This window comes from Barbus barbus, assembly GCF_936440315.1.
Source record: "Barbus barbus genome assembly, chromosome: 22".
Taxonomy (NCBI): domain Eukaryota; kingdom Metazoa; phylum Chordata; class Actinopteri; order Cypriniformes; family Cyprinidae; genus Barbus; species Barbus barbus.
This window is the reverse complement of record NC_136750.1, coordinates 17,924,775-17,996,863: the sequence shown is the minus strand read 5'-3', so window position 1 is coordinate 17,996,863 and position 72,089 is coordinate 17,924,775.

The window sequence follows — 72,089 nt, the reverse complement described above, 5'->3', positions numbered from 1 at the left end:
GTAGCACTGTGCTCAGATTTCCACTGGTTTTTCCGAGATACAAGCATTCCCCATTGTTCTGTAGTGCCGTATATCTGAAGTATTTTATTATAAAGAGTAAACCTGACAATAAAAACAATAACTAGTTGTAAACTCAGCTGTGCTAGCAAAGTGCATAATGAAGAATAAGCAGACAGAAAAAAGTATGTAGCAAACAAACAAGACAGCAAACAAAAACCTTTAAGCAATCATGTAAAGCACGTCGAACATCTGAGCACTGTGTGAGAACAAAGCGGAGCCCCTGTCAGCCCATCGATCTGCTCCTGAAGGCACTCGTACACACACACACATATCTACATGCACAAGGCTCCGACTGCAGCCCGTCTCTCAGAAAATGCCTGTATTGATCTGGCCCACTTCTGTAGAGTTAACTCACTGATAAAACCTGACCACAGGGCTTCCATGGGCCCAAGAGCGTTCGGGATGCTGTAGAAAAAAACAACGGGAGAGAAAAAAAGATGAAACACAAAGGGAGTGGAAAAAGATTGCTGCCTGTACGTCCCCTCAGTCTGGAGAGACGAAGCTCTTTGACAGTTGTGTCTTTTTGGCTGGCATTATTTATATATTTTTTCAGCATTGTGCGCTTACAATGCTGTCGACTTTACCACGTGGACTGACAAACGTTCGGAGATGTTGCACATATTGTCATCTCCTCGAGTGCACCCACTGGAATTTCTCTTAGAAATTCACTGGGATGTGAGGAAAAGCAGATTTTTTTTTTCCATCCCGTATTAACGCGAAGGTTTGGTCAGTGCGTCTGTGCGTGTCTGCATCTCGCAACGTGTTGCTTGTGTGAACGCTTGCGTGTGTGTGTGTGCTCGAGTGCATCCAACAGTATATGCCAGTGTGGATGTGTGGTTGTGTACGCGTGTGAACGTGTATGCGTGTTGCCATGTTTGAATGTGCAGCGTTGTCATGTTTGTTACATTCCATGTGGGAGGGTCTGCTGAGAGGCAGGCCATCTGTAGTGTTCTGAAGATCGACATGTTGTAAAATGCGATTGGAGAGTGTGGAGACTCAACTTGTCAAATCTTGGCACATAATGAGGCAGAAGGGAGTGAAGGCAGGAAAAAGATTCAGAGATAAACAATTAGATTAATCCCAGCGGTAAAGGGCACAGACAATAGGAGGACTCAAAGAAAAAACTAAATCAATATGGCAACTGCTGAGGACACAATGGAGTACAGTGAGGAAGAGACTAACACTTATTTCTCAGATGAAAAGACATACAGACACGTGGCGAAGGAGTCACGACTTGTTCGAATCAATACCGGTGTCAGCACCGGATGCGCTACCGCCTATTCCTCACATGTTTTCCGTCAGAGAAGCCGCCAGACGTTACGGAATATACGGTAACGTTGCGTACCACAAAAGCACATCCCAAAAAGCCCAAACAAAGACATGGGGATAATGAAGTGAATTAGGGGCTGCAATTGCCTCCAGCTACAGCCAACTGATGATCTTTTAGGAGGAGAGACGTTGGGGACCTCAATGCTTTCACACCCCCTGAGTCCAAACATAATGGAACATGATCTGCAGCCACAGTCTGGGCCGTCCCAGCGTGCCGCCGCCCCTCTCAGGCCCTGCCCAGACTCGCAGGTCTGAACCGACATCTCAGGCGCCGTATCCTGGCAAATCTCACAAGGCTGCCCGTGCCAGGGCGCCGGGGCCCAACTGAAGCCGGGATGTCCTATGTGCTAGCGGGAAAGGGGGGTGGATAGGATGAGTGAGTCAGTGGTGCTGGCCCTGGCTTACCGCACAGGGATGCAGAAAGGCGTTGACCAGAAAGGTGTGAGTCGGCGACGCAGCACCCCACTCATTGTCATGTCTCCAAGGAGGCTGGTACACCGTCGAGTCATCGGCAGGGTTCCAGCAAAAAAACATGAGGAAGCCAGGAGTGTCGGGGACCTGTATGGACTATCAGCCCAGTTCCAGGGAGAGAAGGGCCACTGCTCCACTGACCTCCAGCAACCTGTCAGTCTGTCATCCCCGCCAGGGGAATTAAGAGGGGAGGGAAGAGATGGGGGTAAAAAAAAAGAACATGTATTCTTGCTTGTTTTGTTTTTTTAGGACTGAAGTACACTATCTTTACCTGTGGGAATGAGATGACTGGAGAAAAATCTGCCAATGGAAGAACTTATGATGTGTTATAAATTAACATAAATGTTTATTGCAGGAATGCCTTTTGCTTTTATTAATTATTACTATTACTTTTAAATGCAACATGCATAATATAATGTGTTGCTTATTACAGGTATCATGCTCTTGTCTGGTTACCTTTTTTTAAGAACCAAAAATTTTTTTTAAATGAAATAAACATAAGGGAAAATAAGGGAATAATTTCAATCTTCAGCATATGTTTTGTAAATAATTTGTAAATCTGACAAGAAATTACTACTTGCTCAACAAATCTCTTCTTTAAACAAACATTGTAACCATTAAATTGCTGGATGCTAAATATTAATTAAATAAATACAAATTATATTTTTGTTGACTCTTTACCTGCTAAGTATATAATAAAAATAAGCTTCATTGAATCTGTGTATTGTGCACAAGCTGCTACAGTATTGATTGAAAATTCTGTATTGTCAAAGACAAAGAACGTTTGGTGTGAGTTCCACCGCATTTGGTTGCTTTCCCAAGGGACACTAACGATTCTGTTTCCCTTCTTCTCTTTTCTCTATTTCTCTTTCTCACCCTCTCTCTTTCTTTCAGCCAAAGAGAAAGAAGAGATATAAATGGTGTGGTGTTGCCTCTTTATGTTGAGAGCAGCAAAAGTGATGCCTCCCAGACGGGGAGAGATGGCGAACCCTAATAATACCAACCCATACAATGGCTCTGACAGCCTAGCTATAAAGCAATCAGGGTCCCAGGCATTCCAAATCTCTTTAACGCCCACCCTACAACAGTCTGGAAGATGGGTGGCTGACCTGAGAGCTGTCAATCACGCTGCCGTACCTGCTGGAGCCTGGGCGGAGTAGAGCTGGCGGCATGCGGCCCATCAGATCTGTTTTCACACTCCCCACACTAGCACTGCAAGCGTAACCAAAAAGACAAAAAAAAAACGCCCCACTACCCTACTCTTAATTAGGGAGTGTGGGCAAGACTGAGGTTTGTTTGGTTTTAGATGGAGAAGGGAAGGGCAAAAGATACAGTGGAGCGCCGAATCCCGTGGAGACAGAGAATAACCTTTTCCCTTGATTTTGGATAAGGTATTGATTTGTCATGCTGTTTTGTACAGGCGAGAGTTCTCCCAGTGGTGCGCTACAAGCTTGGAAAGAGGCAAAGAGACAGCTACGCGGAGAAAAGGAGAAACGATAAGGTAGTTCATTATCTGCTTGTAGCTCATCCATGCAAATAGATCACCGTGATACTGTGGTTATTAATGGCTTTTTCCTGTTTCCTCCAGGGTCTTCCCATCTGAAGCTCACTGACTGAAAAGCTTCTCAGCTACTTTTCTTTTTTCACCCATCTACCTTTCGACCAAAGCAGTGAGTCCTTCTTCCTGTACCCTTTCACCTGCTGGTTATGTCCGAGAGCAGCGCTGCCTCAAGGGCTTCGATCAGAGAGCTCTTCGCTCTTAAAGGGCCGCATCTCACATCCGCCTACAGATCAGGCTATTTAGTCTTCTTTAATTCCCCACTGTTTAGGTAGAAAACATATGTATTTGCAAAGAATACCATATTGTTTCATAAAGAACAATTCCCAGTACACCGCAGAAAGGGAAAATAGTTTTACACTCAGTCCATGTATTGCGATGCAAAATCTGTGGTTTCCAAGCAATGCCTGAATAATGATCTATACTGTGCATTTTAGTTGCGCTGATATAATTGCCATATTAACATGAATTAACATTTACTCAACCTTTTTTCTATAACCTCCAATGTGACCTGACAGTACTCATTTAAACAAAGGACACCTGGAGTTGCATACAGATAGAATGAAATTATGCCATGTAGCTTCTAGATTAATGCATGTGTGTGTATCTGGTAAATATATTGGCTTGGTGTCTCATTTATTAAACATTTAGCATAAAATGACTAGGTGTACAGTACTATTATAAATTTGAAAAATAACTACACTTTTATGATTAGTATTTTTTTAATACATGTTGGTTTGTTAATTGGCATGTATTAACAAAACGACGACGTTTGCTTGTAGCAATGGATTTTCATACCAAGGCTTTTTAAATGTAAAAAAGCGATTGATTTCTTGTTAGGGGACCTCACAAAATACATATTGTAACAATGTGTCCAGGGTGTTGTCAATGTTCCATAATATGAAAGGTAAGACAATACAATTGCAGTCCATCATCTATATTTCCTCCTCAAATATGTGTTATGACTCCTGATACTCTTAAGGTTTGGAGATGAAACATTAACGAGATTTGGCAGCCAGTGGGAGATGAGTTCTGCAGAAGTGTTGTTTATACAATCCCATGGAGACACTCCCCAGACTCTGCCCTTGTGTTTGGCTGACCAGACGTCACCTGGGGCCGGCTTAGGAGGCCTGCCTGTCGGGTCATGGATTGGCTTGTTGTCATACAGAGTCCCTAGTGGTGTCTCTCACATGCTGTACGTCTGATCCTGTGCAGCTGGATGGAAGGTCCACATGTACTTGGCCTCACCCTGAGGAACTGAGGGTCGGGTGTCAAGGTGCAGCAGACCATCCAATGCTTCACGACTCGTTCTGGCCTGTTTGGAAGCCGAGCTGTGCTGATCTAAGAGTTTCATCCAAATTATGTATTTCCCATGTGTGTGCTATAACACATCAGCTCAGTGTTTTTAGAGGGCTGTCGCAATGTGTATTCCATACTTTGTGCACTGTGCATAGATAAAGTATATAGTTTTGGTGGGAATTGAAACTGACTACCAAACTACTTAATTTAAAAAGTTTATAACCAAAATAATATACACACTACTGTTCAAAAGTTTGGAGTCTGTAAGATTGGTTTTGAAATAAGTCACTAATTCTCAACAAGGCAGCATTTAATATTGTGAAATGGCATTATGAATTAAAATAACTGTTTTTATTTTAATATATTTTTAGAATAAATTTATTTTATATATAGTCTTTAATATAGTATTGTTTTTTATTTGAAAAAAATTGCAGTTAAAAAACTTTAAGTTTTAAGGACATTAAAGGTGCCATAGAATGCATTGATACAGTATTTTAAATTGTTCTCTGATATCTACACAGAAGGTATGTGGCTTAAGTAAGGGCAAAAAATCTCCAGAAACGATTTTACATGTCCATTTAAAACCCTAGGATTTCTCCCTAGAATGAAACGGTCTGTTATTGGCTTATTTGGCAGGGTCATGAATAATAATGAGCTCTGCTCTGATTGGCTGTTTCACAGTGCTGCTCAATGTTGAGCCCTGCTCTGATTGGCTGTTTCACAGTACGACTCATCAGCAAGAAGGAAGCACAGGGAGGAAAATATATATTTAAATACTTTCTCTCGCAGTTATATCGTCGGGTAATTATACTGTATATAAAACGCGGGCATCAGGGAGCCGTTATTAATATGCGAGGCATTGAAACTGCTTTTGAACGATCCATCGATCGCGTTATAGTTTCACTTTCAAGAGACGCGATCACACAAACTATGTTTACATTATGGAGCAACAGTACTTACCACACATTTCACAAGATCAGATGCTTGTCAGTGGTGCTCAGGATCTGTAAGTCATTCGCCATCATCCTCATCTCTCCTTACTGAGAGTGAAATCTTATGTACTGTAACAGGCTACCGCTAGCAAGGAGCTAACCATGTCCCTTTAGTGGCTCGCGTTATTTGCTTTCTGTGCCTTTCTGAATACAGACACCAACCCATCCCTGCACTTCACACCCCCTGCACGGCCTGGAATATAAAATTTATTTTGTTATTTTCGCTGTTGTCCGCGCTTGTTTATTTACAATACCTGCAGAGCTTCTGATGGTTCGGCCGGCTTAGAACAAGGGCGGGTTTATGCAAATGTTGGGGGCGTAGTGATCCCGACTGGTCTTTTTTAATCACGAGATTTACATATGAAGGAGAAAACTATGGTGTTTGAGGCTCACTGTATGTCATTTCCATGTACAGAACTGTTATTATTTAAATATGCCAGGGTAAAGACAGTTTTTCATTCTATGGCACCTTTAACAAAAAATTTGTTTCCTAAACTCATTCACAAAAAAAAAAAGAAAAAGAAAAGAATGGAATGAAAGAAAGAAAACTCTTTGACTTGACTTGCTGCTGGTACATTGTCAGGAAGTCTTAGGCGGAAAATAAACCCGGTGCCGAGTTGTTGTCAGACCTGTGCGACCAATGACATATCATTCTTCACTCTGTCATGTTTAACTAAAACCAATACCCATTCAAAGCAGCATCCATCAGTGTTAGTTTTCAACAATGACAGATTGCCTTTGCCTCTGTACCCGTAGCATCTGGATCCTCTCTCTGCCCCCCTTTTTCTGTTCTTTATGGTAAACAGCCTGAACAACAGCTGGGCGATGGGAATTTACAAGTTAATCAATTGTTAGTTAGGAGCTACTGCTGTGCCCTATACCCAACCATCTGCAAGTTAATATTCATTTACCATGCTAATTTTCCCAAAGGTAAGAATCTATCCATTTCTACTTGGGGAATTTCTTCATTCTTAAGAACAGACTAAATGACATGTAACACAAAGCTGGACAACGCCACATCGAGTATATAATTAGTAGCTTGTCAAAAACTGCACTACACTAAAACATGGTTATCGGATGCTTGCAATTTAAGAATTATAAAAGAAATAAGTTTCTACATCAGGAGGTTATAAGGGGTCTAAGCAAGGCATATTCAGGAGGCTAGTTGAGGTTGACTTGATTTTGTTTGCCTCTCCTGCTCTCTTTTTCTATCCTTCTCTGTCTCCTTGGATCAGTTGGGCCTTGGTGAATGTGATACCGCTCTTTATCTGGTTCTGTCCATGAACTACATACACGCAATGACCCAAAATCATTCACCTCCCACAACTTATTTGCCTTTAGCCAAACAAATGAGCTTTGGACAACCTCTTCTGTGTCTTAGCATTCCAACTGGGTTTCTCATGGAATGTAAAAACTACTCCCATGAGAACTAAACTACAACAAATCCCTTTTTTTCTTTGGATTACATTCCTTGTAAAACGTAACTCTTGAAAAAACAAAATCTTTAATGCAGATAGCACCTGATTTTGGAGTACTTAGGGTTAGGAAGCCTACAGGACACATTTTCAATACAGGTCTCTACTGGGTTTTTCTACCCAGCACCATATAGAGTAACATCCATCTCACATATGTTGCCTTGGTGCCTTGAGTCAAGGGTTTGGAGCAAGTGCGGTTGGGCTTTTACAACTCTGCTTCTAACGCTGGCATTCACCTTTCTGCGTCTCCTCATCACCATGGCAAAGAGATCAAGCTCGGCTTTATTTATAATCTGGCTAACCTCACGGCATGACCCCTGCACACACATCACAGGGCAGGGTCATATCCCTCCTCTGCACCTCCTCTGCTGTTCTAACATTCCAACATGGCTCTAGGACAGCAGCCCCAGCAAACTTCTACACTCCTCGCCTCACAAAGAAGCCCAGATCAGAGCAAAGCTGGCCCCGCTTTGGCCCTTTGCCAGGGCTGAGGCAGCTGGGGGCGTGCTCTTGTAAGGAGACAATGAGAACGCACTGACTTGATGAGCTTTGCATTTTGGGTCATGAAAGTTGTACTTTTTAACTGCTTAACTAATGAATGTGCTTTTGACATGAGACAAAACACCCACAAAGCTAAACAGGCAAGATTTTTTTACTTGATTTTACAGTACATATTCGTCACACTTCTTAATTCCTGAATGTCTGGGGAATATATATATATTTTTTATTATTATTTATATAATTTAAAGGAAAAGTTCACCCAATTAATGAAAATTCTCTCATTAATTACTCACCCTCATGTCATGAGCTTTCTGAACCTGCATAGACAGCAACGGAACCACCATGTTCAAGGCCCAGAAAGGTAGTAAAGACATCATTAAAATAGTCTATGTGACATTTGTGGTTCAACCTTAATTTCATGAAGCTACGATAATATTTTATTCAATATATTCGCTTCGGTGTCAGACGACGTGTGTTCACAAGAGTACCACGACGCTTGCTGACACAGGAGAAGTAGGATGTAGAACACACATGCGCTGCGCCTTGTTTACAAGCAGAGGAATGCACACGCATATATGGTTCTGTCGTGAACCCACGTCAAAGCCTAACACGGAAGAGAAGAAATTGTTGAGTAATATCATTTATTTTTGTTTTCTTTGCGCACAAAAAATATTTTCGTAGCTTCATAAAATTAAGTTTGGACCACTGATGTCGCATGGACTATTTTAATGATGTCTTTACTACCTTTCTGGGCCTTGAACATGGTAGGACCGTTGCTGTCTATGCAGGGTCAGAAAGCTCTCGGATTTCATAAAAAATATCTTAGCTTGTGTTCCAAAGATGATCAAAGGCCTTATAGGTTTGGAACAACATGAGGGTGAGTAATTAATGACAGAATTTTAATTTGTGGGTGAACAATCCTTTTAAATTGATATTGATTTTTATGATTACATGGTTATGACAAGATGGCGCCGCTGATGGCAGCTATTGTGCGTTGCTCTCCAGTGTTTGTACTGTTTTTGTTTGTTTTTCCTGTTTTTTGTTTTTCAAATACAATCAGTTTTACCAGGGATGACCTGCTGAACATTCGGCAGAACACACCACAAAATCTTTTACCGGATTTTGATTTTTCTGACGTTTTGCTGGACATTGTAGTTGGCGGAGCCATAGCTCTGGTTAAACGCTACAGGAGGCGTAGGCGGGGGAAGCGAGTCGGCGCGCTTGTGAAGCTTCGTCAGCACGGATTTCGAACGGCGTTGCCTAGCATCCATCTGGCGAATCTCCACTCTCTACCCAACAAAACGGATGAAGTCCTTCTGCTCTCCCGGACAAATAAGGATTTTTCTAACTCTGCTGCTTTGTGTTTCATGGAAACCTGGCTAAATGGCGACATACCGGACAGCGTACTACATCTGCCTAATTACCAGCTGATCAGAGCAGATCGCGACGCGGAATCAATGGGGAAATTGCACGGTGGCGAGGCGTGCTTTTACAATGAAAGGGGGTGTACATATGTAACAGTGTTAAAGAAGATGTGCTGTTCAGATCTATAAACTCTCTTCGTTAACTGCAAGCCGTTCTATTCATCACGGGAGTTCTGCTCATTCATTCTCGTGAGCGTCTACGTTCCACCGCAAGCGCACGTGAGCACAGCTTTACAAAAACTCGCTGATATGATCACAGAGAGTGAACAACAACACCCGGACTCTGTTTTAATCATTCTCGGGGACTTTAATAAAGCAAATCTCTCCCACGAACTGCCAAAATACAGACAGCACATCACATGTCCCACCAGAGACAGTAATATATTGGATCACCGTTACACAACAATAAAGGATGCATATCACTCGGTTCCACGAGCAGCTTTAGGACTCTCTGATCACTGTTTGGTTCATCTTATTCCGTCCTACAGGCAGAAACTTACATCTGCAAAGCCTGTATTAAGAACTGTTAAAAGATGGACTAATGAAACAGAGTGGGACTTACAAGCCTGTTTCTCTCTCACTGATTGGAATGTTTTTGAAGCCACTGCCATCAATCTGGACGAGCTCACAGAGACTGTAACATCTTATATCAGTTTCTGTGAGGATATGTGCATTCCTAACAGGTCTCATCTAATCTACAACAACGACAAACCATGATTCACTGCAAAACTCAGACAGCTCCGTCAGGCCAAAGAAGATGCTTAAAGGGGGATAAAGTTTTGTATAAACAGGCCAAATACACACTGGAAAAGGAGATCAGAGCGGCAAAGAGGAATTATTCTGACAAGCTAAGGAAAAAATTATCTTCCAGTGATCCTGCTTCAGTGTGGAAAGGAATGAAGGATATCACCAGTTACAAGTCACCATCCCCCAGCACACTGGAGAATCAACACCTGGCAGACGACTTGAACGAGTTTTATTGTCGTTTTGAAAAATCACCCCACACCCGCCCTGAACACCTCTCCACACAACCATTAACACCTCCAGCAACCCTCCTCTCCCCCACACCTACAATTCAAATCAGCGAAGATGTGTGCCAGGTCTTCAGGAAGAACAAAAGAAGGAAAGCACCAGGCCCAGACGGTGTGTCACCAGCCTGCCTAAAAATCTGTGCTGTCCAGCTGGCCCCCATCTTCACACAGATCTTCAACAGATCACTGGAGCTGTGCAAAGTCCCCTCATGCTTCAAACGCTCCACCATCATCCCCGTCCCAAAGAAACTCAAAATTACTGGACTTAATGACTACAGACCTGTTGCCCTAACGTCTGTAGCCATGAAATCATTTGAAAGACTGGTTTTGGCTTATCTGAAGGAAAGGGCTGGTAAAATCACTCTGGACCCCTCACATCCAGCACACTCCCTCTTTGAACTGCTGCCGTTTGGTCGACACTACAGAGCTCTGAGCACCAGGACGACCAGACACAGGAACATTTTCTTCCCTCAGGCAATCCATCTCATGAACACTCAACATTAAACGTGGAACACACTATAATAAACTATAATACATTATCCATTCACCACACTCACTTATTTTATTTTTATTTCTCATTTCTAATTTGCACATACTTGACCTGTACATACATAGTTGTCTATATTATATATTGTGTTTTTGCTGCTTTGTACATTACCTATTTGGATATTATTCTTTTATTATCTGTGTCCTGTCCTGTTGCTGTCTTTCTGTTGCACTGTAGAGCTTCTGTCACTACAACAAATTCCTTGTATGTATAAACATACCTGGCCAATAAAGCTCATTCTGATTCTGATTCTGATTCTCTATAGAATACTCTATTCTGATTGGTCATTACACAATCTGATATTTTGTAATACTTATTTTGTCAACCTTTTCAGCACTTTATATCAGTCCACTTGGGTAACTGAAACTGGCACAACTTTCATGTCTCTCATTTCAAAAGCCAAACTTGCAATCTTGTTTCATACAACAATAATTTCTTCTTAGCAGAAACATTAAGGTATAATGTACAATTACAATTATGCAATTATTTAATATCAAGTCAATATGTCATGTCCATGTGTGTATTTAACTTGTGAGTATCCTTCATGTTATTACTCCGTGTTTGGTCCTGATAATCCTATCAGGGTTTATTTTGTGCTAATGACTGATGACTGGCTGAATGTACGATATACCTGATTGGTATTGCTTCTATGTATTATTTATTAAATAGTTTTTTATTGTAGCATCATAAAGTAACAGTTTTTGTATTCTATTTTTTTTAATCTGGAGATGATAAAGGTTCCATTACATGACTATTTCTCCCTAGTTGCAAAAAAAAAAACAGAATAAAATTCCAATTGTATTTTTTCGTTTCTCCATTTACTGAATAAAAAAACAATTAAATTAATAAAAAGAAAAGCTGATATTCCCCTTTAATTTCATCAGACTAGATATAGCACAGTGATTTAAGCGGGCCAGGTTAACTAAGTTATAATTAACAGATCACAGCAAGGTAGAGGGAGGTTGTGCTTTCAATGGCTCCTGGTGGCCTCACGAGTCAGAGATGATAAATCTCCCCCCGACTTCCCCCTGTACAAAACCTAAAGCTCATTCAACTTCACATCCATCAGTGTTGGCCTGAAAGCCATGACAAAGCATGTTCAATTACACCAGTAACTGACTCTGGAAGCAGTTCATAGCTGGTGCTTGGCTAAACGAAGTCATAGGGGTGGGAGCAGATGGGAGAGGGGGTTAGAGAAGCTGGTTTGGTGGCATCTGTATGATCCCCGCTGCGAAAAATATAGCGCAGTGGGGTGGAGCGTGTGTTCCAGAGACATGGATGGTCGTCGGCCTGGGATCCCAAGAACAATTCACCTATTTTGTGTGCTGTCACCCCAACCTTCTGATTTATGGGTGGGACACCCTTCCTGCGACCCATGTGGTCCGTCAGCTGGGCACAGGGGACACGGCGGTGATTAGAGAGAGGAGTATGAGAGGCTCCTCATTCAGGGCCCTCATCTGCTTGCAGAGGGCCTATCAGAAGGCCTATCAGCTCTCCAGAAGCGAGGCAGCCAGAGTTAGAGTGCCATTCTTAACCTAAAACCATCACAGAATAAGCCCATACACTGTTAATGTCTGCATCTAATTTCGGGCTTTTATAAAGTAGATTCCTAATTATATTATGTGAAGTTGAAAGCTGAGTGTGAGCACTCCAAAAGTTAACACGCTAATGTTTTATTGGAGTGATTTTATACATAATTACATGACCCTCTCTGGCACTTTGGGCTTTCACTTTGTTGAGATAAGTAATCTAACGCCACTATGTAAATGGTTAATTAATTCACATAGTATCTGGAAAAGTGCAATGTTTAACTTGTAAAATGTAATTAATTCAAGGGAAATATTAACTCTTTGCAAGAATAATGAAAGCTGCAGCAGCAACAACAACAACAACACCATGATAGTTTTTGGAAATCAATTTGCGTAAGAGAATGAAAGGGCATCTGCGCCAGAGAAAAAAATGTAGCGAGTTTACTCGCTCATGCATCTCTCTCAAAGTGCTTTATTATATACAAAACATGGTGCAAAATCCTCAACGGACAATGATCCTTTAAAAGAAGTTCTGACTCCGATGCCCTGATGAAAGACACCCTCCTCTATCAGGATTCGTGGGCCTTTGCTCCCTCACTTCAGGCAATTATGACACATAGGAGATCTTTGACTGTTCAAGGCACCCGGCACATGAAAAAAGACCAGCCTTTCCTTTCAGACTGAGTGGTAAAAATAAGCTTGCTCTCCTCCATTGTGGTACACTCATGACCCCTGCAATAGTGGTAAGCATCTATCTGAACAAGCCACGGGGCAAAACAAATCACTTGTGATTTGTAGAATTATAAAGATTTTAATAGCCGTTATGTTTCTCTCTCAGATTGGTCTTTATTTCCAAGTGTCAAAGTTTACTGGACGCCCCAGGCTTTTAGAAACCAGTAATTGGTCTACTGAGAGAAAACGCTTTTCCCTTAGTGATTGAGTGCATTTGTTGCTGTGAACTTGAGGGTATCCCTCAAAAGATTGTGGGTCTGGGTCGCGAGAGCTTGTGACATATCGAGCAGAAGCCAATTCGCATCCACACAACTCGTCGTTCTCTTTCATATGCGGTTTTTGTTTAGGGAGATAACCTCTTGGAGCAGCTTGAGATTTTGATTGCTAATTAGTTTTGTTGCTAGATAACACAGCGTACACTAGGAGGGCTTTGCTTGTTGAACTTGGGGAAGAACCTGCATTAATTCAGAATAATTGTCAGGGAGTAACTGGAACACTGGGAGTGTCTACTGCATCTAACTCCAAGCGGAATGTCTTTGTTTTCTTCTTTTATTTTTGTTCCTATTGAGAAATACACACTGTTGCTTGCAGTTTCAGGATAGCAAGCAATAAAATATGTTTTACTGATTCTCACTTCCATCGTGAATTTATTTTATTGTATAATTAATGTCCTATACATATATATACAGTATATATATATATATATTACGTATACATAACTGACTGCATAGTAAGTGCATAGGGGAGTGCACTTGGTATTAAATAATCTCTTAAAATAACTTTTTCACACTGCCACTAATTATTTATTGAATTTTATATATATGTATATTTTCTGGCATGAAATAATAATGACAGAAATAAGTAGAATTTTAATCTTTAATTGTAACACTATACATTTTAATTTCACACTATACTGAATGGCTGAATTTTAAATTATATTTAAAACAATGTATATTTTATTATTTTATATAATAATATGTATTTAAATAATTTATTTTTGTATGGTGGATTTTCTTATTTTAAGATCAAAAGCAACTAGTTTTAATATTTATTAGTATTAATAGAAGTAAAATCCTGTGACATAAAAGTGCCTGAAGTTAAAGAGAGAGAGACAGAAACATTTTAAACGTACGGAAACACCATCTAAAAGTACTTTTCTAAACTTTCTTGGCAAATGAGTTTTTGGTGTCCCCACTTTACCAAAGTCAGCACAACAACCTTTGGAGCAACACACATTTTAACTCATTTTGACTAACATATTGCCAGCAGATGAATGTCAATTTACGGCCACAAGGCAATGCTTGCCCCACCCCCCCACCCCCATCAGTAAGAAGTCCAAAATGTCATCCTAATAAATTGCCTTTTTTTCGCTTCAAAGTCACCTTTTGCTCCCGGTTTTCAGGGCCAATTACCACCTCAGCACTTTGCCTGGGCTTTAACACTACACAGAGCAGAACACAAAACAAACCAGTGGAGCATTGCAGGGACCTCTGTAAACCTTGCTGACCAGTGGCTGTAAATCTTTCATTCATTGTGTTTAACCAGCTCCACCAGCTATTCAGCAGCACATCCGTCACAGCTGCAAAAGAGTCAATGATGACAGAGCGCCTCCGATTGTGCCGTAGAACAACTCACTCGCTGCTCATTGACTAAACCCTCTCAGAGCCTCCAGACATGTAGCCTGAAGGATTGTTGATGTGATCCATTTATGAGGCTGCACTCTATATATTCAGAGGTGCCACAGCAGGCGCATATGTGAAGATGATACATGGGAGAGTGGACATGTGTTTTTATGTGTTGAAGGAACATGTGTTTGCTTTGCTGGACAAGTGAAACTTCGCCTTGTTGTCAGACATGAATTTGGTATGGAGCATGACAGACTGTGAAACATTGACAAAATAATACTTTTGTGTCCTTCAAGGAAATATTTCTAGAAATATTTATACTAAATACAATTTAAAGTTAGTTAAAAAGTGCTTTATAAAATATATACATGTACTGTATGAATTCAAAAACACATTATTTACTTTGTCTTATATATATAGTTAATTTATGATATTATTTTCTTTATATATACACACACACACACACACACACACAAATTAGTACAATTACAAATTAACAAGTATGTTGTACAATATATACATAATTATAATTTTATAATAGTTAATTTATAATACTTAAAATTAATTTATCTATTAATTATATATATATATATATATATATACGCATATAAATAATAGATAAATACATTGTATCTATATATATATGTTTGTGTTTGTGTGTGTGTGTGTGTGTGTGTGTGGTATCTATCTCTCACTCTCTCTCTCTCTCTCTCTCTCTCTCTATATATATATATATATGAAGAGTACATTTGAAAAAACAGATAATTATTTTGATTAGGTAAAAAACAGCTAAAAATGTGGCTAATACAATAAATTATAATAAAAAAACATAATTTTTTTATTATAATTTATAAAAGGGTTTTTTATATGTTTTTCAAATAAACTCTTCATATATATCTTAATCTTAATTTTCAGAAATTATATACTATGTATACTGGTACTATAATTAAACCACACACATATTTACTCTATTGTATTATATATATATACTAATTATATTAAATATATAATAATTGTAAAGAGTATGAGTATTATAAATACGCTACACAACATAATTAGGTGTATATATGTATGTATAGATAATTATGTATATATATAATGTCAATCATACATTTTGATGATTTAGCACATTCACATCAACAATTTCAGCTGAAAAAAAAAAAACAAAAAAACTTTTTAATGCCTTTTTTTAATATGACTGAAAATCAGACGGAATAGTTTTGTTTGAAGAGGGATATGACAGTAATGTCCTGCCATTACACACATATGCACACAGACATACATATATTGGCAGACGTGCCCACGGTAGAGAGGTAATAGAGTTGGCTGCAGCTCCGGTGGTCTCCTCGTTATAGAAGTGGAGAGTGTCAGCTGTGACAGTGCAGGTAGCTAAAACACCACTTAAGGTTTTAGCTGGAGCGGCTTTTGGAGAGAAAGGAGCATGACCCGTGCTACCTGCTCCCACATCCCACACACCCTTTCTGCCTGACAGCCACTCAATGGCAAGTGTCTGCCGGCATAGTGAGAGAGAAGAGCCTGCCAACAGTGCTGAGATGAAAATGATTACCACATATCCCTTTAGTCTCACTCACTGCAAACTGATACCTATTAACAAGCGGCTGTCAACATGTAAGACAAGCACGGGGAGACAGAGAGATATGAATAGTGAAAGATAAAGAAAGTGAAAGAGAATAATCCAATACTGATAGTGATGCATGACTGAGCCTGGAATAATGACGCTATAAACTATATAAGAAAAACCTATATTTTCTTACATCTGCCTATTAGCTTCAACGCTCTTAAGTTCCTCAAGGGTTTTCAGTAAAACGATTCAGTCAAATGTGAGAAAAAAAGGCCTGATCTGTTTCCCTTAATGTCACTAATAACATTACCCATATACACACTTGAAAGAACTCTATGAGGGTCCATTTAGTACACATTGTTAACTCCGTACATAAATACGATGAGTTCACAAGGGTGCGCAGTTACTCGCTCAAACTAAAAACAGAAGACACTGTTATGAATTCCTGTCTGGAGATCTGCAGACAGATGTTGTTTTACAGTATAGGGGTTGTATCTGTATTCTTTCTAAATAAGGGGGGTGGGTAATCCATCTTGCGAGCTTAATTAGGGAAAATAAGGAAATTCTTTCACAAGTGCTGCAGAATTCTTCTGAAATAAATAGCTATGCAAATGAAGGCCATTTTTAGCATTTCGACTTCAGTAAGCTGTATTAAAGTTAAACATAGTCTGCACAAAGAGGACAATCGCATTTTCATTGTTCTAAAATAAATTTCCAACTGTGCCACTTTAACAGGCTCAACTATAAATGAAATGATTGACATAAACACAGGTGGTATATATTTTTCTAATTGTTGCCTACAGGGAAAGCAAGCTGCATGGAGTATCTGTAATCATCAGTAATTAGAATATTGTTGCACATAATTACAAAAGATTTTGATTGTCTCAATTTCACTGCTGCAGAAGGCCCATCCCAATCCTCTGCACATTTGTTTCAGTGAAGTGTCAGAGACAATTATGATTATATGGATCTCAGCATGAGACTTTGCTCAAAATGAGAGAGAAAGATATGCTAGAAAACATAATCCACACATCCCAAAATATGAAAGAAATTAAAGAGTTTATAACAAGCTTCGGTAGACAATCAAGAGACTTTAGACACCAGGAGATATCAAGCGTGCTCGATTTAGAATTTCATCACTATGAAATAGAGGGATTAAACATTTAGCAATTTAATATTCATTCATCTGGCAATAACAAACCTCAATAATTATAGGGGTGATCCATTAAAATACTCTAAACTAGATGTGTTATTATTCAAGTAAAATGCTACAAACATTAACTTAAAATACTCTTCAAACTGTTGCTCTGTAATATTCAGTGGTTGACCTAAAAGTGGAAATTTCAACATATAGGCCCACTGGAAAAAAAATTTCTTCTACCTACAAAAACTCCAAAAACAATAAAACAAAAACAAAAAAGTACCCTACACAAAAATCATTTCAGATTTTAGCTTAAATGAACACTAGTGCCTATAAAACACCAACAAATTTTATACTTTTTCACAAAAATTATGATTATGGGGCAAATTAGGAAATTTTAGGCTACAGCCACAAAACATTTTTACCGTAGTGCATGATTTGAACATTCAGTTTAGATTTTGATGTTTGCACCACATAACCAGCTCCATATGCATGACTTTTCTTATGTATTAAACGTGCTCGGTACCTCACCTGGGGCCTCATTTATAACCGTTGCGTACGCACAAAACCTGCCCTGAAAGTGGCGTACGCCACTTCCTACGCAAAAGGTGGGATTAATAAAAACAAACTTGACGGGAAAATTTGCGCACCTGCACGCAAACTCTGACCCATGTGTACGAACCCTTTTTCTAGGAGTGAGAAAATAAATGACGTAAACAACGATTTTAAATTATGTTTTAATGACAGCGAGGAGTGCTATAGGTGCACAATAATTCATCTTTAAATTGCAGATCTCATGTTATGAGAAAATATTTTTAGTGAGAAGAATGATCAATGATGTGCACTTACTTCGATATTATGGCGGACACTGCTGGATACTCGGTAGTCGAACGGTCCATTGTCCAGTTTGAATAGGTCCAATGATAATAACCTACTGTAAAACCGCACACTCTAAAAATGGCTGGGTTAAAAATAACCCAATTGGCAACCCAGCGCTGGGTAAATATTGGACAGAACACATGCTGGGTTGGTTTACACATTTTAACCCGACAGGCTGGGTTGTGGAGAAAACCCAAGATATAGTCATTTTTACCATTTATGTGTTTGCATTTTTGTGTTTCTGGGTTATTCTTGCTGGGTAATTCTTATAATTTCGCCTATGCTTCAATCACAATCACAAATTAATAAATAATGAAGAATACAGGTTATTTAGACTCTTAAAAATAATTTTTAATGCCAACTGACATTCACAAATGTGTTAAACTCTGTACCAATGACAAACACGCAATTTTCTTTTTTTTCCAGCAAATGTAAAAATCACAGAAATACAGTTGCAATAAATAAGACAATTAGTTCTGACACGTCCCTTTAACTGTTTGACTATTTCAATCTGACATGTTTAACTATTTAAATACACAGTGAAATGACATTGACAATTAAAATGTAAAAAGACAGAGAAGGCAAAGTCATTTAAAGATGTCCTAAAATTTTTATCAACTATATAAAGACACCTAGGTAGATGTGCACTGCTTAGGGTAGTTAAAGGTATAATCCAAACACAATTACAAATCTTGCATTACTGTTTGCGTTTTCACGAATGCACAGTGACTGCCAAATTTCAAATTGAAAAGCAAAGTCCATTTTCAACTGTATTTTCCATGCATTATGAGTAATACATTTAAAAACAATAAAAATAAAAATACAGCTTTACAGTATTAAATAGGTATAAAAAGCATCTTTACAGTATTAAATAGGAAAATAGTGTGTAATAATGGGACAACAGCAAGCACTCAATTTTCAGTTAAAGTCAGTTCATCATTGATTCAGGGATTTATCATCCAGCTCAGTTCAATTCAAATAGTATCTGTGCTTTCAAGTCGACGATATCGCTGGAAATTAAGTGTCCCCAACTAAGCAAACCAGAGGTGTCAGCGGCAAGGAACCAGAGTCAGATTGTGCAGATGTAATTGTCATGTCTAAGTCATTTTCATCTCACATTCATAGGTTCCAGCATACTAGTTATGCTAACATTGAGGGGATGCGTGAAAGCGGTTATGAGCGGATGCCCCCTGTAGAAGAGACTCTAGCCAGCTATCTCTCTATGGGCGAGACATCCTCTCTCAAGGCTCCCTCCTTGCCATCTAAGCCCCTTCAAGAAACATCTCGCTTAAATGGCAGGGCATACGCAGCAGCCGGTCAGGCTGTCGCTTCGTTGCACACGATGGCGGTGCTTCAGGCGTACCAGGCTGATCTGCTGAAAGACCTGGATAAGGGTCAGGGCTTCTCACCCGATGAGGTAGCTGAGCTGCGCTGCACCACGGATTTGGCTCTCCGTGCCACTAAGCAGGCCGCCACTGCTATGGGCAGGTCTATGGCGGCCATGGTGGTAACGGAGAGACATCTGTGGGTAAATCTGACAGATATTGGGAAGAAAGAGAAGGGCTTTCTTCTCAATGCTCCAGTCTTGCCTTCCGAGCTTTTCGGTAACTCCGTCGAGATGGTGGTCGAGAAGTTTAGGGAGGCGAAGGTGCGCTCAGCAGCCTTCGAAACCTTCATTCCAAGAAGGTCCAGGTCTGAGCCCGAACAGCGCAGGGGTCCTGGCCCATCTTCATCTGGGGATCAGAGATGGGCACAGAAGGCTACTGTCGCGGCTCGTGCCCCTCCCCCGCCTGCGGGAAGGGCTAGAGGGAGGCGCGGGTCAAAGAGAGGTAGGCAAGACCTGAGGGAGGTAATCCAGACGAGGCGTTGTCAATGCTCTCGTCCGGACCAGAGTAAGACTTGAACATCTACTCCCTTCCCTCGGGGGGCCTGTCATCTGCCCTCATCTTCCCCTCTCTAATTCCCCTGCAACCACCGTTATTTCCACCTGACCGAGGTTAGGTGGGAACCTAGAAACCTGCGCTTGTAAAACATTGCAGTCTCTATGCTGGACTTATGATGTTTTGGTTAGGTTCTATGTTTCATAGAAACTACCTTACTGATGGTCCGGACTCGACTTTTCGGACTTCGCCTCCGGGACTGATCTCATGCGCAGGAACCATGGATGGGTGAGTACGATCCAGTTATACAGTTCACTGGTATTGTGTAGCCATTCTTTGCATTCTGGGACCTGTAGTTTTGTGTTTTCACCTCTTGCCTTCGACTCAGTGCAGTGATTACCTCACTCGTCGATACTAGATCCAGGCTAGGATGAGAGCCCTGTTCCTGGCCTCATACCCCTGGATCGTGTGGCCCAGTCGTAGGTTTCTGTGAGAGCCTCCTTGGTCATCAGGTCTCCAGCACTATAATGCCTGGACCTGCGGGTCTTTTTACTTCAGTCCTTGGCATAGGGACGCCTCCTTTGAGGAGGGTGCATGGCTATCTGAGGATATCTATGTGCTAGCTCAGGGACTTCTCCCCTTGCGGGGGTTCTTAAGTAGCAATCTCCCTGAGCCCCTGTGCTAGGGTGTATTAAGCACTATTGTGGCAGCTTCTCTGGAGTAATTCTCCACTCTCCAGAGTCTGTCATGGTAGAGCTTTGCTCCCCTCACTATCGACGGTCACCTATGAACATGCTGCTCCCTTCCTGCACCCTATGCTCTCCTGGCTGGTCGAGCTGGCGATGCTCCCCTCACCTCAGAGGGTCACCTATGAGCATGCCACTCCCTTCTGGGCGTCTGATGTGCTCTCCTTGTTGGTCGAGCTAGCATTGCTCCCCTCACTATAGAGGGTCACCTATGAGCATGCTGCTCCCTTCCTGCACCCTATGCTCTCCTGGCTGGTCGAGCTGGCGTTGCTCCCCTCACCTTAGAGGGTCACCTATGAGCATGCCGCTCCCTTCTGGGCTTCTGATGTGCTCTCCTTGTTGGTCGAGCTAGCATTGCTCCCCTCACTATAGAGGGTCACCTATGAGCATGCCGCTCCCTTAAAAAACATTATATAAACTTACATTAAAACAGTTGAAACCAATGGCTTTGCTCCATTGTCCTTTCAAAATGACAGTTAGGCAGGGCTCTACAGTGCGAAGAGTCGCATTTGCCACGGAAAACTACTGCGTGTGAATATGAAAAAATATTTAGGAGCACCAGTGCGACTGACCCGATTCGGCATATTTGTATTTGTGCTGAAGGAGCTTTAAACGTTTCTAATGTACTTAAGTGTTTTTGCAGCTTTGAGTAACTAATGTATCACAGACTATCTCATTATAAAAAAAAAATAAAAAAGTGTAGACAGAGTGTAAATAAGAGATTTATTGTGCAGTGTAAGGAGCTTCGTTGATTATAATGGAGTTTTGTGAGATCGCGATGAACTAAGATGAGTGACAGTTTTTAATGATGATTATTAAGGGAGTTTGCAAATGTGACATTGATTTAATACAACAGTTCATTAAACAAGAAGTTAAATGAGTTATATTGTCTGACTACAACACTATTGACTTATTTTTCTCTATTTCATCAATGAAAATTGTTTCAAAGTCTCAGCCAAGTCGCTGCACATCTCCATTCAAACACAGCAGTGTTTCGTTTATGAATGAACTGTGTTTTTAAACGAATCTAGTGAGTCACTGATTCAATTACCCATTCATAAAGACAGTCACGTGGCCTACTTCATTCCTGAATGAATCATCCGTTCGAACGAATCAATTAAATGAATGAATCAGTGATAAAATCAGTGACATACCGCCACCTACCGGCAGTTTTAGTTTATTTTTAAAGTATCTTTTCTGTTATTTAAATCATTTAATATTTCTACATTCAAAATTGTATATTTAAAACATTAACCTAAACATTAATTTATGAATATATAATTATAATACATTTGTTTTACAGTAAATTTAAACTTCTATAACTTTTTAATACTTTAATTTTATTAAATGATTTCACTTCTGTAATAATCTGCTAATTGTCTTCTTTAAAAAGAGACCAACCTTAGGTCTGTATTCAAAAGCGTTCATGAATTATAATAATTTAAGTTTGCATAGTGCACTTTTTCGTGACTTTTCAAAAATGGGGATGACATTTAAGGGGTTAATTGCACTTATGCAACCTCTGAGCCTGATTAAACATCTGAAAATGCACCTACAAGCCACTTGCGTGTTCTTCTGTGCCACCTCTGTAGTACAAATATATTTCTTAAATACTGATTTCATTTGATTGGCATCTTATTCTACTTGGTTTTATTCTGTTGTTTTAATTAGAAATGATAAAAAGCTTATAAATATATATTTTTGAATTTGACATAAAAGATGACATACTTTTAATAAAGTTCACTTTAAGGAGTCAAATATCACCTCGTAATGGGAAGGTTATTTTTTTTATCTGAATTTTTGAATTTATTGATTTGAAGGTGCTCCTAAATGACTAAATTTTTGACCGTTCTCCTAAATATTTTAAATTAGGAACACAAGCACTCCTAAAAAGAAAAGTAAGCGTAGAGCCCTGAGTTAGGGGAGCGATTTTAACATCTTCTAGGAGCGAAGGTCGTTGAATAACTCACACCCAGCGTTGCAACCCAGCAGGTTTAACTCAGCACCTGGAAAATTGAAACTGCCCAACAGTGTTTAAAATGTGATAAAATGACCCGACAAAATGGCCCAAGAGACTCAGCCCAGCATTTTGGGTTAAAAAATAACCCAGAATGTTTTAGAGTGAAGGCCTCTCCACATCATGAAAAAAAACACTGTATTTGAAGGATACAACTGGAAGCAAACGGTAAGATTTGCATGTTTCATTTTAAAAATAAGTCAGTGACGCGCCGAGTCAGACAATTGTATTTACACTGCAATAAATATAGGCCTATATCTGTTTCCACTAAAAATAGCCAGTGTAAAAGAATGAGATCAACTTTATTCTTTATAACTTTAAAACTTTACTCTAAAATATTTATTTGATAACTATAAAACAGTTTTGTTTTTAATGAATATTTTGATATATTTAGTCTAAAACATGACAAGGATGACTTTTAGCAAAAATAAATAAATAAATGTTTGGCACAAATGGCATTTGTAGTCCGTATCTAATATGTCCTTAATGTCTTGGACATTTGACGGCGTTAAACATGGTGTCACGTGGATGGGAATATGCATGGAATTATATGCAGATGAGGTTATGCATAGTAAAACTAGGCGTTGTAAACTCCATATATGGTGATTTCGGGGAGGAGTCAGGGTGGAGATGCATGTACACATAATCTTCACCTAACTGGGATTTAAAAAGGGATTTTTGCGCAGGTTCCGGTGTACACATGGTTTTATAAATCTGAAAACTTTTGTGCATACGCAAAATCGAGCTTTTTGCCTATGTACACTTTTAGGATGAAATCTACGGAGAGTTTTATAAATGAGGCCCCTGGTAGGTCTACAATGTTGCAATTGACCTATCGGTAAGCCCCTCCCATCGAACGCAGACTAGCCAATGGCAGTCGAGTATCAATTGCACAGGGAGCGGATTTAGTGGAACTCGGACATCTTTAGGTTTCAGTGCCATAGAGAAACATTGGAAGATCCGAAGCTCGCATCGGGTTTATGCGGTTTATGCTTCAAAAATGGAAAAAGGATGTGCCTGGGGTACTTGTAACACTGATTCCAGGTATCCTGAGAGGACGGGCAATATAATTTATTTTATTACCTGAATCCAAACAAAACAGAGCAAAATGTCCCTACGTATTCAACTCCAATACAAATGAAGACTTAAACGTTCATTTTCTGGTTGTCATACACTCATTAAGTTACAATTTTCCTCTGCTCAAGCAGAACGATAATGTTATCTGTGCTTTAGCAAGGCATCTCTGGCTAAAACTAGCTAATGTTAAAGTTAGTGAGTCAATGCTAATGTACAAACCTAAATAGCGGACTGTTCTCGCATCTTGTACAGTGTAGGTCAAAAACATATAAACGAAGGTCTACATTTCAGTGCCTCTCCATATTAAACTGGTTAAATGTACATTAATTTAATTGTACCCTGCGATACATGAACAGTGTTGCACTTTACCCAAAAAAAAAAGAGGAATATAATTAAATAACAAATTAAGAAAAGACAAACTATACTGCCATATAAATGTACATTAAAATCAACAACAAACAACAACAACATTGTTACAATAATGGTGTTAATAACTGAAAATGCGTCATTACAGTCTGTGAAAAGGGTCTATATAATTTTGCACAGATGTCGTCACATGCACGTTTTTTAATAATGAGTCTGGGTTGGAAAACTGACCCTAAAAGAAGACATTTAAGTATTCCCGCTTTTGCATCCCTTGCAGCAATTCTAAGAATTTAATGCACATTTGCGTTGGACTATGAATTGCATAGCAAGATGCATCTGCTTTCACACATCTGCATAGTAGATATGATAAGGAATTAAACCTCTTAAACAACACAAAGTATCTACTACATGACCAGAATGGGTGAGCTGTCAAGTACAGTACAGGTAAATGTACTGAAAATAAAAAATAAAACTAAATAAATAAATATTAGGACAAATAAACCATGCACGCAACTCTGTTTACGAGAAGATGTAAAGGAACCTCTAAGTGCTGCATGGAGCCAACCTTAAAAGACTGGCAGGAAAAACCACCAAGCTTGAGAAGCACTTTATTAGCCAGCAGGGTGGGTCAGGAGGACCAGCCCCGTTATTGATTGTGGTTGTTGGATGCATCCACAGCTGCACTTTCTCTAAATTTCCAAGAGTAAATATGCACCTTTGAAGTGGGGGATGCCCAGGAGCACTCCCCAGTCTAGATAGTGTGGGTTTGTGTGGAGGGCTGCAGTTACGGGAAAGATCAATGAAACAGGGGCATTAGGTACACTGCTCTGCCTGGCCCTGCCATCAGGCAACAGAGGGGCTCTTAGTGGGCTAGTCTTATTGAGTTTCGGCTAGTCAGAGACTGATGGAAGCATGCCTATATTTCCTTCTGTTTCTCATATATTTCCCCAGTTGCTCATACAAGTTAGAATCTTATGTGGCACAAGCTCCAATGAATGAAAGCGCGCATTCCCAAAATGTATTTTTGAAGGCGCTTAATATAAACCATAATGACTGATAATTTTACTATGCATATTGTAAATATACAATACAAACAACATTCAAGTGACTTAACTAACAGCCATAAGGTTTTAAATAATGTTCTGATGTTTTGCTGTAAATCAGCACCCTGTGTGTTGAGCATGTGAGTAATGCATAGGAAAGGTTGTCACACAAGCAATATGAAACCTACTGCAAAATAAATGAATTGTTCTAATTAGTGTTGGGCCTGCAGGGTTCAGGTTCCACCTAGAGAGGTATGAGCATGCAAAAGACAGAAGGTTAATGGGGTTAATGTGAAGCCCCGAGTCAGATGGACAGAGTACAAGCAGACTAACAGTAAAACCCAGAAATTCTTTAAGTTTCTCTCAATACAGAGGCATTACTGATACTATGCTTGCGTTACTTATTATTTATTTATTTAGGTCAGGGATGGGCAACTTCGGTTCTGGAGGGCCACTGTCCTGTACAGTTTAGCTCCAACCCTAATCAAACACACCTGAACCAGCTAATCAATGTCTTCAAGATCACTAGAAAGCTACAAGCAGCTAAACTCTGCAGGACAGTGGCCCTCCAGGACCGAAGTTGCCCATCCCTGATTTAGGTCCTTCTAGCTGATGTTTACATCGCTACGCCAGTAGGTGGCGTTAGGTGACTGTCTTTATGAGTCATTCATGACTCATTCATGCATTCAACTGATCCCTTCAAAATGCTGATTCATTCAGGAAAAAAACTCTAGAGACTCTAGAGTCATTGAATCATTCACAGAAGTGTTCAAAATACTTGAATCGATAAGGAAGGTGTTGCTGTGGTTCTACAGTGTCTTTGGTTTAAATGATTTTTGCTAGAGCAAGAGCAGAGAAAAGTTATGTTGTCTGGAAGTGTTGTGTCTAAAATTAAATTTTACTCATTATTTACTTTTTGTGCATTGAACAACTGTATGAATATAATATCACACAGTCATGATATTTCCTTGTTACTCCAATGTCATCTCTGGGCCAAAACGTGGGTTCTCGCTGTAACTTGGTGTTTACGAATTTGTAAAGGGTAAGAATTAAAGTAGTTCCACACACAAGAGGGTCTTTGGTTTTTCCTTATTTACATATTGTCCTTTGAACTGTTGTATAAAAGCAGTATTACATGCTTGCTCGTGTGTTACTGCTTTAATATTTAATACAATTTTAATTTAAACATTTAAACATCAAATTAGCTGTTAATTTTATTACTTTATTAAAAAAGTTATAAGCTTCTGAATCACCCCCGCTTGGCTCCTCTTTGAGTGACACAGCCATATAGTTTGCCCAAACTATGTTGTTTTCATTGTTGTCTAAATGATCATAAAGTGGCAGATACAAAGCAAAATGCAATTCATAAATAAATAAATAAATAAAATAATTTCCTTGCTAAGGTAAATACAGGGCCAGGGTTAGTCAAAAATTAATTAAAAATGTTTTCTCTCCTCTTTAAAATTATCATATCCCTAGACACAGTGGCTCCGTTTCTGACTGGAACAACTCTCTGTTCACTTTGTGAAAGCATGGAAAAACCCATATCCTGCCCATTGTGCTGTTGGATGTGCTTACTTGTGGCATGCTTTAAGTGCATTACATTTGTGCTGAATGTACAGCTTTTTATATTGTGGCTTGAAGAGCTCAGTGAGAAGGCCTAGTGCGGTTAGCGGTCCATGGGAAGAGGATAATCTCTCAGACTGAGGTGGTACAGAGTGATAACTCACCAAAGACTTATAAGCCCTATCTTATCACTAATGTCATAAAACATGGCTTAAAAAATGTCCACATGGCCACAAAAAACTTTTGCTGATGTGCCTTACTTTACCTTGTCCATTTCAGATGTGCAAACTCTTTGATATACACCGTTTAATGCATTTTGAGTACAGTAGTGTGTGGTGGGCTTCTGAAATGAGGAGACAAAGCCCCTTTGTGTCCACTATTCCTTTATGTCACATGTTTAAATAAGTTTAGTAGATATATGAGACACAATTTTAAATTAAACTTGGGTACTACAAGCAACTAATGGTATTTGTATGTATATATCAAAGTCAATTCACAAATAGTCAGTTTTAAATCAGTTAATCTCATCAATTAATTTTGATTCAAATATGCTGCATTGAACTGTTTAACAGCTGATGTTGCTGTTGGATATTGACAATTTAGAGAAAAAAAGTTATTTATTATTTGATACTATGCCATAATATTTGCTTTAATTCATTTCTGTACTGTCAATGCTCTCAACATTATCATCCACATTTTTGGATGGAGGCGCTACTTCTCTTGCCTCCCTGGAGAAAACCACTCCTGCAAGGGTAATGCTTCTTTTACAACTGTGACAGTTCCAATCTTATATCTTAATCCCAGCCTAACTTAATGCATCTGTCAACATCTTAATGAACTGTAAGTTTTCACACTATAAATGTGACACAATGCTTGTATTGAGTCATTTGAGTGCGAGTAGACAGCTAGAGGACAACATCTGTGTGTGTTCACTTAACGTTCGTGTCTTTGGGGGTTCCTCATTCCCAAGAGTCATCAGGCGAGGCTGCTGCCAGGCCGCAAGAGGCAGCCAGCAAGAGTTAACATTTACAACCCCCCGTCACACTTCACAAACCCCAGTGTCACTCAAGCACAGCCTGTGTGGCAGGCCCAACATTAATGGAGACATTGACATCTTCCGGCAGCGTGTTTATCTGATGCTAACGTTAAGCAACCGCAGCCAATAGCCTCCGCGTGGAGCCATTACATTCAAACAAGGCCGGTTGGCAGCAAGTGGGAGCGTCACTTTTCTTCGGTTTTATTTACGATTTGCTGCTCTGGTTGCTAGAAGATCTCAGAAATCAGAAGGGTTGCGAGATTTATCTTTTGGACACAATCGCTATTACATGCTAGGTTGCATAACCGCTTTCCTGTAAAGAAAACAGGAACCGAGAAGTGTTATCAAACATTTTTGAGGAGACAATCTCCGTGGTTAAAGATGCAGGCGTATTTCACAGATGTTTAAATCAAAGTGGAGCATGATATTGACATACAGCGGGAAGCTTGAACACTCTGCTGGCAGTAGTGTTCTGCGGAGGGCCTCCGACAAAGGTTGTTTACATATTTCCTCCACAGTGTTTTGCTCAATAAACTGTCTGACATTTTTTTCCCAGGATTCCAGAAACAGCACAAAGCCACAGGTTCCCTCCTGTGATGAGAGGCTCAAGCTTGTGCAGCATGAATAGAGAGCTGATTCTGACCACCGTTTGCCAATATTTTACTCATACGCTTATATTTCACATGAATTGATATTCTGTTATTTTGTCAGACTACCTCACTAATTCTCCAAGCTATGAAGTGAACAAACCAAGATCCTTATCACAACATTGCTAAACCATGATTAAAGGCTTCTAAAAATTTGTGATCAATTCAGCTGTCATTGTACAAATGATCTCATTTTACTGGAAATGCGTCTTAAAGATTCACAATGTGGAGTAATTAACCAAAAATTGTGTTATTGTCAGCTTTACTGTGGAGTAAACTGAAATAACTGGAAAGTCTGAACCATTTTACTGAATCACTTTGTTCGGGTAGTTCATGTAAATAAACAGATTCAATATAATGATTCACCGTTCATTGAGTGTGTGGTATTTTCATTTTAATTTCTATAGCTGCATATTTAAATGAATGCTGCTGTTCATTATTTCATTAAGCAATGTTTTGTCATATGTAGTGTAAATTGATATGTTCATGTTTGATTACTTTAATTAAGTAATCAAATTGTTAATTTATTCAAAAACGCTAAAAAGTAAGATCAAACTGGCTGATTAAATGATAAATGACAGTAGTATGTAGTTATTTTTTAAAAGGTATTGCCACATTTGTGTTAATTACGTGTACAATTACGTATTTATAGAAGCATGCAATTGCCTTTTCAGAAGAATAGCTTGCCTGTAGTAGAAATTCTTTTATTTTTATTAAGGAGCTTTTAGTTTAGCGAGCTACAGTCTCAAAGAAACTTTCCCCAACTACTTATATATGTGACCCTGGACCACAAAACCAGTCATAAGTGTCCATTTTTAGAAAGTGAGATTTCGTCAGTATCCAAAAGCTGAATAAATAACCGTTCCATTGATGTATGGTTTGTTAGGATAGGAAAACATTTGGCCGAGTTCTTAGTATATTACTGATCAACAATTAAGTTTTGATATATTTACGGTAGGAAATTCACAAAATATCTTCATGGAACATGATCTTTGCTTAATATCCTAATAATTTTTGGCATAAAAAAATGGATAATTTTGACCCATACAATGTATTTTTGGCCATTGCTAAAAATATGCCCCAGCGACTTAAGACTGGTTTTGTGGTCCAGGGTCACATATATATTCACACAAAGAAAAAGTTCTTTAGACCAACATATCTCATGGAAGCAACACATCAAAGACTGAAATCATGTTTGATAGTATAAAACATGAACCCTTTTCAAATATTCTCTTGTCTATTGAATCTGCATCGATCCCCTGGTGGATCCAGACACAAAGTTTGTAGTATGAGAAGAGCACACACAAGAGGATAGTTAAAAATGGACAAACATGGCCTTTCTACAATATCTGTAATCTTACGCACATTTGCTTTCGTGAATGCAAGTGTTCCTGCAGGATTCTCTATAGTGCACATGATGGAGGATGACGATGTGTTCATGAAGTAGATGAAGCTATCTTTAGAGGATTGATTTCCCATACTTCCATGCTGCTAGCTGCATTTATATTCCATGCCGGTGGCATTGTGACCCTTGATTCTCCTTTGATGTGGCAAGCACAAGCCCAGAGCAGGCAGCAAGTCTTGGGGAAAAGGCAGAGCGGTAGCAAAAGGTCTACAAAAAGGGGAGGGAGCCAGTTTTATGAAATGATAGAATGATGAAAACAGAAAAAAAGAAAGTGAGAGACTAGTGAGAGTTTGCGGAGAGAGATCAAGCCATCATCTGACAGATCTGTAGGTGTGTATGTGTGTGTGTGTGTGTGTGTGGTAAGGAATGATAGGAGAAGGGCATGGCAGTGTCACGGGATGATAGAGACGTCAGCTTCGCTCTAGTAATCTCAGGATGCCTGGGCACAGCAAGGGGCCAATGTGAGAGCAGCGGTGTGACAGGGCAGACCACCCTACCCGCTCTAGAGGAAGGGGGTCTGGCGGGATGGACAAGAAGAAGTATAAAAAAAAACATCTCCATGGAAATTATCATGGCACAGTTTCTAATCTCCTGCTTTCACCGTAGACGATAAGGGTCAATGCATCAAATTGTCTCCTTCCCTATTTTTGCTTTGCTCATTTCTCAATCTCTTTTCCCTCCATATCTAATTTTATTATCCTCGATAGCTTTTCATGTACTTTATTTCGCATCCAGACTCTTTTCATGAAAAGCCCCTCCCACTTAAACCTCTTTTTATCCATTACAATTAACCATTTAGCTTTCAAAGACAAAAGGAGAGTCCTATACCCTCCGAGTGACACAAGATCAAGCAGTTGGTGCTTGGGATGATCTTTCAAAGATGTGTCCTCTGCAACCCTTCCCGCAGCAGCGCTAAGTCAATGGCGGTTGTTGTTGCGCTGTCTGTCTTTCAGCGACGGGGGTGCTGCTGGTATGAAAAGCGTCAGCTTGGACCCCCAGGTGACACCAAGCTGCTCCTCACCAACAAGAGAATTAACACCAGCAGAATGGAAGATTAAGCCACTCCTAATTTACGATTATATATCTTCTTCGCTCATTTTGAGATGAATCCGTTTTGCTTGGTTTTTGGACAATGAGTAGGAACACAGAGGCCATTTTGTTTTTTTTTATGACACAAGTGGAACGAGAGCACATTGACAAAGCACTTGTAAATATTTAGACAAAAATCACATTGGATCATTATTTTCTTGTGGGTCATTTAAAGCTAAAATTCTAAATAGTGAGCATTCTCCTCAACAGAAAGATTTCAGATATGGCAATGCCTAAAACTGCACAATTTATTCAGCGTCTTCGGTTTTAGAACACCCTTGAGATAATTGGGTCATTCTTCATAACTTATGAGTCTCAAGAAGCCATTTCACACTAAACCATCGATGGCTGATGAGTAATCAGAGGCCAGGCATGTGAGCATTTTACTAGAGTACTTGATTGGAGCTTGACTGATGGGAGAAGTTTAAGTTACAGCTACATTGAGATGAAGTGGGTCATCAGTTTCTTATGGGCAACTTGATGTCAACGCACGGGCATCCAGCACCGTATGGCATGGGGTTAGAGTTCAATCGTGCAGTTGAGTCAATGGTGCCATTTTTGTAGCCTCTTTTTAGTTCTGAACAAAGAGTCACTTACTGTCTTTGATTTATGATTTGGACGGTTTGAGAGATCAAAATATTTTGTTTCCACTTTAAGCCAATCAGCTGATTAATGCAAATCTATAGCATTTACATGCAATTTAAATAGCAAATTTACAGGAATATTTACAGACCCTCAGTAAATTCAAGGAAAAAAAATCATCTCACTGAGAGCAGGTAGGAGGATATTTACATTTCTTTGAGTTTTTTCTTTCTGTGTTTATGGTAAAACAATAAAGCATTCTGTGGGAAGTTGTGCTGGAAGAACATTTTAGCAACAAGAAGTTGAAGTATAGTGCAACTTGGCAAAGGCTCAAGAGAGCCTTCTACTCCTGGGACACTGTTCTCTTGTCACATCAGAATGCTCTATTCCTTCAAGACACAAGCCGAGTGTGTCTGAACACTGAAGCTACCCAGGTAGCGGTGCTTTGTAATGATGCCAAATTGCTCTGCTGTTTGTACTTCCCCTTTGGGTATAGGCTGATGGTGCCATGCAGAGCAGACAGGCAAAACAAAGAATGCAATTTAAGGGCTACCTTGAAATGAATGGAACTAATGAACTATGTTTTCTACTTTTTATCAGCCTTTTTTATTACTGCAATTTTTAAAATCACACGTGTTTACTACCAACTAAAGCTTGAAATGTGGTAAAAATTGATTGAGCTCTTTTATTTTTAACTGTTGATTTACTAATTGACTCTCTGTTTTTGCAATACAATTTTTGAAATGATATTTAAAACCACACTCACATGGGAGAATACATAGCACTGCTATCAAAGTACAGTACATCAGTCAAAAAAAAAAATGTTTTGTCCATTTTCTTGAACTTGGTTCAAGGGGTTTTAATTAAATTATTAGAGAGGTAAGTGTTTTATAACCTGCTTTGAAAACATGGGTCTTGATCACAAAGCTGACATCTTTACAGCACAGCAGAAGAGCCAAAGGCTTCAGCATAGTGAACTTAGAACTGGAGTTTCCCAGCCAACGGATACGCTGTTGGGAGATGGGCAGAGGCATCTACGAGCCAGCAAATTCAATTCAGAAGAACCCAGAAGGGATCGTGGTCTTGGGAGCTATACAACAGGCAAGCTCCAGAGAAATACACTAATTGGGTCAAAATAGGTTGCCTTTTAAGTACTGTTCACTGCGCCCAAGCCCAGCTCGTTTCGATATACAATCAAATTCGTAATTTTTTTTTTTTTTTTGTTACAACTTTTGCTTTTTTTTTCTTTGCGCACAGCTATATTTCTTTAATATTTTTAGTATTTTAGGTGTTTTGATGAGGGATTTTTTGGTTGAAATGGATACCCTACATTTACCGACTTAACTTTACATTTATGTAAAAACATATTTAGCCTACCAGAAAGCAAAGTAAATATTTAAATAAACAAATATTTTGCGCGAAATGTCACTGGTATGTTGTCCGTTGCGACAATAGGACAAAAAGACTTAAGCAACAATACACAAAACCGCGTAAACATGTTTGTGTGGAAAAAAAAGAGAAAGGCCTGGAATTATTTCTACACAGAGAGACGTATAGGGATAATAATAATACTATATCATTATGATAATGTTGCATGCTGATTCATATAAAGCCAAGGAGAGGGGAGAGTTAATTAGGGAAGCTTGCCGACTCTGCACATTGTACTGACAAGCGGCAGAAATATGTGTCAGATTTAGAAACCTCTCTAACCTTTCCTGAAACATTCTCCCACCTCGTCGAAGAGTTTGTAGCTGCTAATTAAGCCTGATACAGGTTTCATGACTAGTTTGCCAACTGCATCCTAAATAGTTCAAAACCATGTGACAGTCATTTTTTTTTTACTCACTGAAAATATAATTTCTAATAATTTTCACATCACAAACAACAACACTTGACAAAAATACTATTAGCCTACTACTATTAATATTATAGTTTACTAATAATAATCAAACACGCGCACGCACACACACACACAAAGAATTCGTAACAGCACCACTTTTTGTAAATAAATTAATGCTCCCAATAACTTGTAAACAATTAGGATTTTGTAAATTCTTTCATGAATATTATGCTGTCCAGAAATAAAATTAAGAGAAAAGAAAAACTAAAATATTTTGTGTTCCCTTCCTGTATTGAACTGCCACGTCTTTATGCCGTGTAGTACTAATAAAGCAAAAAAAAAAAAAAAAAAATTCATGATAAAAAGGTAGAAGTTTGAAAAAGAAATAAATAAAATAAATTATAAATGTAAAATTGATAGCCTATGGAACAAACACACATGCACATACAAAGAAAGTGAGAGAGAGAGAGAAAGAAAAAACAATTGGAAAACAATGTTCAGAAAAATGTTCTATGAGGGATTTTACTCGCTTAAATTGCAGAATGTATGACGGTGAATTTCAATAAAAAATATTTATCTGTAAACACCAACCGATTTGCTAAAACAATTTTTGCTCAGTTTGATTGGAATTTGTTTATATTAGCTACTGTAACTCGTCAGTTTTATTTTAATAGACTTTAAATTAGATCGATCTGTAGCCTATTAACCTTAAAGAAATGAGAAAGGATATTTTAAATTATGTAGGCTAGTTCAACATCAAACAAATATCTAAGAGCCCAAATTTACGACACCCAGATTATTAATATAGCCTAATGAGTCTCAGTAAAAAAAAAAAAATAATAAAATAAAAAAAAAAAAAAAAAAAACGGCCTGCATAAAATATTATTAATTGTTTTAGTGATCTTTATAAACATTACTAAAAGATTATAAAATACTGGACATTATCGAAATGTTGGTGAACATACACATGTGCTTGATTGAAAAAGGCAACTTCTGCTGCACTAAAAGCTACAGATAGATGGCGCTGCACCCAAGCTGTGGAGCACAGATCATCCCGTGTGCTCTTATACTCTTATTATCGGCTCCAAAATTAACCTGTCAGTTTCTCAGTCACCACCATCTTGAATCTCTCCCTCCTGCTCCGCGCCCTGCGTCCAACCGACTTAACTTTACAGATAACTGTGGGTGCGTGTTTGTTAGTATTGTGAATGAGTGTATTATCGCTTAAATGACCGCTATGAATCACTATAACGCTGTCTGGATTGCGATAAGACTCTCTCTCTCTCTCTCTCTCTCTCTCTCTCGCTCTCTCTCAGACAGAGCATGTTGTCTGTTTATTCTTTTATAGGCTGGGGAAAAGAACATCTCTGTAACATCGCCAGGATCCAGTGTTTGCTGTCTGTTCTACAATACAGTGTAATGACAGTGTCACGGGTTTTTTGTCACGTTAAGGCTGGAATTCTGCAATAGACAGTGAGCTATTATTTGTGAATATAAAAAAGTAACACGACACCTGTTTTACTGATTTTAATAGTAAATATTGCGCTTAAAAGTATTATAATAATACATTTAATTATTTTTTTATTATTATAGGCTAATTATAATGATTAATTTTGCGATTCATTATTGTGTTATTAATGTCGGTAACAGGCAATAACAAACGATTATCAAATATGCATCAAACGACAGGCTAGGCTAAATTTCATCTGTATGTTTTTTCTTTTTAGTAATTCTTATTAAAATTATTTATTTCTTTGGCGATTAAGACCTGTTTGAACTACTGTGCTGTGATCACATTAATTTCAACACTTTTAAAATTTGTGTTGATATTGTCTAGTTTTAATTCTTTTACACGTGCCACTTGAGAAATGTTTGAATAGCACATTATTATGGTCAATTTTACTGTAGCGCTTATACACAATACATAGTGTTTCAAAGCAGCTTTCGGTACAATATAAATGTACTGCCATAATTCAATTCATTTTAAATATTCTTTTTCTTCTGGTAATAATTAATATCACCTCCTAACAGAAGGAAGTTGAAACCCAATTATACATTTTATTAGAACCTATTACAAAGCAAATTGCATAGGCTATATATAAAAAAAATAAAAAAATAAATCTAATATAATTAAATTAAAAAAATACAATTAAATAAGCATCTAACAATTATAGTATACACCTGTTCAGATTTTGAATGGAGCTTCTTCTAAAGGCTGTGAAGAAAAGTATAAAACGATCTTGAATTTTCAAGAATATGTTGTGATTGTGAAGACTAAAGTGAAAGGAACATCAGTGTTCCAAATAGTTGAGAAGAAATAAAAGAGGTGTTTGTAAGCTCAGCGGGCCTCTGTGGTGTAATAAGCACAGGGAGCTTTTTATGTCTCTTAATGGCTAATAATGTGATAAGATAGACTAGGCCCTTAAAAATCCCCACCAAGTGTAAATGCGACAGGGGGACCCCAATTGCCCTGGTCCATTCTATTTTCTTTTTCTTTTTTCCCAGGTATTTTCCTTGTTCTCAGTTCAGGTTATTAGCCCCCACATGACTGCACCATATAAAAAACAGGGGGGGAGGGGGATTTTTTCAATTTTTTCAATTGTTGTTATTTGCAAATGGTTTTATTGTATAGAAGTGCCAGAGAAGGAGGGGGTGCTACCAAGGGTAGAATAGTGGTAGGTCTTTAAATGCACACACACACACATGCAAAAAAAAGGAGAAAAAAGGAACACAACATCTGGTAATTAGTTTCAGCAAGCTTAGCCTAATGATGTAAGCAGATTATTTTCCAGCAGAAAGAAGCGGGTGGGGGGACCATACACAATTTCTTTATTTAAAGAAGTCTTTACCATTAGAAGAAAGACAGAGAATTTAGACAGAGAAGACTATTGCTTCAGGCCAAGAAGAACCGAATGCGGTTTGTTGTTGGGTGAGAGGTGGTGCCCCGTCCTGTGTCTCCTAATAAAGAGCAATGCACGACAGAACACTAGTCAATAAACCAAAGTAGCCCAACTTTGCACCATGCTAGCACTCTGACATTTCTATTTATTGCAAGCTAGGCCGAAAAGAGAGGCGATGACATTTGTGTACCCGCCTAGGCTGTCGGTGGTTGGGGGCCATGGCCCTTCAGAGATCCCTCCTCTTTGGTGCAGCTTAGAGCACCGGGGCAGGCCACCAGCACTCACAGAGTATAAGGGGGCATGGATAAAACACTATATTAAGTGCAGTTTTCTTACTGGCTCTTAATTTCAGCAGGACTGATCGATCCTGACAGGGAGGCCATCATACTGCCTGCCAGATCAATTAAACCAGTGCCGCCCCCAACCTTTTTTTTTTTTTTTTTCACCCTGATTAATGTCATGTCATCGACTATTCAGGGTTATTCAGGGCTGCTGATTTCAGATTCAGGTAAGATTATTATGCATTTTCACTATCCGCTAATCAATCGGGATTTTGATTATGATGCTATAATTCAGTGGGGTCATTATGTGTGTTTTCCCCCCTCTTTATTTGACCAGAATCTAATTTGAAGTGAAAGCTATTGAGACTGGCCATCTTGCTGCTTTATTGATTTTTTGATTCCTGCTTTGAACCTGGAACAGAGAGAGGAGAGCTGGGGTGGCATGTGCAGGGCAGATACAGCAGAACGCCTCACCCTGAAACACTTGCTCTCATGCAGTATTTTTCCAAAAGTATTATTTCTTTATAACGAATATATTAATTTGAGAAATAAATAATAAATGTATTAATTTATATATAATATATTTAATTATTTTAAATAAATAAATGCATTATTTATAAATTAATTATTTATACATAAATAATGCATTTATTCATTAATAATACACTGATGCAATGTATTGCCAAAAACATTTTGTTAAAATGTTTTTTGTTATTTTTTTCATAAATAATAATAATAATACATTTGTTACTGTTTTTCCCCAAATAATCTCTAACATATATAACTCTCTATGACTCTCAAATAACAATTTAAGTCCATTTAATGTGTTAAAAGCATAGAATGTCCCTGTAGTAATAAAAAAAAAAATACATTATCCACCACAATCAATTTGAACTAACCCAGATAACTCTATAAGGCGACACTTCTTTCCCCTTCTCTGGTCATCTATACAGTTTCTCCATGCACTGACATTCTACAGCTCATGTATTTTTTCAGTGGCATGTTTATTGAAGTCTGCCAGGTTAAGCGTCTCGTTGAAACATCTCACTCGGGAGTTTGAACCTGCCACCTTCTCGTCACCATTCCACCTCCCTGACCGCAACTCTAGTCCGCCCCTTCGGAAAGATGAGGACTCAGGAAGTGCACTGCCACTTGAATACACAGTTACACATGCACATACACACACACACACACACACACACTGTTCTGATATCATGTTACTCCGTGTCAGTGACTGATTCAACAGGCGCAGCAATTCTCTTACAAATACTCTTGTAAGATCTGATTTTGATTAAGAAGGATCACCCAAATCCTCTGACCTCCAGGAAAACGTCAACTACCTGGCAAGCTGAATGAATTATTTGTGCTTTTCATATGTTTGTGTGTGATTTTGCATAAATGGTGAAGTCTTGGATCATTTTCTCTATTAAAATTGAAAACTATTCAGTGAAAACTATCTGACTGATCTGATCTACTTCTCGGCTTACAGTGTGACAATTGTGAATGACAAGAAAAAAATGACAGACAAACATTTAATCCTATTTTTTCCCCCCAATTTTATGATCATGTTTGGAGCCAAATATTTTAATTTTTTTCCTTTCTTCTTTTAATGTACCCCAGTTAAGACCAGGCCATTTATCATAAAAAAGGGGACGAACGTGCCTACCCAGCATGGCAATGCCTCTAATGGATTGCTTTCCATCAGGGGCCGTCTGTGCAACCAGCTGAGGTGTTAATGTAAATACAACAGATCATTTGTGAGCTAACGTGTTTTAAGCTTTAGTCCCCAAAAAGTCTGACTGGCAGGTGGGGAAATACGGACAGAATAATTAGATGGTGTTGTCACATGTTCTTGATTTCTAATTTTTTTTTTAGCAGAATGGTCTATCTATTTCTCTCTCAGTTAAGTGTTTTTAGACTTATCACTTCGCTTAATGTCTGTTCTTTGCCTTTGCTAAAAGGAAATTCGAAATAGTTACCAAGGATGGAAAATCACTTTTAATGTTACTCAAAAGTGACTTTGGAAATTACTTTTGTGATATGAACTGTCATACTCAGGAAGATCTGATTTAATGTAATAATTTGAACAGTGAATTTTGTTCTGTTTAAAGTCATGGAAGTATCTCTATAAAATATAATACAATTATAATTACATTTTATTCCTGCATTTCCTTTTTTGGCACAGATAAACAGAGAAAGAGGGAGAAAAAAATCATATTAATCAAACAAAAATTTGTCCCCATTAATAGTTTGATACCGCATATTGGCTTCGAGTCAGAATCAGTTGTGAGACAGATTTCCCATGAGCCTTTGCAAAGCTTAACCAGCAGCCCCTCCTTCGTAAAACAGAGTTAGAACCTAGTTTCGCTGGTCTGCCTCAAGGCTGCCCAGAGAGTCAGCATGCCCCTCCGCTTCCCCCCTCTTCTAGCCCAAAAGCAAGGCCATTGGAGGGACGTGCTGCCGCAGGCAAATCTGGGAGAGAATGAATGAGGCAGATGGCTCAGGAACGGAAAAGACATATCTTAGAGGTACTGTATGGCGTGTAGCTTCCATTACATTTCCCATTTCCTGCATATAAGAAACGAATATAATTATTTTTCAAGGGTGAGATAAATACACCTTTCATCAAAGCCATGCACTTTTCACTTCTACCCTCTGAATGAATTACGCAACTTGGCGACAAAGAATTGTTCGCATTTAACTGCTGGTATACAAGCCCCTTTTCGAAAGCGAGCCACAGGGTATTGCCCACCTCAATCACTCTCCCCGCATTGCTGCAATAAATAGCAAGCGTGTGATCAAGTTCACGGTCATTTTTAAAAGGGGCGTGTATGCATGTCAAAACAAATCCTTTTTCTGCGAATCGCTCTTCGAACACAATGCTGCACCTTTACGCAACCCTCGTCGCCTTCTTCTTCTGTTCAGGTGAGGTTTTGTTGTGTCTACACGTGAACTGTGCCTTCTCTCTGTCAGTAAACAGCAAGAAGTGATCTGGCGATTTTTAATGCCCCTGGCCCATCTGGGAGAGAAGGACCCTTTTCATTCCACATACTTGGCTGCCTGTCGCCTCACCATAATGGTCCCGTTCAACAAGCTCAGGGGCAATAGCCAATTAAATACCTTGAAGGGGGACACTCAGAGGCCCCCGCGTGAAAGGCTTCAGGTGTGAAACGCTTGTTTTTGAGAGTGCTGCAAATGTATGGCAGCTTTCAAGTTTGTCTGTGCCCCCCTGGCTAGCCCTCACAGCCTGAGCCCACAGCCCCTCTCGTGGGGAGCCAGAGGAGCAGTGCTGGGTGATGGGCTGACGAAGGCCACTTAAGTGCAATTTTCTATTCACTGGTCCAACCTGTGTTCTCTGCATTTTTGTCCTACTTTTTTTCCTCTGCTGATGCCTGGTGAGCACACACAGAGCCTCAGATGATGCAGACAATAGCTTTTTAGCACACAACAGAGTGATAAAGATAAAGGGAGAGGCAGACAGAGGACAGATACGGATGGGGCTGTGAGTGCTGAGAAGAGGCAAGGCGGAATGAAGGCAAGGCTAGTTGGGTGGGGGTAGGTTAGTCGGGGTTGGTCAGGCTACAAAAGGAGGGTTGGATTGTTTGCTAATGATGGCCATTTCTGACCAGAGCATGACAAGTTCAAGGACTACTCCAAAAACATTCCCAAGCCCCGTGAAGCGCCAAATGCGCTCGCCGCCATGGAATCCTGAGAGAGCTTTTGCATGAGAAAATGAGCTTGAAATTTGTGCATCTAAAAAGGCCATGAAAAAGAGATATTGACTGAGTTTATTTTTAGGGGCACTTTTAAGTAAAATGGTTCTAAACAGTACCAAATTAGGGTTTTCTTCTGCTTCTAACAATATTAAATCCCTTTTTGGTGCTAAACCTTTTTTTTATATTTCCATAAAGAACCATGCTTGGAATGTGCTAAATTGGACCTTAATGGACCTTATATTGGACCTTAAAGGTATAAATAAACTTTTTAATAATAATTTATTTTCATTATTAGTAGTATTTTTGTACATTTATATGATTAATATTAGTATTACTAATATAAATCATAATACTACTAGTATTTTTATATCTGCCTGGTCTAAAATATCTTGAAGCCTCTATTAGAGTTTTAAAACAACAACAACAAAAAAACATGTTGTGTCAGCTAGGTACTTTTATTTATTTATTTGTTTATTTATTTGTTTGTTTATATATATATATATATTGGTTTTTTATATATATTGAAGTGGAATTGTACCAAAAATGACTCATTAACAGTTATTAACCGAATACAAATGACAATTGGACATGAATAAATACATAAACAGCTAAAAAACTAAATAGTTCCAGAAATGAAAACCAATTTTCAGTGAAACAATATGGATCATAAATTCAATATCTCTGTTACCTACTTAACGGGGAAGAGGAGAGAAGTATCCTTGACTGAACAGAGCTGGTCAAACTTACATGTCCTGTTAAACTAAAAAGAGAAAAAGACATGATTGGTAAGAAACAGTTACATTTTGTTAAAGATAAAATGTCTAGACGTAAGAAAGACATTAACATGGTTGAGCTCCAGAAAATCAGTAGGCTCACTGCAAAAAATGGCTTATCTTACAAAGTATTTTTGTCTTCTAAAAATTCTTAAATCAAGATACTTTTACTAGATAAGCAAAATGATTTAAGATATTTAGTCTTGTTTCCAGGGGAAAAAATTAGCTTAAAACAAATCAAATTATCTGCCAGTGGAGTAAGTAAAAAATTGTTTTAAGAATATTTTACTTACCCCACTGGCAGATAATTTGACTTGTTTTAAGCAAAATGCACTTAATTTATTTTTTTCCCCTTGGAAACAAAACTAAATATCTTAAGTCATTTTGCTTATCTAGTAACAATATCTTGATTTAAGAATTTTTTGATATTTTGACTAGAAACAAGACTAAGTAAGATAAGCCATTTTTTGCAGTGCTAATGAGGTGGCTTTGACAGTTACAGATTTGAAAAACAAAAAAGGCAGGAATAAAGAACTCTGAACTCTAACACACAGAACAATTTTAGCAAATAGAACTGTTAATACATGTAAAGAACCATCTTTTTTAGAATGTGCGATAAAGATATAAACTGCAATCGACAAGCTGTGCGTTATTTAAGAGCATAGAAATACATTAACGCTACTCTTCTTTATATATTTAGAGCTGTGATCGTCGAGGTGGAACATTAGAGGCACTGTAATGAAAAAGGGAGGGGAAGAAGATGAGGGGATATTAATCTTATTAGGATTGTGTATCTGTGCTGTGTCAGGTGAAAAGGCAAACGAATGGCCTGCTGTTTATCTGAGTTTAGCTGTGTGGTTTACTCACCACTTGCCCAGGGAACATATTGCCTCTAATAAATTGGTTAAGTCAATGTGCAGTGATGGTAATGAAGTTAAGGAGACTGAGCTCCGGTGTAGTCACTCCTGTACACCGCCGCACCCCCACCAGTGCCCCTCCCTTTATCAGCCCCAGATTGGGAGAGTGTCCCGATAAGACAAAGGGGAGAGAAATCAAAATAAATGGAGTCTATTAAAAGCAGCAATGCATCAACTGCTTGATAAAGTGATTAATAAACAGGCCAAGATAGTGATTGATTAAAGTATTTAATCAAACTGTTAAACAGCCACTATTTGCAATGGTGCATACACTCAACAAAAAGTATATTTTTAAGTTTGTTTTTTTTTTTTTCTTTGGGGGTGGGGTTCTTTTGTCTCTTTGTGATTTCTCTCTGTCTCTCTATTTCTTTTCTTTTTTTGACAAAAATGAACCTTTATGTAATTGGAGGTATTAGTAAAGGTGAAATCACTTCACATATTTTTTTCATTAATAATTCAAACCAAAAGCCGCATATATATATACCAATTATTTAAATTCCCCCATCAGTTTCTTTAAGAATATTTGTAGTCTGCTCTTTGAATCCATTCTTTTCTTATCTTCTACACTTTACCATAATTTCTCCTCATTAATATGCACATGAAATGCATTGTGGGAGACCACCTGCAATTATAGACCATTTTCCTCCTTCTGTACAGTGGCAATTGACAATCTTAGCATTCGTACGCCAAACACTTTTCAGTCATTGACAGAATCATATACAGTTAAAAGAGCGTAAGTAGCCTGTGAAAGGGCAGCAGCAACACTTGTAAGATTTAAATGTCATTCATGCTCACTAATGCAACGACAAACACAATCTGAGGAGTGATTGATGTGTTCAGCAGTTCAGAGTTCACATTTGATGTACATGGCATTAAAAACTATGCACTTGTAGGTAAGACGCAAATCTCTTCAAGTTTAAAATGGTTCATTCCATTTATTTAAGATTATTGTTATTTGAATGAACACCAATAATAAAAATCAGAATCTTTAATAAAATTAAACATTCTAAATATATGTTTACGATCATATTACTTTATAATTAGGATCATATTACTTAGTAATTAATGCCATTAGACACGTAGTAGTATTTGTCATCATCGTAGTGAAAAATCAAATAAAACATTCAAAACTTTACGTAACTGTAAATATTACCTTCTAATACTATTGTCTTAGCTTCTAATAATATTATTATTGTTTAATATTATTATTAATATAACACTGTCTATTATTATTAATTATTATTAACACCATTTTTTATTATTATTTAAAAAAACAATAGTCTGATTAATAAAAATAACCTGTCTTCTGAGATATAAAGTTATAAAACATATTCACAATAAAACAAAATTAGCTAAACTGTCTATTTATGATACTGCACAAATCTGACTGCTGGATAAGTTTAAGAATGATTCTATTCTAAGTATTGATTCTATCATCTCCTTGACACACAGAAATGACTATTCCATGCCCTATAAATCACCTTTAAATTTGATATTTTCAGTGTAGGAGAATGTTCAGCTTTTCAATACATCCAACAAAACAGAAGTTCAGTCTAAATCAGAACATGCTCATAATCGCCTAATGTAGTTCCCCTGTGGGCCTACAGATTAGATTATCCTGTGTGAAGTTTCCAACAAATGCAATATTCCTATCCACATTATGGATTTGAGCTGAAAGCATCCATCTCATTTTCAGAAGATTGAGACAATGCTGAACAAGAGAGGCCGTCCTGCCTTGTTATTATCCCTCTGGACACCCTATAGAGAATGCAGGGTAAAAGGCAAATACAAAGGATAGAGAAATGGACGCCAATGGCTACTCTGAGCTATGCAGGTGGTCACGGCTAAAACACAGTTTTGAGCTATTTTTCAAAGTTTGCAATGATCACTTTGCACTTACGCTTGTGCATGAATGCATTGTTTCACCCCCTGAGCGGCTCGTATTTTTGAAGTAAAAGTAGAAAAAAAGGATGTCAACCACCTACATGCTTCAGAGGTACTCGTCACAATCCATTGGCTTCTTATGGACTCCACACCTGCCAGTTTCCTATTAAAGTCCTGTTCTCTGGCTGGGGGGTGAGTGTGATAATGCAGGGAGATGAGGTGAGGTGTGCAGAGAACAGGTAACAGCCTGCCTGGTGTCAATTCTTACATACGCCCTCACAGGAGCGACACAAGGCTTCGGCTTTAACTACGAACATTGACAGGCCCTCACCCTACAACTGCAGCACTGCCAGAAAAGTGCCAGGCACTGCACAAATGCCATGGTAGCTTTGTGATGTGGGCTAATTTCACCGTCATCCACGCCAAGGTCGCCATCTGCAAACCCGCATTCCCATTTGAGCAAGGGTGCCAGATAATAACTCTTGGCTGCCAGAGGTGAAATGGTGCTTGGTAAGTCAAGCTAGACAGTTTCAAAGAGAGGTAGTAGACATAACACAGCATGTATATATACACACACATACGGTGAAAATGAAATACTAGAAATACTGTTTTGTTTTTCTATTTTTATGAATTTATGCTATAAGTGCTGGATTTATCAAAACTAGGCAACTATGTTCTTTTTAAAGGAATATTCAGAGTTGGAAATTGGAAATTGTTTTAATTTTCTTACCTATTGTGACATATTCAAATGAAATAAATTGGATAATTGTCGTTTGCTAATTTCTAATAATCTCGTGTGAGTGGCAGGTTGCTGGAAAGGAAGGATTATTGTCCTGCATTTGTGCCGATGCACACGCCATCAGAGATGAGATGTTTATGTAGGGGGGAGAGGAAGTTAATATTTTTGATGAAATATCACAAGGGCACATGAACGTAAATTACTGCTTATAATTAATGGTAATACTTTACAATAAACTTCCTTTAATAAAAGTTAATGCTTTAACTAACATTAACAATGACCTATACATTTTTATAGTATCAATGAATATTTGTTAATGTTACTTAATAAAATATTCTAAATAGTTTTTATTTAAAAAAATGTATTATCACATGTGGAAATTAACATCAACTATCATTAATTAATGCTTTAGTTTTTTCTTTTCTTTTTTTTTTACATTATGTAGTTAACTAGCTTATTTTTTTAAGAGTTACCAAAATGATATGCACAAATAAGCCATTTGTAATAAAACATTGCATTTAAAAAGAAAGAAAGAAAGAAAGAAAGAAAGAAAGAAAGAAAGAAAGAAAGAAAGAAAGAAAGAAAGAAAGAAAGAGAAAGAAAGAATGGTCAATACTGATTTCACGATGACTTCATTGTGAATCTGGCAAAATGCTAAAATCACCAAAATAATTTTGATTAGTCTCTTAAAAAATAAATAAATTAAAAGAGGTTATGGCACTTACAGTGGAGGTAAATGGGAAATATTATGTTTACATTACATTACATGGTAACATTTTATTTTAGGGTCTCTTAACTAGTTGCTTATTAGCATGCATATTACCAGAATATTAGCCAGTTATTAGTAGTAATTAAGCACATATTAATGCCTTATTCTACATGACCTTATTCTACACCCCTAATCATACCCAATACCTAAACTTAACAACTACCTTACTAACTGAGGGAAAAGTCATAGTTAATAGTGAATAAGTGTTCCCTATTCTAAAGTGTTACCCATTACATTGATATTATATAAGCTGTAAAGTTGTCCTCATCATTTTTACGGTCATTTATTTGTTACATTGTCATGCCAACTGTTTTGAAATGGGTTTAACTTTACACATAAATGTATTTTCTTAAATGTGTGTGTATAGAGTATTTACAGAGTGTTAACTTTTAGTTTTAGTTACTTTTTCTTATTTGTAAGTCGCTTTGGATAAAAGCGTCTGCTAAATGACTAAAAGCAAATTAAATTAAAAGGTTAGTACAGCAAGTGCTATTTTTAAGATGTAAATATGCATATTTTTGAAAAAGCATGTTGTTTACATCATGTGCCGATAATGTTGAAACATTTTGACATTTATAGATTATTTAGACCCATTCGCTTCCACTGTAAGTGCCTCACTGTGAGCCAGATTTTTTAACTTTTTTTGGTAAGTTATTTCTTTATTTCTTTATTGAGTAACACGTAAAAAATAACTTTTGGGCTAATCAACTATGCCACAAGTGCTGTCGATTGAGCTTGAATTAAAGCAGGAATATTCCTTTAATGGTTTGTTCAAACAAAAAAACATCACGTCATAATAGAAAGTGCCAGCTCATTTGATTACAGCAAGAAATGAATGTAAGTCAACTGAAAGAGGGAACAGACTTGTTAATTATGTAAATAGAGCAAAGTGAGGAGCCCAGTAGGTTACAGGAGTGCTGTCATTTCGAACGGGTATGGCGGAGCGCGATAGTGCCTCAGTCTGGCGAGAAGCCCTTGATATAATGACAGGTCAATTTGACTGGCTTTGTGATCTGGACCCTAGCAGGTCTGTTCTTACTCCCCCCTGGACTTTGATTTCTCCTTTGTTCTAGCGGTCTCCTTTCTGACATCTCCCAAGAATGAGAGATGCCACACAACTGTGACCCCTTTTTCACCCCAGTGACGACCTTTGGCTCCTGTGAAGCTGACCTGTGACCCTGGACCTGACAGCTTGATTAATTGTAGAATGTTTATGATTTATGAGTATCTTCTCTGCATGATTAATGGGGCAACAGGTGGCACTGCCACGCAGCAAAAGGGGAAATATTGCAAAAGTGGGGCCAGACAATATAAGGGATTGTGCAGCGGAAAAGTGTTTTGTCTGAAAATGGCTCCCACCTTGGTGGAACCATACATCATCTTGACTTTTCTGAATGTGGCTGGTCTGTGGTTATCAGTGGCATTGCTTCTTGAAAGGCTTCTCTTAGAGGTCCTCTGTAGATTGATGCATTCTAAAGAGTCACATGCATTAATCTTTGTAAACTCTTTGTGGAGTTCAAAAGGAAACATAAAAACAGTTGGCTGGGGAAACAGAGGGGAAGCAACCCATGCCAAAATTTGTGCCTGAGTCAGGATACTTCTTTCAGTGAAGGAATCCTCAGATAAGGGGTGACTTATTTAACTGGTCATTGTCCCGGATGCTGTAGCTGTGAATAGCACCCTGTAAGCAGCCCCAAAGACCCAGCGTTGTCAGCCAAGTCACAGGGCCACATCAAAGTGTCCATTCAAAGCTAGAGGCCTGCTTGTTCAATGACCTGACAGGTTAGCAAGATAAGTCTGGTTTTGGGCAAGACACTTAGCGCACAACAGGACCAAAGGTCTCGCACAGGTGACAAACTGACACAGCCGCTGAGGAGGTCATACGTGACACTGGTTACTTCCACACGGGGCAGGTTGATTGGAGAGAATAACTGGGTATCTGGTGGCAGTCCCTCTGCGGCGAGCCCGTGTCAGTCTCACTGTCCGAAGTGAAAGCGCATGGGGAGAGGTGGCTTTCATCTTGACATGTACCAGCCTTGACCCCACACTTCAGCGCTGACAGCTGACGAGAGATTGATGCTGCCATTTGGCCAGCATCAGTGTTCAGACCGGTCACCTTAAAGAAAATGAAATATTGAGCTGTACACACAAGAGAACCGATGGCTGTGTACACAGGGCCAAGGAAAAAATGTATGGAAAAAACAAGCTACATTGCCAAGTTTGACACATCCTTTCTTTTTATTTTGACTAATGTGTTCAGGTTTTACCAAAGAAGTCAATTTTCGGTTTCCTTGTTAATTTTAATAATTTCCTCTTCACTCATTTAATCACTTCACAACATGCACAGTGAACCAAAAGTATTTTATTTATTTTATTTTTAAATAAATTAATACTTTCATTCAGCAAGGATGTACTAAATAGATCAGAAGTGCAACCAAAAACTTGTCTTTCAAACAAATGCTGTTCTTTTGAACTTTCTGTTCTTCAGAGAATCCTGAAAATCCTGAAATTTCTGAAGACAAATAACGGGTGCTGAAAATTCAGCTTTGCCATCACATGAATAAATAGTTTTTTAAAATATATTAAAATAGAAATAAGTTGTTTTGAATTGTAATAATATTTCACAATATTGCTGTTTTTACTGTAGCTTTGAGCAAATAAATGCAGCCTCTGTGAGCATAAGAGATTTCTTAAAAAAAAAAAAATACTGACCCCAAACTTTTGAATGGTAGTGCAAGTCATTATTAAAAAGTTCTAAATGTCATTGCATCATAAACAAAATATCAAACCAAGAAGAATCTGCAAAGAAACCCTGTTCAATTAACATCACTTTTCTGATTTTTGCAATTCTCATTATTTTTATGTATGTTTTTAAGTTTGACTTCAATGTCCAAATACTTTTCAGGGCCCCAGCAGTAGCTTCATGTCGTGCTCCTTTCCCAAACGATTACAGATAAATGCAATTCCAGATATTTGCTGTTGTTCTCCATGAGTGAAAATTAATTATCTGGGTGTCACAGAGGTTAATTTTGGTCGGGGACCTTTCGATTGAGAGGACACAACAGTGCTTACACCTCCATGGGCCCCCGATGACCCAGGCGCTGAACTGTGACATAGACAGTGACAGTACTGTGGAACGTGGTCTTCGCCTTCACCGCTCTGCGTCAAGTGGGCCTGGACATCGTCCAGCTGGGGAACCCAAGCAAACACAGCACTTAGTGTGAGTCCGCCACGTAAGCTGCCCAGCTCCATTTTCCAGACCCGCTGAGAGGGTGTGGATGGCCCTCTATTCCTCCTCTCCCCCACCCCCGGTGCCACAGACACCCAGCTCTACCCACCGCTGGCTGGCCCATATGTTTGGGCTGCACACAAGGTGGTTTCTCGGATACTGTGGTTGCTAATTATAAATTAAATTTGCATTTTAATTAGAATGGTGGAAAATTAAAGCCTGCCAGCTGGAGAATTTCAAAAAGCTTTCTCTCCCTCGCTCTCTGTCTTTCTTGCTCTCGCAATAGCTTCAATTTGAGAAAGTGTGTTCTGCTCTGTGTGATATTTATTTTTTTCAGGGCCTCCACTCTTCTCACTATATCTCTCTTGCACAAACAGTCTCATAAGTATTCGTATTCTTATTTTATTCATTAAAACGGGTTAACCAGGTTTCCATGCAGGCCCTCTCATTAATCAAAAGGTATTCCTTTCATACTGAAATACGTGAGCCCTCTGTTTAAATCACTTAACCTACTATCAGCGTTGGTTCAAAAGAAACACTGGCATCACTGTAGTTACTAATATGGTATATTTGATATGATTCTGACGCACAATGTTCACTAAATTAATCACTCTTTGATTTCAGTGTTTCACACTATTGTCATGACTGTTTGTGTAAAATCAGACAATATAAATCAATCAAATTATGTAAATCGATTCACAAAGCTAAAATTAAAACTAATGAATAATATCTACATGTGTGGCCTGTTCATCCTTGGGGTTTCTGTCATTATTTTCCAATCTCCTTAATTTATCCTGCTCTCTGTTCTTTCTTGCCACTATCATTCTCATTCTCCCTCTCGCCTCCCCTGGGTGTCCTTGCTCAATAATTGTCATTAATTGATTGACAGTCCTGATAGACCCAACTAACCCCAGCCCTGCTAAAATGTCTATTTTTTTTTTTTTTTTTAAATGAGAGCTTGTACATCTAATGACCTTGTCAGGTTGTTAAGCATCAGCCAATCAGACAACTCAGATGAATGAATCCTATCCATAATACATCTCTCTCCCTCTCCAAGAACCTGTGCATAGCAATTCTGCACTGAATGACATTGACAACAATAATGGGACAGAAGGTGCTAATGACAAACTTTGAAAAACACGGATGAATTTTAGAGGTTGAAAAAAGCACTGGCCTTATATATATCTGTTAAAATACAACAACCGCAGTAGGATTATTTGGCAACTGAATTAAAATCTTATTTTTTAATAGAAAAACTTCAGGCAAAGCACACAAACTCTTTTATTCCACCCACTTTTTTGAGAGCAAATTATATCAACTGAAGAAGTGTGTGAGAAGGTGACAGCGAAATTTGGGCTCTTTCAGTTCACTTAACTTTACAGGAACAAAAGGACCATTTTTTTCAAGGCCAATTTTCAGCCAAAGCTAAAATAAAAACAAAACAGTGTGCAGCATTTGGTGTATCGTACAAACCTTGGCATGTTACAATGTATCCAATCATGTGAAAAAGAGCAGCCACTGCTAGCTTTGTAGTTTATGATGCAGATGAACATAAAATTCTAAAAAAGCCATTATGCGCTGATGGTTATTGTGGCTGACACACTTTCCACTGCTACATGTGTTAAGTAAATGTAATGTATTGACGTGCTTCCAGGGTGTTTTGGTTTGGTAGTCTGCCAGCCTCGCTTTTGCACCTCTTTGTAGGCTTAGTTTGATCCGGTGTGAATAACATTTAGACACACACACACACATGCTCTCATTAGCATTCATTGGGTGGGCGGCAAAACAGCTCACCCTCTCTGCTCTGAAGGTGGCATTTGGCAAGGCCCAAATACACCTGGCGAAACTCGAAACCTTCCCCCTCCCACCTCATGACATTCATCACTGTTACCTTTTTATTCGCAGTCAAGTGTATTAGTTTTCAGTCACAATATCTCAACTGCTGGACAGCCATTGTATCTGTTGACCATTACTTGAAACAATCAATTTAGATTTATACTTTAAATCTTTTCAACCAAATTAAAATAAGTACTGAATATAGTATTGAACGATGCATTATCTTTATGCATTTATTAAATTTGACGTTTCAAAAAAACAGCACACGCTCGACAAAAACCAAAAATAATGAGATAAAACGACATTGTCAAAGTGAAAGTCAATTGCTCTCTTTTACCTAACAGCTCCCAGTCAAACTGGCACGAGGAAGCCCCTCCTCCACAGGGTGGGCATCCATCCACACGGACCTAGAGCAACAGTGGCTATGTGTAAAGGCTTGGCAGAAGCTGTGCACACAATCTCCAGATCCTTGTGCGGACTGCTGTGTCTGTCACCCTCCATCACAATCTCTCAGTCTCAGGAGTTAAGACACATCCATCACAACCACCTCTGATCAGTTCCCTCCAATCTGTTTCCAGCACGCTGCTCTCATCAGAACTGGTGTCGCTGCGTGTCGGCCCTGGTGGCAAAGTCAACACCGGCTATGGGAGATTACAGACAGGTGTTATTCTGTGAGCAGGAAATAAACATCGGAAACTTCAACTTAAAGTTATCGCAGCGGTTTCATGATGTTTTAGTGCGTGTGATACACAAAGGAATGGTGTTAATGGATATGCCTAGCCGTAGATGCAGTTCAGTTCATTATGACAGAGAAAGGGGAGTGTGTTTAACATGCTTTTTGAAGCCCTCACAAAGCCACTGAAAACGGCCTTCTGGAACAGAATGTCTGTCTTGGTGGTTGGCAACTAATGGAGATTCGTATTTTAGTTGATCTTCTTCCATTGTCAAATATTTGAGTCTATGAAGTAGTGAGATGAGGTGCAAAGAAGATATTTGAAAGCATTTTAACTAATTTAAGCAATTACATGCTTAACTGGACCAAGATAATCTGCCATCCTTAGCTTACTGTGTGCCTTTTCTTTCACTACCTGCCTCACACTCCCTCTCTCTCCCCCCACCTCACGTTCTCTCATCTCTCACTCACTTTTCTTTTTTCCTTTTAACAAGAGGGAAGGCTTAGAGACGCAGGATTTAAAGCACAAAAGCTTCTCGCTGAATAGAGCAAAAGCAGCAGAGAAATTAATTGCTGCTAACAAACAGCATGACTGCTTACAGCCAGTCTGTGCCACTCCGTTACCTACCTAAAATGGAAGGGTGGGAGAGGTCTGGCAGGCCGAGTAGGGGGTCAAGGCAATATGTTTTAGGGCATACTTGATCTAAGGTGATTTATGTTTTCAAAACATATGCCGGGAGGTGCGGGTTTACACGCCTCATCTGGAGAAAGGAAGCTCATTACCATTTTTATTGTGTTGGAGGACATTGGCCGGCTAAACAACTTGCAGTGATGCGGCAAAATTATGTTATTTCATTGTATTTTTCAGGTGTTTAACACCACATGGCTTGATTAAAAAGTTGGTCAAGCTGTAAATATTTACGTGCCCTGTGCTTTCTAGCAAAACCTTCTGCCATAACATTACTTTGCGTAATCTTAAAGCACACTGAGCTTCAACTATTCCCATTATTCTGCTTAAAAAGCTTGAAAATTGAACACAGATATCAGGTTTACAGTGATACTTTTATCTCACAATAATCCAACTCAAAAGTTTTCTCCAAACGCTATTGGTATTCCCTCCGCTCTGTGTTCTTCTGGCCCCCGTCCCGTGCAGGTCTACCTCATACGCCAATTAGCGTGACCAGGGCATCTGACCACTGCACTGTGCTTAGCATACAGCCGCCCACATCCCACTGTCTGACCCCACCGGTGACCTGATGTCATATAGAAGCCAGGAGGAACTTCTTCCCTCTGCATAATTCTGCGTTCTGCTTACTACAGGATCTCAGCTGCTGTTGTGTTGTTTTACACGTGAGTTCACTGTGTATAGTCCATAATCAAGATACGTCCTTGTCTTATATGGGAAAGATTGAAGGGCATTTCTGATTTCTCTCTCTCTCTCTCTCTCTCTCTATGACTCACATTGCCACAGCTTGCCACACTCTCACAATTTTACATTTTCACAAATCATAAATTGACTCCCAAGGCTTCTCTGCCTGTAACAATTAGTCATCTGTAAAGTGGCGCATTGGAGAGTGTTCACACAGACATTAGCCATTGCAGTGGTGAATTTGTCGTGTTTGTGTGTGTTTGTGCATGAGTGAGCATGTGCATGTTTTTTTTTTCAGGAGGAGTGTGGTGCATTTGCCCTAATTCTGTTCCCTGCTTGCTTCCACTCCCACATGTCACGGTGCAGTCTGCCACCGTCGGTGTGGTATCTATCATCCAGCACAACCGTCATCGTGCTGGACAAAAGGCGGGCTGGAGCGGGCTCAAAGCCATTTGCATTTTTGCATCTCATTTTGCTCATAATTACGTGGCAGTGTAAGCAGCTCTCCCCCATTATCTCGCCTAACATTATCAGTGACGTCTGAAACGCACGTTTAAATGTCAATTATTGAGAAGAAGGACTGACCTTTGAGAGAGCACGGTCTCTCTCACTCTCTTTCCCTCTCTCTTTCTAGCTCCAGGTTTGTGTCTCCTTTTCTTTATTGCTGGTGCTAATGATACCATGCTCTCTTTTTTCTCTTTCATTTAAACCCCAGTTGTTATTGCCATACAAGTTTTTAATCACATGATTAGTGAACCCACACACTGCGGTCCATCCTTGTCTTAAATTAATGCTGATTTGTGTATATCTCCACAAAAGTGTACTAAAGGCAACAATGTGTAACCATCCTGACAGCCTATTCGTTTTGTTACAATATAACAGTTTACAAAACCTTGTGTCTGAGAATGTTCTTGTATACTGATAAATAATAGAAATATATTATAAAAAATATGTAAACAATATGTATATATGACATATACTGTCAGAAAAAAACTGTGTACTGTACACTGTCAGAAAAACAATATGTAAAACATAAAAAAATGTAAAAATATGCAAGACACCAGAAAATATAAAATAATACATTAACAATAAGGCACAAATCACTGACTAAAAATCATATAACTCCCCATTTTGTAATATCTGATCCATTACTGTTAAAGTCACAGTTACATGCACATCACAGTTCCATTGAAATTTTATATAGACATAAGAATAATACTTTGCAATCATATCTAGAGTGACAAATCAAGAAGTATTCACCACAGTTCTCAAATGGGTCTCTACTGTAGATAACACCCAGCAGTCTGTCTATTCTGGTTCTGCATGGTTTTCCATCGCATATCATGTTAATCTGAGAGAAATTCAATGAGTTTCCAGTATCTCCATCTTCATTAAATATTTAGTATTTTTGCTATGTTTATGTTAGCATTACAGCCAAACAAGGTATGTTTCATTGGCAGTTTCTTGCTGAAACTACAGCGTGTCTTTCATGTAGTTGGTGGATTTTATTTGAAAGATTGGTCACACTTTATTTTAAGGTCCAAATCAGTAACTACGACTTTTGCCTTAATAAACTTCTTATTTGCTGCTTATTAATAGTTAGTAAGGTAGTTGTTATGTTTAGGTATTGGGTAGGATTATGGCCATGCAGAATATGTGCTTTATAAGTACTAATAAACTTCCAATATATTAATAATAGGCATTCTAATAATCAACTTGTTAATAGCAAGAACTGGTCCCTATACTAAAGTGTTACTGAGCGATTTTGTCGCAGAGCTGCCACATCTCAGAAATGTGCCCCGTAGCAATGCTAAAACGTGTTTATTATACCATTTTATCTCTGTTACAGAGGTGCTTTCACCTGGGTTTGCTATTAACAAGCTAAAATGTTATAAAATGGACACCACTGCACCGAAATCAGGAGTAAATTAGCTAAGAAGTGACAGCCAGTGTTGCTAAAGGAGTTTAACAAACAACTAGCTCATTCTAATTAATGGAGACACAACCTGACAGAATACATTTACATTTGATTGGACCTGTTGCAAAAATGAGAGGCTCCTTATTAGGCTTCCTCTTACTGAGGATGACATTAATTGCAGTTTTATTCCAGGGCTGTTAGCTTCTGTCATTTGAACAAATTCTTTGCACTTTCCCTGTGCATTATTACTGCATTATCCAGACATGGAAAATCAAATAAATCACTTAAGCGATCTTATTAATTAAGTCAAAATAAGAATGCTGGAGTTAATGTATTCCCTAGAACTACCCTGGGACCGACAACTTCAACTGATGTTTTACTGGGTAAAGATATATACGCTGTACCCAGTCATTTTAATTGCACCATCACACCCATGTTTGCCTCAATAAAGAATTATATTTCTTTCCTTCAACTATCAGAGTGGCATAACAACTCATTATTTTTGTACCCGTTTGCAGGTATGTTTCGACTTGTCTTATAGCAAAGTCTGATTTAAAAACACAAGATCATAAAAATAGTGATGCAGTTACTAATACACCTCTTAATCTTAATCTTAAAATGTTAATAAGCACACAAAGTCAAATACATGGTACCTCATAGAATTACAATGAAAACATGGGATGCAAATGTCTTTTGAAACAGTGATCTGCTGCTAAAGATGCTATGATAAAATAATGCATTAAAAAATCAGTACAGAAAAGTATAATTTGCAAATAGCTACCAAAACACAAGAGGACAGCAATTGGCGTACACATTTTCGAATTAGCATCCGGTGTCTTTAAACCCTGACCCTGAGAATTGCTACTCTGAAGCTTCACAGATGACAGCAAATGCCCCCCACCCAGTCTCCCAGGACCAACACTTGATCCACAGTTCCTGCAATCTTTCCCTCCCCTTTTTGGCCTTTGGGCATGTGAAGACCCCAAGCCAGCCGTGCTTATCTGACCCTAACCTTGGCGTATGGCAACCTTGACCTGCACCTCACCCCTTTCCCATCCTTAGAGCTACATCTGTTCCTGCCTCCCTGGGACACCCAAGTGGTTAGCTGGATTGAAACATCACCTTGAGGTTCCATTTGTTTTCTCTGGAGAGGTCAACTCTGGGTCGTCATTAGGACTGAACTTGATCCTTCTCAACATGAAGAGAGATCAGTGGGCCGGTACAGAGTGGACACAAGGAGTCATGGGGCTAACGAGCAGTTATAGAGTACAGTTGTGCTGAATTTCAGATAGCAAAGCAAGCTAAATAATTGCGAAATGTGCATAAAACACATACAAAAATAGCAGAGTAAATATTACTTGCTATTGTGCAATACAAATGAAGCGTTATTGTGTTTCCACTATAGGATGTGGTTACCTAAACCAAAGCCATTTGAATCATAATTGTCAAGATGAAAATCTTTATTTATTTATCGATATTATAAATCTTAATATCACCTATTAAAATGTCATAGAGTACCTACAGCCTGCAGCAACAACAATACTTTTCCAGGGAAATAATGCATATATTATCCCGGGCTTTTCAATGCAGTTGAGTTGCTGTCATTTTGCCGCCGGTGGCTTGTCCTGATACTATAGCTTGATTGTGATGCCCTTTATTATTTTGTCGAGTGTTGCAGCAGTTCTGTGATTCCTCTGACCTTTTCATGAGTTTCATCCCCTTTATTTCCCCTGGAACAGAAACCTAAGTCCATGCCACATGGTAATACCACAGAGTTAATATTAATGAGCAACACAAAGAATGTCAGCCTGTAATGGATATTAAATTAGAGAGAACGGCCATTGATTGTTAACTGTGCATGTTCACTGCCTCAGGCAGGATGCCATCCATTTTGTAACTGGTATTTTGATAAATCATAAAAGACTGAGAACAGGTCATCCCCCACAACCCTCTGCTCCCAACCCAAGCAGATCAAATTCAAGCAAAAGCATCACTAAAGAAAGATGGCCTTCACACACAGTGTGCTTGCATGGGAAATGAATAAATACGCAGAAAAGCCTAAAGCAGTATCATGTTCACTAAGTATTTTCAAATGTACTTTCGTTCTCTATTTCAATCCCATGGTAGCATGTAGCCTCCAAGGGAAGGGACAGGGTAAAGGTTAGAACTACAGAGCATCAGAACTTGACACAGGGCATCGCTCTCTCTCTCTTTCTCTTTTTCATTGTCTCATCTCTTTTTCCATATTCGCTTTCTCACTTTAAAGGGAAAGTTCACCCAGTAATTAAAATTCTGTCAGTTTTTACTCACCCTCATGTCTTTCAAACCAGAACACAGACTATATCGTTTTGGACACCACTGTCTTTCATTGTATTGAAAACTGCTTAAGCACTTTAGAAAATATCTTGTTTTGTGTTACTTAGAACAAAGAAAGTTATACAGGCTTGGTTGGAACAACATAAGCATGAATAAATTATGATAGAATATTTTTTTTTTTTTGGGGTGGCTATAACTGGTAACACTAAACTGTTGTAATCTTTGTCTTTGTGTTGTCATTTACACACTTATCAAGTCATCCAAATGCATGGAATTTTTTGTTTTGGTCACACTTTATATTAGGTGGCCTTAACTACTATGTATTTACATCAAAAATAAGTACAATGAGCTTATTGTGGTCATATTGTATTGCAAAACATTTTTGCTGCTATTAAGGTGGGTAAGGTTAGGGACAGGTTTGGTGGTATGGGTAGGTTTAAGGGTGGGTTAAGGTGTAAGGGATGGGTCAACAGTGTAATTATAAATGTAATTACAGAAATTAATTACAGATGTAACTACATATAGGCATTCTTTTAAATATAAGTACAATGTAAATACATGTATGTACACAATAAGTACATTGTATCAAATTATTAATTTAAATGTAAGTACGTAGTAGTTAAGGCCACCTAATATAAAGTGGGACCTTTGTTTTTATCCACTAGTTCTATAATTTGGTATTTATATGCTTTTTAGAATCTTGCTTCCTTTGTATATAATACCAGAAAGGACAAAGAAAAATAATGATAATAAAAAAAGGCATCAGATAATGGCTATCCCCATCAGATTAGCTTTCATAGACATCAAGCACAGATGTATTTCTTGTAATAATAATCTTTACCAATAGTGACACGGGCTCGCTCAATGCGCATCTACCTCAAAGCCATATATGAAACTCCGATGCTTTATGCATTCTTTAATCCTGCACCTGAAAAGGTCCACTGACATTTTTTTCAGAGGGATTGAATATGCTCTCCCCCTCTCCATAGAGGGGCCTTGGTATTTGTATGGCCGATGCGACCTTTCTCTCTGGCCTCTTAGATTAGGTGCACAACATGGAAAATTGTGCTTCTGCTGCAGTCCATAAATCATACTGGCCATCTTTTCCTTTCCCTTTAAAGAGGTATGTAAATACCAGTGTACTGGCTAGGTAAACAAGACTAACCCCTGCACAAATGGCTCGAAAATTGAAGAAAAGCACCTTATTTTTCAGCTGAAATTGCTTTTGAAGCCCCGCTCTGGCACATGGGATGGAGCAGGCCGGGAATGATTTGTGCTTGCTGTTTTTGTGTGTGTGTGTCTGAGTGAGTGTATGTGTTTGTGGCGAAGGGGGGATAGAAAATGGGCTGATGATAACCACACTCAACACAGATCCTGGGCTGCCGGAGTTCTTACAATGATCAAAGATATCATTGTTGTATATTATTTCCCCCATGAGGACCCTAAATGTGGGTTCCAGTATGACACAAAAACAGCACATGCTTAAATCCATACACAGTGCAAAGATTTTGCTCACAAAGGACCTAAAAGACAAACCAGCTTTGAATTTGGCTTTATCACAGGGCAACATATGAAAGGATTTACCTCTGAAAATAGTCTTTAAAACATTTCCATTCACTATTGAAACAGGTTTTGGTGATTTATACGGCAACAAAACTGCAATTTAAAGTAATATATTTCAGGTTCAATATGTGTAGTTAAATCAATGTTTGTGGTTGGTTTTGGATGTTATTTTGTTATGGTAATTAAGTTGTAAAACTGGATATAACTTTAAACAGAATTTTTTTTTACGTCTACTGATCGGCTCACTGTAAATCAGATTATTACATTTTGTAAAGAAATTATATTTAACTTAACGCCACAAGTACTGTCAATTGAACCTAACAAGCTCTACAACGAAATCTTAATGCATTTTAGTATTTCACCACATGTGTTTGTGAGCTGGGGTGAAAAGTTCTTTCTTTGAGTTCATGAACTCAATCATGAATGCAATCAAATTTGTAAAGTTCCTCTAATAAAATACCTAAATCCTTTTCTTGGAAAATCAACAATTAACTAACATGTTCAAATTAATCCCAGACATTCTCAGAGACTAGAGTAAAACATAACAACAATGGCAAAACCTAGAACATGAAAATAAAGGAGAAAAGAAGAAGGGGGAATGTATATATCTAAGTGAAGGGAAGCATGACTGTAGCTCCTAGCGATTAGACAAACAAACCAAGCCTTCTTACATTTTACCCTATTGTTTGTACAGGTGCATGGTTTGAATGTTGTGGCCAGAGCAACCTTGTTTCTAGCCAGAAGCATGGGTCACATACCATTTGAATGCACACAGCCCGCTCTACAAAAATCATTGAGCTCCACCACCATCGCCTCATTCAGTGCCTGATACTAATTTGATCAGTTTCGCTAAATTTATCAAGACGATTCTCCTCTCCTATGCAATAATGTCTCTCTATGGATTCGAATCAGTGTCAATATTCTTTATTGTCTTCTACTAGTGAATGGACTTCTTCTGGCAACAAAAGGACACAGAGGGGGTCTTGATCTGGTCAACATGTTAACCGAGTATAATGAGCAAGCCAGGCGGTGTGCTTTGGGCCACTCAGCATTATCGAAGCCAATAATAGCTTCGACAGAGCCACAGTTTCAAACGTGAAACAGACAGAGGCAAAAGTTAGACAGGAAGAAAGAATCGGACTGAATAAAGCACGCTGGCTTGCCCAGCAACACCGCAATCTGTCCCAAGAAGAGAGAGGTGCTCACAATCTCTGATTGTCACAGGGACCGACTAATTCCCAGCATCTGGTGCAAGCTGCTGCCTTTGCATGGAATCGGCAGAGCTACGCCAGCTTGGCAGCGCAGTGTGTCAGACGGGCAAGCGGTTCCCCCCTTCATGCTATAGGCTGACTGGACGGCGACCGCTGGGTGAACCATTTAATTTCGGCATGATGGACCATTGATGCCGTCAGAAGTAGGTCCTGTTATCTAATCAAACAGCACTGGTCAGCAAGGATGCCAACTCCCTAAATCCATGACCGTCTGCAGAACTGTGGGGGGAGATTAACCGTCACAAGCTGCGGTGTCCTACATTCAAAGACTTGGTTGGTTTTAAGAACCACTTCTTTTTTCCCTATACCCGTATACGTGCACCAAACGGGCATCAGAGAGCCCTTCTTATGGAATCGGAAGGTATCAAAAGAGACCTATCCAGGCTGGCTTTGAAAGATAGCCGTTTTACTTTGATACGCACTTTGCTTGCCGGGAACGGCAGCGTATCTGACACTGGCGGCAGAGTGCAAGATAGAGGCATGGAGGAAGCCACTTGTCCATGATCAAGGTGTGAGAGGCCAGAGATGGCCCTTTGTCTGGACTCTCTGAGGAGCACAAAGGAGAATCTGTGAGAGTCTAACAAACAAAGCCAGTCTGAGACATCTCCCTCTCTGCCTGTCTCTCTCTCCCTCGCTCCCTCTCGCTCTTGCTCTTTCCTCCCCTCCCTCTCCCATTGAACAGAACCTAATAAGAGCATGGCGTCTAGAATTACACCGCTGTGTATGTGCACCTCATTACGGCGTGAGAAGCAGAGGCCTTCCTAGAGCCCAAGAAAGAGCTCTGGGCACTTTTTTAATATTAATATCCCACTCTGCCGCCACAGTAATGATATTAGGGAGCTGGCGGAATTCTCCACCCAGCTGGACATGTTAATTGAGAAGGCAGGATTTAAAGGCAAAGTTCACGTCGGTGCAGATGGTGGGACAATACAGGATGGCAGACCTAGGTCAGTGTCATTCCCAAGCCATACCTTAATGGCTCAGGCTGGGCTTTCTTTGGTCGGCTGAAGTTTGACATAGGCCGTTCCCTGAGATACCGAGAGGTCTTTAGGGTCTGTGCTGCTATCTTTGTGTCCTTGACAGAGGACTACATCCTCAACTGGATGTATAATGACACCAATTAACAACCCCCCTTCATGCCATCTACATGCACTAACAATCGCAAAGATCCCGACTTTTATAACCAGACGAGGTTGTAAGGGTAAACTGTAAATGAGGGATGCAGACTCTTAATACACTCCGCAGTCATCAACACATAGGCTGTGAAATGTGATAATGACACTATAAATTTAGAACGTCCGCCATGTTTTATTGCTTTCAGTACATCCTTCACTGGGATTATGGGATATTTTAATCCAAATGTACAGAGAGAGGTCACAACATCTTATTTATACAGTACAGGAACACAAAGTGTCCTCTAATATTAACTCCCTGGACACAAAAGTGACAAATTGGACCAACAAACGGTGGTAAATCCTGTCTGAATTGTTTTACCCACTGTAGTCAGAAGCCACTATATGCTTTAATACAGAGTGGATCTTTGCCCTGCAGACACACACCTGGGCGTCCTCTCCTGCCACTGCATTTACTTCTCACTGCACATTAGATATGGCAGGAAGTAATGTCCTTGGAGCCCATAGCTAAGAGGACACAGTTTATCTCATATAACTACCTGTCCCCAACACCGTAGAGCTGTCCAAACAAATAAAATGTCACAGTACAGGTGTTCGACTGTACATTTGTGCGTGTGTCCCTGTGTATAATGGATATAGGCTGTTGCTGTTGGTGGTTCATATCCCACACACACACATACAAACATGTCGGTATCTGTGGTTTACGGCAACTCTCCATAGGCATAATGGTTTTTATACTGTACAAACTGTATTTTCTGCCCCCTTACCATAACCTACCCATCACAGAAAACTTTCAGAACGTTTAGATTAAAAAAAATAAAAAAATAATAAATAAAAAAATACAAACACCATTTAGTATGGGTTTTAAACCATTTGGTTTATGAGGACCATAAACCAAGTTCATGTTGTAATACCTGTCATTATACACATTTCTGCCCTCATAAGCCATATAAACCTGTAGGTTAAATTAAAGATATAATTGAATTCTTACTGTATTATCATCTTAATTATTTAATAAATTATAATTATACATATTTAATGCAATCAAACTAATAACTATAATTAACTTCAGTATCCGTCAAAATGAGAAATGAAAGAAAAGAAAAAGCTTTTTAGCTAAACTTAATTTTATGATAAGACAGTAGTTATACACATTGGAAACGGGTAAACGCTACACAAATACTATGTGTAGCTGGAACCTTTTGCAGTTAGCTATTAAAGGCATAATTCACCACTGACAAGATGGGCTATTAATAAAAACTAGGCTGTCTGTGCAGTAAAAATATTTCTGAAATCACTGCTACTTGACTAGGGAAAATAGAGAAAAAGAGCTGTGGCATTCCCTTTTGCCAAAAACTTAAGCACCCATAATTCACTTTTGATTTTGGCAACACCCCTCTGTTGATCCAACTGTCCATGGATGGGATTACAAAATGCAGAAGTTTGATCTGTCCAAGCTGTCAAAAACATCACTTTGCATTATTTGACAAATTTTTGCTAACAAATAAACAGAGATGTCTGGGTGCAGGTAACTCAGAGAAAGAGTTTACATTGTTCACACGGACAATTAGCATACTACATGTCTTCTTCATTTAACATGCAGTAGGAAGAAGTTTTAGTGACTGATCACCACTCTGGCATAAACAGGGTCCCACTTTATATCGTGCCCCTAATACATGTGTACTTAACTAGTAACTAGATGTGTGCGTAGTATGTAACCACAGTGTATACACATTGGTACATAGTATCTACAGCTGTAATATTTCTGTAACTACTCATGTAACAACCCTCAAAATGGTATAAGTACAAATGTGTAACAGGACATTGGTAACAACACTTTTTTCACTTCACTAAGTACTTGTGTAACAGGAATTGTATAACTACATTTTGTAACAACAGTATGTATAAGAGTAATTGGAACAATTTGATCGAGGGGATGGAAACGGGTAGGTTTAGGGATATTTAGTTGGATCTCGAGTTGGTGCACTACTGTAAACCAGTGTACTTACATGGTAACTCCTCAGGAACTGTCCACTTAATATAAAGTGTAATATTCTGGACACCAACCACAATTTATATGTAAAGCCCAACTTACTGGCCGCTGCTGTGTAACATCAGAGTAATTACATGGTAAATCCATAGGAATTGTCTACTTAATATAAAGTGTATAACTTTCTTTACAAAGTGCTGCTAGTCCTGTTACACATTTGTACTTTCACATACCATTCAGTGGGTTGTTACACAAACATTGGGGCTGTAGATACTATGTACCAATGTGTACTTATACTGTGGTTACATACTACGTACAGATCTAGTTACTATGTAAGTACAGGTATTAGGGACGCAATATAAAGTGGGACCTGAAAAAGTAACAATATACATATTTTTATTTATGTATTTTGTTAATTTTTCATATCTCGTTGCGTTTACTGCCATGGCATAGAGTCTTGTACCTAAGAATTTCACCATTGCTATACTTATGTACACTATGTGTGACACTAAAGAGATTTGATTTAATTTGATTTGAATTAAACATTAACAATTACAAGAAAGTTTGCATTTTTCAGTATACAGTTATTTATGTACCCGTCCTCATCCTAATCACAAGTTCCACTTTTTTCAAAACATAAAACTCTAAACATAAAACAAATCTTTCTTTTTCATCTTACAAACACAACATTTAATTTCAACATTTTGGCTCCCTATCAAGTCTCATGCAAAACATGCTGGAAACCAAATTTGCAACTTTAAGTGGATTGCACACACATTAAGAATTGTGTTGCATTTGCTAATTTTATTTAAGTAAAGAAAGATTTCAGTGTAAATCCAACACATCCTGTAATTTTAGTATCATTTTCCTTCCACATTATGTTTTAACCTCACTGAGCAATATTGTTGTCAAAGCAGTACTAGACCCTCAGATCAGAGTTCACTGACTTCAGGGCATATGAGGAGAGAAGAGCAGTTCTCTGCTGTAAAGACAGTAAATAATCTATACTGTTGCACAGATGGAATCCCTCTAGTCAGAAGGACACTGTCACACCAAACATTTACATCAAATTAAAGCCATTCTACTTTCTTTACAGCCACACCGGAAAGCAGGTGTCTGCTTAATAAGTTGGTCAAAGATCAGCAAGTTAAAGGTTGAGGCCGGGGCCGGTGAGGGAAGGAGGTCATCCTGCTGGTTGGAAGCTGGTGAGATCTGATCTCTCTGAGTCTGGAGCAGCCTAGCCACAAGGTCATCCATTAGTGCTCCTGCCCCAATGCTGCTGTAGCATCCACTATAAATTTATGGCCCACCCTTAACCTTTTCAATACAGTCGGTGACCCGCATAGTGAAGATGCACCCCCTTGAAGAAGGGGGAGCATATTATATTATTAACATGCCATTGACGGCTTGTCAACTTTATCGAGTTCACATGTTCTGCATGGCTGATCTGCAGCCTAAGCTTTTAATTCAAAATATAGAAATCCCCTCTTTTCATTAGATTAAAAAATCCTCAACTACAACTTCTAATTTCCTCTGATGCAATCTATTCCAAACATTTGGAGCAGTTTGACAGTCTCTCTAATCAAGAGTCAAGAAGTCACGGTTCACTTCTGAGAGCAAAGTTACATATTCCAAATGTATTCTAGGCTTAAGGGTATTTGGCTGCAAAATGGAAAAATTTAATTGCACTAAATAGTGTAACTAAAAGAAAATATGATGTCTGGACGTTATTGATGCACAAGAACTGTATCAGTTGTTTTTGGATGTGTATGCTTCACAAGAATTCTCACTAAACAGTATTGTTTAGTGAGAATATTGCAGTAATATTGGCAAACAATTATTATTCTGATCACAATGCAAAATTCATTAGAATGCAAAGTTGAAACTAGCATAAACATTATTGCACTACAAAACATCAGTTGACTGAGGCACTTCGAAAAATGACCAGTTAGTCTGCTTATACTTGGCATTTTTATTTAAACAAATTAATCAGTATCAGAATGAGCTTTATTGGCCAGGTATGTTTAAACATATGAGGAATTTGTTGTAGTGACAGAAGCTTTACAGTGGAACAGAAAGACAGCAACAGGACAGGACTCAGATAATAAAAGAATAATATACAAATATACAAATAGGCAATGTACAAAATAGCAAAAACACAATATATAATATAGACAATTATGTGTGTACAGGTCTGAAATTAATCAGACCTACTCACATTTGCATTAAAATGGCTTAGATTTGACACCTAACAAGCAGTCTAAATGTTATATGAAATATGGCAAAGGGTTAAAAATGATAATTAAAAAGAAAGATAGTCCTCAGAGTCTCAGCGAAAACAATGCATTGCTTTACTGTCAGTAAGACAGTGCCTGAAAAATCATGCCTTAAACTGTGACACATTCCTCTCCTTAATAAGGAAAGGATGAAAAAGCTGAGACGAAAGAGGAGGAAATGTCATTTGTGTCAAGCACTGCCTTTAAATAGGACCTTCCCATGATCCTGGTCTACTCCTCATAGCATTCCCAGGTGTCAAAGCCAAGCGTCAGAAAAGAAATTAAAGTGACAAGGTGCTGGCAGGAGTGAAAGAGATTCCGCTTCTCACCCCTCTCAGGACAAGTGAAGAGCCATCACCTCGGCTGAAAACAGGGATCTAATGAAGCCAGTCACACCAGAACTTCTCCCGCGCTGCTGACTTCTGACCGCACCCAGGTCTGCCTGTGTCATTAATAATGGGACACAAAAAAAAAGTCCTGATTCGATGGTTGACACAGGTTAATTTAGTTATGTGCTTGTAAAAACATCGACTACTAGGTGTTGTGGCAATGTAAGGCCACTGACTTTTTTATTTTCTTGTCTTTTCTCTCTTATTTAAAAAGAGCACTAAGTCAAGATGAAAAAGTGTCATATTAGAGACAGCTCAATTTATTTTATAGTAAGGGTTGGGGTAAGTATAATTGGTGAACACAAGAACATGTGTGTGTGTGTTACTATAAACTAAGTGTCAGCGTTTGATGTCTTTTTATATAGAGCATTTAAATCTAGAGATAGAAGTGAAAAATCAAGTAATTTTATAATGTACAAGGAAACCCCATAAACTAACATTCCCTGTTTGACATTTTCCATTTTGATATTTTCCATTTCATATACATACATACACACACACACACACACACACACATATATATAAATAAATCAGTAATTGTATGTATGTATCACGGTGTACACACGAGGGAGGAACAAGGAACACGTCGTAACTCAAAATAATAGTCTTTACTTATGACATCAAGGCAGGGCAAGACAAGGCAGGGCAAGACAAACACAGACATCAAACACCGGGGAGTAACGAGTAGACCAGACAAAATGGCAAAACACAGACAGGACTATAAATACACAGGTAAATTAACGAACACGGCTAGACACCAATAAACTACTAATGACATAACGAGGACAGGAAACAAACCAAATATGGCAATGAAATACAGGGCACACATGGAAACACAAGACACACACAACAGAGGACTGACAGTATGACACTGTGCACCTTCTGTATATATTAGTATTTATTTCAGCTTGTGAAAAAAATATTTCTAATGTACTCTGATTCATAAAGTGTCTTTATCTGTACCACTTGTGTTTTTATGGATGCCAGTATTATAAAGGTACAAAACTGATTACTAGTAGTTTTGTATATTAGCATTATACGAGCCGATGAAATATACTTTTCATAATATACTTTTCATAATATACTTTTCAATATACTTTTTGATTCATAAAACTACTTAAACTGTTATGGTAAATTTCTGGCAACCTCAGCTATTTTTGTTTAGCTTTTTTAAACAGATTTATTTATTTTTAGAGGATAGATCGATCGATCGATCGATAGATAGATAGATCGATAGATAGATAGATAGATAGATAGATCGATAGATAGATAGATCGATAGATACTAGCTAATACGCGCACACATAGACAGTCTATCACATTGCACTTTCTCTCTGAAGTCTGTGGGGAGGATAAATTCCCACACACTTGTAGTCCCCTCTCCTCTGTAGAGCTAGACCTTTTGGGCAGTCTTTCTTCAGGACCCACCCTCTGTGAGCATGGCTGGTGCTCCCTTTGTGCAAGCTGCTCTCTCCCCGCTTCAGCCCTATATCACACAGTCAGCCATTCACTGCAACAATCCCTCCTCACGCCTCAAAGAGGACTCCCTCTCTGCCTTTGCCAACCAATTAAGGGCCATCTGGGCCAGGACAAATTGGCATAAATATACCAGAATTATTATACTCATGATAACAATGTCATGATAATAATTGTCAGTCAATGGCTAGGTAGAGGATGAATCGTTTTTGGGGCTGTAAAATTCTTAGGACTGCAAAGATTTAAACATCATCCTGTGCAGAAGAATATGTACATGAAAGCATGGCAGCGTTGGCTTGATGTGGCCCTGTTACTGATGCTCTAGAGGGTCAGGCAATCCTAGTGCTGACGTTGAACAGGGAGTTGAGAACAGCAGGGTTCAGTCCTCGGGTCACTGCAGCTTCAGAAGTGGCCGGCCAACTTTGTCCTTCAGGGGAGGGGAGATGGTGACAGATTCTGCTGGTGTTTTCTCAAGGTCCACTGAACCCTGCAGAAAAGATTGCGAGCCGAGGCACACAAAAGGGAGACGGCAGCGAGAGAGGGAGCGCTCGCTCAGCTCCACTTCACAGAACTCCAAAAGAGTGGAAAAAGAAGGGAGGAGAGAAGGGCTGGAAGGGCTGGAAGGGCTCCAGGTTGCCTCAAGACAAATAAAATCCAGCCCCAACCTCATGGTGGCACTGCCAAACCTCATTTTCCTCCACTGGATACAATATGTGCTAGGCGCTGTGGGGGAAGGGAGGGACAATACACTATCTCTTTTATTCTTTCGAAAATCCAATAGCGCAAAGCACAATTGTCTAAATTAAATTATTCTCAATTAAATACAGGAGGTTAAACTCAGTAGTAATCAAGATGGCCGCACCATGGCACAACCCAGCTGTGTTCTTCGAGTGATTAGACGGTGGCCCTTCACTGATCACACATAATCAAGCAAACGTACATAAATTCACCACTACTCATAAAGATGTAGACACATATATGACATAAATAGCTACTAAGGTGATGACTCCATTTGGGTGTTTTTTTTTCTTTTTTCTTTTTTCTGTACAACAGAACCTCAAATAGTAACAAGCAACTGACCACCTGCACACAGAGCAAGAAATATGTTTGGTTGACAATGACAATTAATGCTGTACATAGAGTCAGCAGAGAATGGATTTTCTTGTGTAATTTATAACTGAATCACACTTTTAGCCAAAGGTCCTGCTCTTTTATTTTTAAATTGAACTATTCAAATAACAAAATAAAGACTATTGTTTTTAGGCTGAGAAATAAATATATTTATAAAAAAATATAATAAATTTAAAGCAATAAACAAATAAAATTTTTTTTGATTATTTTTATTTTTCATTTTAAATTATTAAAATATCTGTCAAATGTTTAAAATTGTACTTGATTTACCTATAAAAGAAAATGATTCTGAACATTTTAAAGCACTAATAAATATTATTTTTTGTAAAAATAAAATAAAAAATTGTGTAGTGCTTCTTTATGGCATAAAAATGAGAGCCTGATGGTCTTTTGTTGTTGTTGTATGCCCCCCCCCCATTTTATTTCATATGCAGCTGTGGTCTTTTTAATAAATCAGCTTAAATATCTTTCAGGGCATTGTATTTCACATTCTAGTAATACTTCCTTGGCCAAGTCAACCACATGCAGGTTTCCTTTACGGTATTCTTTGGAATATACAACATTTCTGAAAAGATACCATCTTTCTTCCCCCCTCAAAAAATCCCTAAGACACACATTCAGTAGAAATGCACCCCCACCTTTTAAATCCGTCTCTCTCCTCCGTTAGTAATTTTTGTCAAAAGTTGAAAATGTCTTGATTTAGTTGTCTGGCTGTTCCGGACGCTTTGCTTCCCTGCTGGGCTAATGTGAACAGGACGTCCTGCTGGGAACCAAAGAATACCACTTCACGGCAAGCCGCATAGCTGGCTGCTTTTATTTATGGGGCTCCCTGAAATGAATGGGTATTAGTGTCCAAACATTTCACCATGCTCCTGCAGCCGCACACAAAAGCCTCTGATTTCCAGCAAATCTGCACTTATTTCATTCAAGCAGACTAAGCCAAAAATGAAAAAAGGAGGAAAATTTCATAATGACTTAAAAGACCTTGGAGAGGGGGAAAAAAAGAATAGATTTCTCTCACTCAAAATGATTGAGTTGAGAGAAATCGAACATAAAAATTCCACAATTTCACTACCAGCGGTTAAAGTTAAGATGTGGAGCACTGGCAGATTGTTCAGCTTACGGTCTGATGAAGAGCAAAGAATCTGTGCCCCGTGGACCTCAGTCAAGTAAAAGTATTTAGTCAAACAGGCTGGGAATATTATGACAGCAGGCTATTCATTTCTGTGGAAACTTAACACTACTTGATCATCAAATCACAGTTTTTCCAAACACATACATGAAAAATACTGCATACACTTCTGAAGATACTGTAAACAGGGGTGTTATGATTCTAAATTCACTTAACATCGTATGCAATGGCTTCACAAACATCACGTTTGGATGAATCCCTCAAGCCTCCATCGTTCCCAGTCTGCACGCATGCACCAGCACCTCATCAGGCTCAAATACTCTGCTCGGTTTACACACCTCATCTATCATCTCTGCCCTTCTGCAAACATGCCGCTGACATTTGGAAAAACTATGGCATTCACCCATGTTATGGATTTTTGTTGATTATAGCTTTCTGTCCCCCCAGATTGCAAGAATTATTGACTGCGTGAGCCGGTGACTATTTACACAGCTTTGCTGCCCCTCTGCACCACACGATGGCTTGTAATGTCCACTGGGGTCTCATTTTTGCTTTTTTCATCCATTTTCTGGCCTGCTTATATCTTGCAGACCCTGTTTACTTCCCTGTTTTTCTTCTGTCTCGTTCGCTGACACTAGAGATCAGCATTAGAGCGAGGCGGTGGTCAGCAATGTCACTTAGATTGTGATGTGATACTCTCGCAGCCCATTGGGTAAACGCCCTCAGCGTGAACCTCCTCATTGTCCTTTAATTTCAAACGGCAGCTCGCTTTCACTCGCCTGCGTAATAGCCCATAGGTTAAAGTTCTGCTCCTTTTCCTTTCAATTTACATCTTTTGCGGGCCGCGCTCTTACTGTTACATGGTGGCCTGGTTGGTGCATAGCTGTGGGCATGAGAGGGGCTGCTTGTGTGGGGAGACTGGAGCTTGTCGGCCGCCCACTTCCCATCTTTTTGGAGGGTCAGTGGAGAGCAACTCGACTTAATGGGTCAACGTGAGCAGGCCCCTCCCTTCTCTGGAGGGGAAGCCATGGAGCCCTCCATTACAGACTGACCTCTTATCCACACCGCACAGCCGCAGCTGGGCTCCACTGAGCTGGAGACAGAGCTCTGCCTGATGCCTCATTAGATCACCAGAGTCTAATAGAGGATTAGTAGTCCTTACTACTTCCTCCCACACTGCTGTCTTCTCTCTCCTTTGTTTGATTCCCTTTCCGCCTTCTCCCAAGCCCTGACTCACATCTCACGCTACTCACATCTTCACTCATCACTCCCCTTCTCTTCTTCTGAATGTCTGCAGGTTTGTTTGCACAGACGGTGCACTATTCCTCAAACCCCAACAAAAACATAATGTATTTTTCTCATAATTATTATAGAATAGAAAAGAATAAATGAGTATACTAACAGAGAAAGAAAACAGAACAGAATAATACAACGTAAAGTCCAATAAAATGCACAGATTGTCTTACATATTATTTATTGTTAATGTTTTGAGATGATTTTAGTAAAGTTCTGCTTTGAGAGAGTAATAGAATAGAATAGAATATAGTTTAAAACAGAAAGCAATGCAACACAATAAACAAAATGTAAAATATGAACATAAAAGCTAATTCTAAATATTAATTCAAACTTACCATATGTGAATAATTGAAAATATCACTGAATTCTATCGGGCCAATCTGTGAACATTAAAATACTCACTCAGTAGCCAAAAATATAAATAATTTGCATGACATTAAGTGTATAAAAAAGAAAAATTGCTTAGTTTTATTTATTGACAACATAATGGCTAAAAACCTAAAATAAGCCTAAAATTTTGAGAACTACTTTACAGATAAAAGAAGAATAAATGTAAGTGACTTCACAAAATTATAAGGTTTACATTTCTGCTTTTAAATTATCCAACAAATTACCCTCCACAAGAAGCTTCCACAAGAAAATTATTAATTTTTTTCTTCAATAATATAGGAAAGGACGTGAAAGGAAGTATGGTGTCCCATACTTGGAATTTGTGCTCTGCATTTAACCCATCCAAGTGCACACACACAGCAGTGAGTAGTGAACAAACACGCACACCGTGAACACACACCTGGAGCAGTGGGCAGCCAATGCCGCGGCGCCTAGGGAGCCGTTGGGGGTTCAGTGCCTTGCTCAAGGGTCTCATCTCAGTCATGGAATTGAAGGTTTAGAGAGCGCTGGACATTCAATCCCCCCACCTGCAATCCTTGCCGGACCTGAGACTTGAACCAACGACCAAGTCCGACTCTCTATCCATTAGGCCACGACTGCCCCCCTATTATGCCACAAATACTCTTTGTTAAGCTTAACTTGTATTGAACTCAGAATATTGTTTTACATTGCCATTTCCGCACACAGAGTAACAGAATAGAATATCTCTACTGCATATAGGAACATCTTTAGCGCACACATCTCCACTGAGGTTCTACCCTCAGTCCTTTGAGTGTCCCTGTGTTTCCTTACATTTCCCCATGCTTTGACTTTGGTTAATACACAGTGGCACGACCCATTTACTTGTGTCCCAATGTTTTGAAAGAGCAACCCCATTTACCACGTGAACCCAGCCACCTTCAGTCCAGTCATTGCTGAGCAGAGGTTTGGTGAGCTCTGTGAAAGAGAGGAAACCGCAACCACACACAGGTACACACACAAAACACACACACGCTCTATACTGATTCCCCCCGTCACGCTGCTATTTGTGTGTCACCGTGGGGATTTAATTCATATTTTATGTGCTATCATGGCTTGAAAGAGGAAGTTGTGTCCCAGGGCTGTTGATGGAATAGCGGTTTCTCAATAGAGTTGCCCTTGTGTCATTGGGGTTTGCTACTTTCCAGTGTGTTGGTGATTGATTTTCTCTCATTTTTCTTAAAAGTGAGAACACACTAAACAACACAGAATGAAAACCCTCACCATCAACTGATT